This window comes from Phaenicophaeus curvirostris, chromosome 26 (assembly GCF_032191515.1).
Source record: "Phaenicophaeus curvirostris isolate KB17595 chromosome 26, BPBGC_Pcur_1.0, whole genome shotgun sequence".
NCBI classification, from domain to species: domain Eukaryota; kingdom Metazoa; phylum Chordata; class Aves; order Cuculiformes; family Cuculidae; genus Phaenicophaeus; species Phaenicophaeus curvirostris.
The window spans coordinates 968,681-1,020,442 of record NC_091417.1 but is presented as its reverse complement, the minus strand read 5'-3'; the positions used below and the strand labels follow the sequence as shown (position 1 = coordinate 1,020,442).

At 51.3% G+C, this 51,762-nt stretch overlaps 1 protein-coding gene across 1 annotated transcript; it reads left to right on the top strand.

Annotated features, from left to right (window-relative positions):
* Window positions 1-15,115: 15,115 nt before the first annotated feature.
* CRHR1 (corticotropin releasing hormone receptor 1) lies at window positions 15,116-30,603 on the top strand. Its single transcript, XM_069877023.1, has 12 exons — window positions 15,116-15,223; window positions 20,904-21,023; window positions 22,773-22,858; window positions 23,918-24,024; window positions 24,387-24,507; window positions 24,869-25,022; window positions 25,632-25,692; window positions 26,607-26,679; window positions 27,834-27,919; window positions 28,644-28,779; window positions 28,984-29,025; window positions 29,389-30,603. The coding sequence occupies exons 1-12, from the start codon at window positions 15,133-15,135 to the stop codon at window positions 29,527-29,529; spliced, it is 1,218 nt and encodes a 405-aa protein (XP_069733124.1). The 5' UTR covers window positions 15,116-15,132; the 3' UTR covers window positions 29,530-30,603.
* The last annotated feature ends 21,159 nt before the right edge of the window (window positions 30,604-51,762 follow it).

Below are 51,762 nucleotides of genomic sequence, written 5' to 3'. Positions count from 1 at the left end.
CAGAAAAAAGGCGCTCACATTGCATGATGTGTTATTGGAACTGGAATAAAAACCAGGCTTTCCCTCCACTATGATTTGCAGAGGTTTGTTGTTTGGGTGTGTCTGGAGGGGCACTGAGTGCTCACAAGGAAAGTGCCTCACAACCAGCAGGTCTTTGGAGCCAACAGACCAAGGAGGGGTCTTCAACCACCTGGCCTGGCTGGTTCAGATGAAGTGAAGACTTGGGGAATGACTCAGAGTCCTGGCCTTTGTCCTCTCCCCTGCTGGAGCTGGGTCAAGGGGATGGAAGGGCCTCAGAGAAGCAGCTCTGACCTACTTCACTTTGCTGGAGAGCAGGATGTTGCCTTGAACACGTGTGAATTTACTTGGGAGGCAGCTAACCCCCCTGGGAAGGGATGGGGTGCAGCAGGTTCCAGTGCTGGCTCAGCACGTTGGCTGTGTGACATAAATCACCGCTGCTCTCCGTGCCCATGCTGTGTCTGCTGAGAGTGCAGGACACACGTTCCCTATAGGTGTGCCGGGTGGGATAACAAATGCCTGATCTCTCTCTGGAGGCAGTGACAGATCGGTGATTCCTTTAGTTCTGACCTCCTTGCACGTGGCACTGCTCAGAAGCTGGGATTCAGCCACAGTCGAAGCCATTCAGACAGAACTCGGCCAAGGACAAGGACACATCCCCCCTCTTTCAACAAGTATTACCTCGCTAAGGTATTTCTTGGATCCTTGTTACTAGGCTTCTAAGGACACCAAGACCTTAGAGCAGCCCTCTGAGGCTGGACCAGGCTCACATCCTTTTGCAGAGCCACATCTGTAAATGCCCAGCTGCTCAGTGGGCTCATTTAAAGCCTCATCAATCCAGAGAGGCTTTTACACTGGTCCGTGTAAGTATGGCTTGGTCCATAGGAGCAAAATTAATCTGTTGAGGACACCCTGACACAACTTGCTTATACATGGGGAGGAAAAAGAGACCTCTTGGCAAACCCACCACTTACTAAATTTCTGAACCTGCACAAGCCACGTTTAAGGAGACAGGGCAGGTGATGCTAAGAGAGCTGGTGCAGCTGGGCTGCAATTATGTGTCAGAAAGATTAACCAGCATTAGAAATCCCAAGAACAGAGGAGAACCACAAATTATGTTACTGGAGACCTGGGCAAGCAGCCTGAGCAGCCTCTGCACTCACGGTCTGACCTGATTCCCCTTGCCCGCTCCCCTGACTGCTGCCTCACAGTGAATTTTAGGTCAGAGGCTTTTTATCAGCTGCCAAGCCTCCAGCACACTCCAGGCACTCTGTAAGAACCAAGTCTCCTCCCCACAGCTTTCCGAAGGGAAATATTCGTTAGGTTTTGTGGGCAGCAAAAGTGACAACTTCCAACAAAGCAGCCATAGCTCCTGAGATCTGCCCTTGAAAGTGCCCAGGAAAAATTTCTCCTGGACTAGAACCTCTCCAAGGCCATTATTGTGCCTCACTCAACATGGTTTGGCACCTTCAGCTTCAGGGAAGCCTCTCACCTGATGCTGAATGAGTGACCCCCACTGACTGGAAGGCCCCAGCTATTAAAAAGCTTAAATTTCCAGGTGGTTTATTAAATGTGCCACTTTGGAGATTCCTACCCTCATAGACTGGGTGCTTTTGAGTCACATTTTCTAGGCTTCCTTTCCCAATGTTCCCATTTGAATGAAAAGTGACCATTCATAGAGTCATAGAATCATAGAATCGTTTGGTTTGAAAAGAGCTTTGAGATCACCGAGTCAAACTGTACCTGTCTACTACTAAACCATCCCTGAGCACCTCATCTGCCCAACTTTCAAACACCTCCAGAGACGGGGACTCCACCACCGTCCTGGGCAGCTTCTGCCAGGGCCTGAGGACCCTTGTTGCTGATGTCTAACCTGAACCTGCCCTGGTGCAACCTGAGGCCGTGCAAACTTGAGGCCAACCTGGAGGACATGCAAAACACCTCAAACAACAGCTGAGTCCTTTTTCAGGTAGCTTTACTCTGAAAGCAGGTAGAGACCAGGCCTTGTATCATCCTTGATAGGGAAACAACCCCATACCAGAGCTCTTTCCCTGAGAGACTGCCAGTCGCTGTCATGCCAAGCGGCGCAGTTGCTATGAGTAGCAGCCAGCACCACCTCCGATCCATCCACCGTCTGGCTTCCTCCCATCTCCCAGCACAATGACCCAGGCTGGCTGATATCTTGGCATGAACCCACCCTCTAATTAAGGCATAAGAGAAGGAAAGGGAAACCTTTAAAGAAATTCTACCAGCAGCCCTTACAGGAAAACATTAAGACGTGCCCATGCAATTGCCTGATCTGAGTCTTCTTCACACCCTTCTTGATATGGTCTTGCTCAGCCTCCCAAGCCCACGCACCCTGAGGTCACTTTTCTGCTGCCCTTCATGCCACTATAGAGATGCCCTTTATTGAATTCTACATTATATTTGGATTTTAATTTTGTTTTTATTTTGCAGTTTTTTGTTCTCTGCATCAAGGCCCTGTGCGTCATTCCTTGTGGGTTTGATTTGATTGCCTTTTGGAGATGAGGAGATTAATATTTCATCAAATGTACGGGGAATAAATAACCCGATTTGAAAGACATCCAGAATCATTCCTACCTTGCCTGGCATTTACAAACCTGATGAGTGAGGAGGGGTTTTTGCCACAAGCCATTTCTGAGGAAGTCACAATCCTTGCTATGATCTCTGCAGGACATTTCCATCACCAGTGAGACGTCTGTGCCAATGATGTTGTGGTCAGGACCAAAGGAAGGGGGTATCGGTTGTAATATGTGCAACACCATGGAGGTGGCCACACCAGTGGGAGATCCGCAGGGGCTCACTCTAATCCTTGCATCAGCAGAGCTGCACCAACCACCAGTGCATGCAACAGCATCGTGAACATCCGCGCGGCTCACGTGCACCCATGCAGCAGCATCATGTGCGACAGGATGGCACCTCGCAAGGGAGGACGGGTCCCTGCGCTGCTAACAGAGACACAGACACCAACAGGATGGCTCGGTGCTGTCAGGGCTGGGCATCTCTCACGCAGTGCATGCAAGCAGAGCACCCTTAGCTGGTGGATTGGTAGGATCTGTCTCCAGAGTTAAACCATGACATTTCCCCCACCCACGAACTGTGACGTTTTGTTTGATCAGAAATGGCAATTTGCTGATTGGCAAATTTTGGTTGACTTAGCTAAAAGCATTTTGATTGAGGAAAATAATAATTATGACTATTATGATTCATTTAGTATTCTGCCTTGAGGTTTAATTAGCTGTAAAACAAAAGCTTTTGTGTTTCTGTTCTATTCAAAATTGACATTTCCTCCCTACAGATATTTGAAAAATATGACAAGCTATTTTCAGAAACTAAGAAATTAAATGAGACATTGAGTTAGATTACAGATCTTTGTGGGTTTCCTTGAGTTTGCTTGTTTTAATTTGCAGTTTCAGTGGTTCTGTAAACATGGATGCTCCTATTGATGGGGGAGGGAAGAGGAAAGGGCAGGAAGGAATCACAGAATCATAGAATCACCAGGTTGGAAAAGACCTTTGGGATCATTAAGCCCAACCATATCTGTCTGCTCCTAAATCTTATCCCTAAGCAATGAGGGATAAGGAATTAGCCAGGTACTGAAGGAATCAGCCGTTTGCTGCATGGAGCAGTGAGTGAGAGCAAAACCCAGCCCAATGCATGTTTTAGATGGGTTTTCCTTCTCCCAGGAGGGCACCAATTTCTCTCCTTGCACGATGGCATGGATAACTTCTGCATCTCCAGCGGGGTTTGATAGGCTGAACAGGGGTCTGAAGCGTCCAGAGGCCACCTAAGCCTGTCATAAGTTCTTCAGGACCAAGAAACTTTTCTGCCAGCCCAGCTCTAAGGTAATAACTGTTCAAGGATGTTGCTGGTTGAGTAACAAGGCTTTAGCTTCCTTCCCAGCAACGTATTCAGTGGGTTTGTGGTTTAAGCTTTCCTGATCTTCCTTTTAGAGCAGCTGTAAGGTTTGCAGGGATGAGGCAGCCTAAACAGAGCCACCAAATGCAACAGGGCTACTGAATTTGGAGCACAGGTGTATGATGCGTTGACCTAGAATGGAAGAAACCTGGTCCCAGCAACCACTTTCTTTTGTCAGGCAGAATCTGAGAGCGTGTTCGTCCCCTCAGTGCAAGTATGGGGAGAAGGGAGAAGGGTCAGACGCAGGACAGAAAGCCTGAAACTGGATTTTAAAACCAAGGCAAAAAACACGTCCCCTGGGAGAAACTCAGCCTGCAGTTGTGAACACAGCTCCACGCGCTGACAGTCCTTCCTCCGCCAAGCACCGCACTGAAAAGCACAGAATCATAGAATCATAGAATAGTTCAGGCTGGAAGGGACCTTAAAGATCATACAGTTCCAACTCCCCTGCCATGGGCAGGGACACCTCCCACTGCATCAGGGGCTCCAAGCCCCATCCAACCTGGCCTTGAACCCCTCCAGGGATGGGGCAGCCACCCCTGCTCTGGGCAACCTGGGCCACTGCCTCACCACTCCCATCATGAAGAAATTCTTCCTTATGTCTAGCCTACATCTGCCTCTCTCCAGTTTCCACCCATTGCTCCTAGTCCTATCGCTACAAGCCTTTGTGAACAGTCCCTCCCCAACTTTCTTGTTGCCTTTTTCAGGTACTGGATGGTGCATCCTCAGCTCCACTCAATTTATGCCAGAAAGAAACAGTCCCAACACATTGGTAGGGAAACTGAGGCACGTTGCTCATCTCAGTTGTGTTTTCGACTGAGAAACCAAACTGCACCCTTCCATCAACCTGATCTGTGTGTCTGTGACGCTGAGGATTGCTTTTTTCCTAGAGATGTCCCATTTGGAATCAAAGCCGCATGGCCGGCAATGCTACTGACCCGTGCCCCATGCAGAAAGAGGGGACACATGTGCCACATTTCCCTAGTGCAGGGACCAGCCCCAGTCTCATCCCTGTTGTGCAGAACAGATGTGGATTTGCATATTTTTCCCAAGTAAGGGGATGCATGCAGGGGACAGTGTAGGAGGTGGCGTAAGGCACACAAAGAGACCCACAGAGCAGCCTTCGTGGAGCTGCTCACAAACAGGAGTGTCAAACCGCATGCAGTTACATAAAGTAATAATAATAACATACCAAATGCAGATAAAGCCAGGCTAAATCTCTCCTCTCCCTCCTTCACAGAGATCCGGTATTTCTCTTCGTTCTCCCCATCCCTAATACCCATCTCCCACGTTTGTCTCTGCGCCGTACCGAGGAGTTTGAGATTAACCATGACGAATGGACTGATTTCCTTGTCTCGGGGACTGTTTTCTTTTTCCTTCGTCACATCTGACAAGTTGCATTTTACTATAAATCCCCTCAATTAGGCTTGTCAAACAGCATTGCCGCCGTTTCCTTGATATATGGGGAAGGAATTATCTTCATGTCCCTGGCAACCAATTCCTTGACTAAAAATAGTTGATGTTTGGTCCTGTTTTCCTCCCATTGTCCCACAGTCCAGGTACGTGGGAAGAGCGTGGCCATTGCATGTGTCCCAGTTGGTGGCCACGGGCAGGCTGAGATGGCCAAGGATGAGCCATGGGGCTCAGCATGGAAATGGGATCCTCAGGGCTGCCAATTGCAAGGTGCCTCCTGTGCCCTCAGGTGCACAAAGCCCTGAGCAGCCCCCCAAAACCAGAGCATGGAGCTGTGTCCTAGACCCACAATGAATTGCAGAATCACAAGGTTGGAAAAGACCCACAGGATCATCAAGTCCAACCATTCCTATCAATCAGTGAGCATGCATTCAGAGAACAGGCTGAGTCCAGGCTCCTCGAGGTTGCAGGAGTTTTTTTAAACCTCTTTTAGAAAACCTGGTGTATTGAAGTGAAAGGTGATGAAGGGGTGGCTCTGGAGTGTGTCTCATCCTGTCACTTGCCAGTGCTAAGGATGTAGGGAGACCTGAGAAACAACAAGTTTCCTGAATTTATCAGAGCTTTACATATTTTCAAACTTCTTTGCCAAAGCAATGTCACTGTTGATTAAATCCAGCTAATACCGGAAGATTTATGTCTGTGTTGTTTATTCCCCTTAATAACTGGGCCAGGAGAACTTGCCTTTTGGGACCTGGGATGGGCCAGTGGTCGCACCCATGTGCTGGGGTGCAGCCCTGGCTGGCCACTCTTGTCTTGGTTCAGCCGATGCAGGATTACCTTCATCTCCTCCTGCCCTCTCCATTGCTTTATAGGCAGAAAGCAACTGAGCAAAGATGGATGGAGAGTTCTGTTGTGAATCCATCAAAGGACACTGCCCATCTATTGATCCATCTGTGACACGCCGCGGTCTGCAGCCGTTCCCAGAGGCAGAGGCTGTGGCTGGAACAAAAAGGGGAGTGTGGTCCAGCACCCTGCAAGAGGCTGTTAGTGGATGCATCAGCGTCAGTTAGGGGAAACATCTTTGGCCCTCCCAGGATGGTGATTTCAGTGACAACGCCTTCCATTGCCCCCTTCCCAGCAACACACGTTGGCTCTTCTTATTTCCTCAAGGAAAAAAGAAACCATATCTTGCTGCCTGGCTTCTTCAGTCAGGTCACCACGGGCAGGTGGAGCCTGGCTCACTCCCCAGGATGGGTGCAGCAGCTACAGCTGGGATGACCCCCCTCAAGCCTCAGGCAGGTGCAGAAAGGATACTCTGAAATTGCCCTTGCACAGAAAAGCAAGTTCCACTCAGACAAACATTCATCCAGCTCAAAGATGGGCCCAAGTCTGGCCATGGTGTCCCGAAGAGACAGGGGATGTGGGAGACCCCGCTCTAGCAGCCCAGGGTAGAGGCTGCCAGGGACAGCAGGAGGGGAGGCAGAGAGGCACAGCAGAGAGACATTAATGTCTGAGCAGGGGGCTGTCATCAGCCAAGACCCTAGGAGCATCATACGGGCTCCCCTACATCACCCACTCCCACTCCTCTCCCTCCCCAGGACACAAGCCCCCCAAACCAGTGCCCATCTCTGTCAGTCCAAGCACCATTCCTCCTGCCCCATCACCTTTGCCTCTTCCACCATCCATCCTACAAGAAAAGCCACCTTCTCAGACGCATCCCCAGCTCCGTGACTCATTTTCCTCCTGTGTTACAACCAAGTGCCCCCAGCACAGCCCCATGGAAGGACCTACACCAACCAGTTCCATGTCCCCTCCTTGTCTCGGGAGCATCACCCTCACAAGGAAGATCTGCAGCCTGTTCCACTCCATCCCTATGGGACGGGGTAAGGGACTCTTGCTTCTTTCCAGTTTCACCAACCAGTTTGCAAAGGGGCTGCAAAGGGTGGTACTGGAGCTTCTTCTTCCCCCAGTCCCTCTACCAGAGCCCTGGAGCAGAATCCCTGAAGACATAAACCCTCCCGCAAATCGCAGCCCCAAGTGCAAGCAGAGAGGAGCCCACAGGAGAACCCGCAGCAGGGGCTGCAAACTGGGAATGTGGGGGCACAGGGGGGCCAGCCTGGTCCAGGGAGAGCACCTGGGGGTCCCTGGGCAGCGGGAGGCTTCTGCTGCTAAAGATGCTGAGGAAGGGAAGGAGAAAGGAGAAAAAAACCCAAACCCAAATAAAACAGAGTTGGAAGGCACCAGGGAGGTGGAGGAAGGAAAAGGGGAGGAGGAAGAGGAGGAGGGAGAGAAGCGGGGAGTGGGAGGCTGGTGAGGAGGGCTGCAGCCCATCGCCGAGCGAGCTGGCAGGTGGGATCCTGAAGGCTCTCAGGGAGGTTATAAAAGGCTGGAGCGGGGGGCTGAGCAGAGGGGAGGGCGAGAGGCTCCTGCCAGCCTCCACGCAGCCCACTGGGACCCAGCCACGCTGCCGTGCACGAAGCCCAGAGGATTTTATCCCCGACGGCAGAAGGAGCCCGGCAGGAGCGGAGGACTCTGCCAGCCATGCCCCGGGGAGCTGGGCACGGTGCGAGTTAAGGATGGTGCCCAGCCTGCGTCCTGCCCTCCTCCTCCTCCTGCTGCAGGTAAGGTGCTGCTGGGTCTTCTTCTCCACGAAAAGCCCTCCTGCCTTGCTCCCCACCTTGCTCCCCACCTTGCCCCCCACCTTCCCCCTGCGCCACTCGCTTTCTCCGCAGGGACTTCTCCATCTCGTTGAAGGAAGGGAAAAGTAAAAGGAGAAAGCGCTACACAAAGGGTCCCCTGGAGAATCGCTCCAGTCGAGGCGCGGGGGCTTGGCAAGAGCTCATGGTGCCCAGAAACTATCGGGGAGGGGGCTGGAGGCAATGAAAGGATCAGTAAGAGTGGGGGGACTTGCAGCCAGGTCCCCCAGAGCTCAGCCCAGGTCTTCCAGCTCTCCCAGCCTCACACCTCCCAGTGAAACCAGCTGCCACCAGTTTCCCTTGGGCTGCTGGAAGGGGGTGGCCTCTCTGGGGTTGTGATAGGTGAGGATAACACAAATGCAATGTCTAATTATACCCCCCCTTAAATGATTTTCTACAGAAACCTCTCCTTTTCCCCCGACCCGCAGAGCACAAGACTTTCCTCTATTGCTCGCTGTGGAACCGTAGCCGCTGCTAATTTTGCAGCTCTGCACAAAATGCAAATGCTTTGTCAGAAGCAATATTCCTCCCTGGGGGCTCATAGAGAAAGGAAATCTTCACAGCCCAAAGCATGTTTAAATCCCAAACCCCGAGGAAAAAACGGAGAGGAAAAGATTTCCAGTGAGGTCTTGAAGATTATTTGAACAAACCTACGTAGGCAGTTAAACAAAATGATCAGTTTTTTTGATTAAACTTCTGTGTCAAGAGGCTTTAAAGACAAAAAAAAAATTGCCTGGCTCTCTGCAAAATGCTGTCTCAGTGGCCCAGTTGTGGCTGCAGAGTTAGAATGGCAGAAGAAGCAGAGGGGCAGCCTTTCCTGTTAGCATCATTGCTGGTTTCTCACTGTGCATCGCTGGTGGTGAGAGCAGGGAGGAGTATTTAGCTGCACCTTTGGGACAGGAAAGTTCTCACCTAAGCGATGAGTGGAGCTGATATGCACCAGGCGACCTCCTTTCCGAGTTGGTGTTGCTTTTAAAAGCTCCTCTTCTGAGCAGCTGCTTTCTCCTGCGACTGCACACCCCTAACCCTGATTCATAGGAGCTCTCTTGTGGTTGCATTCCCCAGTTCAGGGGGATGATACCTTGCTGGGTAGACATGCTTTCAGAGAGTTGGACAGCCAGACCAGGAGGCAGGCAGCTAAACTTGCTGCAAAATGCTCTCTGGCACCCTGCAAGTCATTTAAACAAACTAAACAAGTGGTTAAAAACAATCATTTCACCTGCAGCTTTGTCAGGAACTGATGACATTTCTAGGGCTTATAAAACTGTTTGCAAGCGCATTTTATGGAAAGACAGAGTCTGATGTTGGGGGTGGGGTGGATTCCTCTCCCTTGATCAGCTGCAGCAGCATTAACCTCCAAACCAGCCCCTTACCCTTTCCTTGTGTAAGAGGTGGAGCTGCAGTAGCAGGACACGCTGACCCTGGGGCTCATTTCTGGTCCTTGCTTTCCTTAAAAGCCGGAGTTGATTCAGTGTGTATGAAATCACCGCTGTGATTTCGCAGCTCTAGTGAAGAAGTGAATGGAAATGGCACAGCCTGTTCCCAGAATAGCTGCTCTATCGCCATAGGATGAATATATAGCAATACGATGAGAACAGCCTGCAGAGCCAGCTCAACCCTGCCCTGAAATACAGCTCTGCTTGCCAGAATCCTGGACAGGACTGGCCCAGAAGTTTGTTGGGAGCGACAAGCTCGAGCTGAGATCTGAGTCTGCAGCATTTAGAGAGGTTACATCTGTGGTTTTATCTTGGAGAACAGCATTTGGACCCAAAGGGAAGCACAAATCATTAGCATGGAGTTCCCTCAAAAAACTGAGCCCAGGAGCTGTTGTCCAACACTTGAGAGCTGTCACTCATGAGCGGGCGGCTTTCTGAAGAAACATACCCAGAGGCCCATCTGCTGTTTTTCATTTTTTCCCTAGCTGTATTTTGAGCTAATAGAAGACACCCTCCTTCTCTGCAGAGTGTCCTGTTTTTTTAAGGAGTCACCCATCCAGAATCAACTGCCTCCATTCAAAAGGCAGAGAGCAAAGGGTGTTGGCCTTTTGCAGATCATAGTCCTGCTTCTACCCTGAAATCCTGTACTGGAAAGGCAACAGCACGTGCAACTTTGGTGTGGTTAAGCCTTCCCTAGCTGTGAATGCAAATAAGCTGGAGGAAGAAAATGAGTGAATTAAAAGGTGGATGTTCAACCCAGGGTATGACCCTAAAAAGGTAAAGGAGGGGTCTTGGGGCGGCTGAGGTGTGAGTCTCGGGAGGCAACTGGGGAAACAAAATCATCAAGCCCCAAATGAAAATATCCACGAATGCACATGGGTCCCACATGTACAATCTCCAGGAAAGTTTAGTCCAACCAGCTTTGAAAAGCAGCTCTCGCCTGTGCTTGTGTCCATTGCTCCAACTCTTCTCTAGCAGCCTTTGCTCAGGTAAATCCAGATGCCATAAAAGCCACTTTGATTCACACAGTGTCCGCTTCCCCAGCTTGTTGTGCTCTTACCTTCCACTACCTGAATGCCATTATTCTTTTTTTCACTTGTCCCCCAAAGTCCACGGCTGTTTTGATAGATAAGTGAAGTCAGAATTATTTATGGCAAGCGAGAGAGATCAGAACTTAATCCAGGAAAACCTTTAATTGCTCATAAATCAAGTTTTGCAGGGTGTTCATTTAGCCCTGATTGATATTCTTTTGTTAGGGTTTGCATCCAGAGCGCTCAGAGAGGGATTCCAAACAGAATAAATACTCACACCGAAGCCACTGTCTGCAAAACGATGGGAGCTGGCCCTCTGTTGTGGTTAAATGCATAAATTCACAGATTTTAATGCCAGATGGAGGCATTCTTGCTGCTTTCTCTTCCCTCACGAGTAACATCAGCCACAGAAAATCCCCCTGTGGTTCTTGTTTTGAGGCTCGATCTGCTGCCTGCACTTTGCCTTGAAGCCTTGCCGCTAGCAGGGCTTCTGACGTGGTTTGTACAAAAGCAAGTGAAGGAGCAGCAGAGTGTGTGTTAGTAAAGTGAGGGTCTTGGAGAAACCTCCAGCTCAGAAGGTGGGAAAGCAGGTCACTGTCAGAGCAAAGGGAAGGGGTCTCTTGTGGACCAGATCCTCTCTGGAGGTTTCATTCATGGCTTGGACTGGGGCTGGGACTTTTCCATGTGAAAGCCTTCAAGGTGGAGGTGGTAAGAAGCTCACTAGCTGCAGAAGATGATGCCTGGAGGTCGGAGGAGACACAGATAAAGAGATCCCCTGCAGCAGAGTGAAGGCAAGGGACAGGGAGAGCTGGGAAGCAGGGGCTGGAGGCACTGTGCCCACCCCCAAGCATGTTTGAGGGTGCAGCTCTTTCAGTCAGGCTTTGCAGGGCCACCTCCTGCCTATGGCTGCGGTGCTGGCAAGATGTGCCGCTCCATGCCCTCCCTTCCCACTCCAGTGATGTTGCTCTGCCGTCCGAGGCTGGCAAACGGCTCCTTTAACTCTCACTGTATTTAACACCCAAAGTCTGGCACTGTTTCCTGCAGGCTCAGGGCCAAGAGTCGGCTCAGTCCTAGCCTGACACCCCAGGGAACCTCAGCGAAGATCCAAGACAGACAGTGTGCTCAGCCCGTCCTCAGCCATGGGTTGCAGGAGGTCTTTCTGCTTCCACACCAAGAGTCACAGGGGGAAGAAAGCCCAGCCAAGCCAGGGAGCAGAAGTGATGGGTGAGAAAGATCCCTGTATCAAGAATGATGCCAGAGAGGCTGGTGTTGACCTCCCCTCCAGGGAAGTCTCAGTGGCTATCACCATCCTTCATTCCCACTGACCTCTCCAGCTCTGTGCAAAGCCACTGGCTTCCACTGCTTCGTCCTGCTAATCGCTCCTCTCTCCAATTATAGCCCTGTCAGCAGTGGAAAACCCAAGCCCCATCTTAGATTGCTAATTAGGCTACGAGCCATCTATCTTGCTTCTCAGATCTGTCAGCCCTTCCTGTCACACAGATCCGATCTTGTTTGAGGCAATAAGATATCGGGGGGAACAAGCCTGTCTCTGGGTAGTACGGTGCGAGGGGTTGATGTTTGACTTGGATGTGAATACATTAATTAATATCTGTGGATTGCTTTAAAGAGGGAAAGTGCTGCAGGGGAACATTAATTCCTAATTGTTATTAATTGAATTTTGCTGCTAGGTCAGTGGAAGGTCACAGAGATTGACGCCGTGTGTGAGTGTGTATGTGTGATTTTGCTGCTCACATCCCTACTTTCAACAAACCCCTCCAGCCTCCTCATGCTGAAGAGCTGACACTGTCTCAGCCCACTGTGCTGCATCTCCTGGTCCAGTAGGAAGGCTTTTGTGGCTCCTGTTGGAGGAGAAGCTGCTGCCAGTGTGGGGGCCTCATGGGACCTGTGCAGCTCCCAGCAGAACCACCATCCCCACAGGACCAACTCCCATAGGCAGATCAGGACCTCTGTGTGAAGTGGCTGCTTCTAGAGAAGCAGATTGCTTTTCTTTCCCCCACGCAGCTGAAGGCTCAGCTGAAGCTCTCCAGGCTTTTGGCAGTCTGAGAGAGGTCACAGAGGAGTTCTTCACCGCAGAGCGTGATTTGCGGTAGCCCTGGTCAAAGCAGGGCCAGGAGGGCAGAGGGACGTGCTCTTTCTTTGGCCCAGTCATGACCCACTGCTGTTTGGAGGCTGTTGAGGTGTGTTTGGCTCCAGGCTGGGACCCGCTGGGCGCCATGTGGCCGCTTACGGCAGCGATGCTCTGGCGGGGAAGCTCCTCAAGGACGGAGCTTTGACCTGCTCTCTCCGCAAAGCCTGGGGAGGTGTTCAAGTAACTGTCAAAGGACAAAACATAGAGAGCCTGATCATCAGGGTACCAGACCAGGATGCTTTTGGCTTGTGTAAATCCACCTGGAGCTGCCGCCTTTCCCAGCTTATCCCCCTCGAGCTGGGGCTGACAGGAGAGGGGAAAAAACCTTTGCCTCTGTAGACAGCATTGGCCACGTTGCAGTGAGACAAGACTCAGAGCCTGGTAAAATGCTTTTAGGGGTTGTTTCGTTTTGGGGAACGTTTTTTCTTTCTTTCTTCCTTCCTTCTGTAGCAGTTTCAGCTCCTTTACAAAGCCTGCAAAGAGCCAGAGACTGTGCTCCATCCATACCTCTCTAGCTGTAGCTTGATCCGTGCTGCTGCTCAGTGCCAAGACCTCTCCCTGTGCCTGGAAGGAGAACGGGCACTGCAAGGCTGGAGCAGGAGAGACAAAGCCAATTAACACTTGAGAGCCTGTTCAGGTAGACAGACTGTCCTGGCCCCTTTGAGGAGGAAGCTTTATGTCCCAGCTACCCATGCAAAGAGCTACCAGGTCTGGTGGGCACCAGCCACGGGCATCAACACAGAGAGGAGCTGACACTACTACACCCCCCTTAACATGCATTTGGAGTTTGGGAGGTCTCGTCTTTTGGCAAAAAGACCAAGGTGGTGTCCAGCTCCTGCAGGACCAGCGCAAAAGGAGCCTCATGCAGCACCCGTGCTCAGGGCAGGGGTTGCTGCCAGATCCCCTACGCCATCTGGAGCAGTCATAACAAAGAAGCTATTCTCAGCTCCATTTATATGTCTGCCTGACATCTCTTTTGCTGTCAAAACCAGCTTCCCAAGGCAGTAAATAGTTGTTTGGAAAAGAGCAAGTGGGTGCTGAGCTTGTCGCCGTGTCTGAATAAATCCTACTGATGCTTTGGTAAGGCACAGGGGATTGCTGGGTGTGCCAGCAAGAGGAACGAGCGTTTATGCGGCTAAGCAGCAAGCAGAGGACAATCTTCTCCCTAACCAGAGCAGTTTTGAAGGTAAATGGCACTCGGGATGGGAGATGAGGCATTAGGGACCAGCCTGGCTGGTGGGGAAGGCGGGGGTTGTTGTTCAGTGTATTGACTCCGCACAGTTCTGTGTTCAAGCCCTCTGCCCCAGGAACTGGGAGCTCGCTTGCAAGCAGAGAAGGCTGCTGCCTTTTTGCCTCTTGGTTCAGGATCAAATTTTCCAAGGGATCTGTATGTGCTTGTGTTTCAGAGCACGGCTCTGCCATTCAATCACTCAGCACTGGGTTTTCCTCTGAGGGGTTTGGTCAGTCCTTGCAGGGCAGGCTTGGGGTGCAAGACATGGAGTTACACCTCTACCGTCAGCATCCGTTCCCTAAGCAGAGGGGATCAGCCCGTGTCACCCATCTCTGAGCCAGAGGAGAAAGCAGCTGCTCTGATAGAAATCTGTGTTTCACAAAACAGCAGCTCCTCTCCTTCCCCGATCTGCCTCCCTGGTGAGCCTTGGGTCTAACAGCGTTGTCCCTCTGCCGCCTTCCACTTGCGATTGCCTTCCTCTGTTTTAGTTTCCCAAAACTCCTGCAAAGGCACAATAATTCAGAAGCAGCTTCTCCAGAATAGCTCCCCATGCAGACAGAGTCGATGGTTTTCACTTGCAGCAGAGCTGTAAAGCCACACAGGAGTCACTTTGGAGAAGGGATGGGATCGATCCTGGTCAATGCTTCCCAATGCAATGGGAATGTCAGTGTCTGCAGACAAGCCTTTCTCCTGTAAAAAAGCTTTAGTCAGACCAGGTTGACTGTGGATCAGATCTCCTTAAGGATGTGTATTAACATCTTCCCACTGACAGCTTACAAGGCTGTGATTTTAATAAGGTATTGAAAATCTGAGCGTGGTGTTAGGCTCATCATGTCTCCCTTGTGTGCTCTCAGGATGCAAAGATGCTAAAACTAAAAGTGTTGATTAAATTGCTAAATACCAGAAGCTCCGTGACCCAGCAGGGGCTGTGCAGGGCTGCAGTATGGTTTGCTGAGGGGAATATTTGGGACAGGAGAGGATTGGTGGATGGGATACAGAGCAGAGAGGATCAGTCCCACAGCCCCAGGCTGGCTAAGCCCAGCTCCTCTGGGTTGGGAAACCCAGTACGAATCCATTGTGCAGCTTTGGGGGTGGCATCCACCAAGAGATGGACAAGCTCCATGGATTAACCCACCCACTGCCACGTGCACAGAGGGACTTGGGGCTGGGGAAGTGCTGTGTTCCCCATATAACTCTGCCTGTGCTCTGCTCTCTCCCCATGCAGGCGTTTCTCCTTTGGGACAGCCCAGTTGCAGCCTCCATCCAAGAGCAGTACTGCGAGAGCCTGCTGCCGGTCACAAACTACACAGGTGAGTGTCCTGTGTCCCCAGCCCATGCTCACCACTCCTAGTGTATTGTCTGCTGCAGACAAGAAATCTGGTCATCACTTGTGTGTTTTGCTCTCTAAAGTTTTCAGCCCTGTGCTCAGCATGATGCTTGTCCTTGGCCATGGTAGGCTGTGAAAAATAGCTTTTGTTTTCTTCTTGCTCATCTTCCCTGGTGCATCGTGCGCCCAGCTCCATGGGGTCTGACCCACAGAAGCACTGGCCAAGCAGTGCAGGGACTTTCTGTGATGAACAGCACGACCCAGGGCGGCAGGTAGGTCCCTGAGCCTCCTTGTGCCCAACTCATGGCCTTGGTCACCCACTGCTGAAGCCTCCTGAGCCCACGGGAGAGGGGGAAACACTTCTGTGGCTGTGCAGATGGATGTGCCCTGCAGTTGCCACCAGCCTCAAGCAGTGGGTGCTGCTTTCTGCAAGGATTGGGTTTTGATCTATAGGGATTTATCAGCATGAATCCAAGCAGGAGTTAGTACACTCAGTGCCCAGTCACCTAGGAACGTGATAGGCTTCAGATTCACAGAACTTCCAGCACCTCCACACATGCAAACTGTCATCCCCCAGTGACTCAGTAATCTGGGAAGGGGCTGGCACACTTGAGAGCCGCTTCCAGCTCTGAGAGGGGGCTTAGAACAAGAAGTAGAGATGAAACTAATTGTCTTAGTCTGCTGCTTGGTGCGTGGAGCTCAGCGCCAGCCCTTATCCTTGGGGTCCATTTAAGCCCTGGCTGAGTCAGGCAGCAATTCCCAAGGAGGGATATTTACAAAACTGGAAACTTTGTTTTGAGGCTATTTAACATGGAGAGCTGTTAGGATGACGCTAATGAGAATTGCAGCAAGGCCGTGAGACTTAATTTGTTAATGTCTGCGTAACCCTTGGGAAATGGCACATGTCGATAACACGAAACCAGAGATCCTCCAGCACGCAGCTCAGCAGGGCATCAGCTGGATACACAGACAGCCCTTGCCTCTTGCCTGTGTGCAGCATCCATCCTCCGAAAAACAGCCCAGCATGGGCTCTCCTCCTCTCTGGGGTGACCAGTTCCTTCATCATTTCATTTCACACTTTTTACTGAGGATGCATGGCTGGACAGTGATATCACCAGGCTGCCAGAACTTTGAGGCACATGCACTGAACTGGAAAAGTCGCTGCTCACAACAGTGTGGTGGTGAGAGACACGAGATGATGGGCTCTGGGCAGGGATTGCAAGCAAACTCTCATCCTAGGAAGTGGAGCCCCCCCAGAGCTCCCTTGTCCTTCCCTCTTATCAGCATTGATTTAGCCACCTTCCTTTAAACACACTGTCCCCAGTGCAGGGCAGTGTCCTCTGCATTCAGGCTCCTTGCACAGGCACAGTTCAACCTGGTACTTTTGGAGTGCATCAAAAATACTTCTTAGTGAGCCCCCGATTCTGGCCAGTGCTGGGATTCATGGGCAACCATGCGCAACTGGCCGCTCCATCAGAAACGCGGCTTTCCTCAGTAGCAGTGAATATTTTCTCCTCCAGGCAGAAATTGGATCAGGCTGGATTTGGGGTCATCGTGGTGCTTTAGGAAAGTTGGGTCAGCTGCACCGCCAAACATCTGAAAGCTAAGAAATTCCCAGATTATGTTTGGAAAGGAACACAGCGAAGATCTGCATCCCTTATTCGGGTTGGATAGGGGTGTGTCCCAAGGGCTCCCAGCCTACAGATTGCCTACAGCCCTCTAATTTGTCTTCCTGATGATTTCAGCTCCCCAGGGTCTGCGTGCAGCTGCTTCTCACCTTGCTCTGCCACAAAGCCCATCAGAGAGGGACAAGGTCACTTCACCCATCAGGGCAAAGCATCCTGCTGCAGCTGCAGGGGCGCTCCTGTCGTGGCACTTCCCTGGGGAAGGAAAGAGGGAAACTGAGCAGATGGAAAAGCCTCTTAATTAATAGATGAGGCTTTTCCACAGCAGCCCAGCAGAAAGCACTCGAGCAGAGCGGCCTTGGAGTGCTCCTGAGGTTGTTTTGCTGTTCACAGTGTTCAAACTTGGATCAGCCCAAGGAGTTGGTACCCAGTTGCTGACAGTCCCAGCTGGTCCTGGCTGCGTGATTCACTGCTTTAAGCTGTATAACAGTTTATCACAAGAAATTGTTACTCTGAGCCCTGTGTGTGTGCCCAGGAGAGAGGGGGAAGCAGAGCTGATTCCCTCACAGGAGATAAATATTTCCTGCCATGGCAAGTTCACCTAAAGCAAAGGAAAATTACACCAAAGCCAGGCAGAGCTGAATAGAAATGCCTTTTTTGACTTAAGTGGAGGGGTTTTTTTCAAGGAGGAGAAGGGAACATAGCTTTGTGCTTTGATAAAGCAAAACAAGTTGGTCCAGCAGAGGAGAGCAGTGAGCGATGAGAGCATTTCTTTCACAGGTGCTTTATCAGGTTTGGAAACACGTTTCACAGTGAGTGACAGTTTGACCAAGAGACTTTCCACCTGCTCCGGCTCCGCACCCCAGACCGCTGACGCTGCTCCAGCAGTCCCTCCTCATGCTGCTGCTGCTTCATTCATTCACCAACTCCTCTGGGGAAAGACTCGCACTGAAATTCATAAAGGTCAAATTAGCAACATCAGCACCTCTTTTTCCCTTCAGCCTCATTGGCATCTCTGCCACCACGGCAGAAATTCTGATAAAAGAGGGGCTAAAGAGTGAGTCCTGGCAGGGATTAGCACTGAGGGGGAGCAGTGGTGGTGGGGCAGGTCTGAGAACTGAGAAATCTGAGCTCATCTATATGGAAATATAATGTTTTAAGCATCTACTTTTATCGACAAAGCCATTCTAAGAAACAGAGATGTCTATAGGAACTTGCTTATATTCATAGATTTTACTGTAGTGGAGGAGGGAAGAAGGTGATGAGATTTTCTGGTAGGAAACTGTATCCTGGCACATCTCAGCATGAGCGGCAGCTACAGCAGTTAAGTAGCACTTTGGACTGGATGCAATAGAATCATTGCCAGCTACTCTGTTCAGTTGTAGCCAAACTAGAAGCCTCTGCTAGGAAAATTCTGCCAGAGAGGGATTATGCTTCTTTGCTCACCCACCAGCAAAGCCCAGATGATACCAGGGAATAAACCACTTTCTGCTACTGTTGATAGTAGCACACCACCAACCACTCTATGGATCATATCAGGAGAACAAGATATGTCCCAAAACCAATGCACTGCATTTTATATTATGTTGTTATATATTCTGGAGCCCTCAGCACAGGAAAGACATGGACCTGTTGGAGCAGGTCCAGAGGAGGTCACAAAAATGATCAGAGGTCTGGAACACTTCCCATAAGAAGAGAGGCTGAGAGAGTTGGGGTTGTTCAGGTTGGAGAAGACTCCACGGAGACTTCACTGCAGCCTTTCAGTACTTAAAGGGGGCTGAAAGAAAGAAAGATGGGGAAAAACTTTTTAGCAGGGCCTGTAGCAACAGGACAAAGGGTAATGGGTTTAAACTGAAAAAAGAGAAGTTTAGTCTAGATATTGGGAAGAAATTTTTCACGCTGAGGGTGGTGCAACACGGGCACAGGTTGCCCAGAGAGGTGGTCTGTGCTCCATCTCTGGAAACATTCCAGGTCCGGTTGGATGGGGCTGTGAGCAACCTGATTGAGTTGAAGTTGTCCCTGCTGAGACGTCCCTCACTGCAGAGGGGTTGGGCTACATGACCTGTAAAGTTCCCTTCCAACCTAAACCATTGTATGCTTCTATGTTTAATTAATACATATGCTCTACATAAGCTCTACATGGATCAGTCTTAAGTGATGACCTTGAGCAGATGCATCAAATACCAGTGGCGGAAGCCAGGTTTGATGTCTCCTGTTCGTTCTTCTCCAGAATAACAGCCAAGTCCCACGGGGACAATCAGTGATGGTGAATAGCTACAAGATGAAAATTCATTACGAAGACATTTTGCTATCATAATGCTTAATTAGCCAGTGTAATTATTTTACATTGAGAATCATGGAACTTGAATGCTTGGGAGGACTGCTTGGTATTTTTTAAAATGCTGCCTAAGCCCCATTTTTCTGTGCTGGGTTGTTCAAAGTGAAGTTTTTCCTATTCCAGCAGCTTCTCACCTGAGTGGATTCCCAGGTGGCCAACAGGTAGAGCACTTGCAATTTAACTTTCTCCTTAGCTGAAGCAATTACCGTTGTCTTTTCTCTCCCTGGATGAATTCTGTCATAAAATTTTAAACAGGGGCTTCATTTTTGGTGACCCTCTATTTCTCTGTCAAATTTGAACTCAAACAACTGAGGAGCACAACAAATGCTCATGGATATAGACAAGCACAGGCACACACACTACGTGTAATTAAACGTACTTTATTTCCTAAGAAGCACAGGCTTAAAACAGTTAAGTTAAAGCGAAGGTTGCCGCAGCAACCACACACATTAGCGAAGCTAAAAGCAAAGGTCAGCGTTAAAATTAATTTCTCACTATGAGTTATGGAAGGCAGAAGGTATCGCTCACCACACTCGGCTGCTTCCCCAGCTCACAGCCTCGGAAATTGTTTTCCCTCACAAAGATGTTTGAAGAAAACCTTCCTTTTCCTCAACTGGAAAACTTGCTCTGCGAGCATCCCAGGAAATCAAGGAGCTGATTTTTCAGCTCATCAACGAAAGCAAAGCTTCCTCCATGAAACTCTTCATCATACTAATAACACGGCATTTTGCCTTTTTGTTTGGCCACACTTTAGCCAGTTGTATCCATAGGGAGTTTTGGGAAAAGCGTTCACGTAACCATCGAGTCCAGGGGGAGAGGAAACGCTGTGTTCTCACACCCGGAGAGCTGTGAATTGGGATGTTCTGTCTTAGAAAATGGCAATGGCTGTTTCTGCGCCGACAGCACAAACATCTCTGGTACCCAGCACTGGTTTGCGCTCAACTCTGCCCCTTCCAGGCTTTGCTGCCCACTCATCTACTGCCTGTAAACGACTGTATTGTATGGATACATCACAGCCGTTGTGCTTCCAACTTCGCTGTGAGATGTAGCTGGGACGTATTTAGCTACAGTACATGTTGTTCTAAATATACAAAAATTATACATAAAAAAGCCTGCAATCTGGCCTACCTAATGCTTACGTTAGCATAGTTGTGTAGCTGGGAAAAGCACACAAATCCTGCCTGAAATCTAAAATAGCAGCAGCAGACTTGGAGTTTTCTTCCTGGGAAAGGCTGGAAGAGACCAACCAGAACAGCTAAGAGGTGTGAGAAGACTGGAGGGGCTCTTAGAAGCGTCCCAGCAGCACCAGGCTGTGATCACCACTGGGAAAGAGAAAATCTTGTTTATTGCTGGCTGTTGTGGGGCTGAAGGAAGCACGGCTGGAAGACCAGGGCCAGGGAACCCCAAGCTGACTTAGGAAGCTGGGTCAGAAAAGCAGGCTTGTGCCAGAGCTTAGCCCAGGTGCTCAGAGAGGACTGAGGCCACAGTCATGGCCAGTATGGATCAACCACCTCTTGGGGAGTCCTGACACAGACCCTGCTTGGTGTCTACCATGATGCTGTTCTTGGGCCTGAGCTTGCAGCAACCTACCCGTTCAACTGGGACTCCAGCCCCAGTTTTCTGGGAACCCTTCAACGGGCTGGAGATGTTCCACAGTGACCCACAGACCTTCTCAAACTCTCTGATCTTCTTCCCTACAGGTCCTCAGTGCAACGCCTCAGTAGACCTGATTGGCACGTGTTGGCCCCGCAGCGCTGTGGGACAGCTGGTAGCTCGCCCCTGCCCTGAATATTTCTACGGTGTGCGGTACAACACCACGAGTAAGAGGAACAGCTCTGGTGGGGACGTGGTGGACAAGGGGTGGGCGAGTTCAGAGAGCCGTGTGCATCAGGGGCTGCGGGGGCACAAGGGACAGTGTGACTCTGCTTCCAGAGCTCGTTGACAGGCTCTTGGGGATCCATCAACCAAACAAAAAAAGAAAAGCCCTCATATCCCAAATTTATGGGAGGGTAGTTTCACGGCAGCAGCTTTATAAGCAGATCCTCCTGGATGCGCCCCCGTGAAGGGGGAGAGGGCTGATGTCCCCATCTTTGGGACAGGGGAAGAGGAGTGAGCCTGCCCGTCTGTTGGGGGTGGCACAGAGGTCTGCAACCCCCAGCTGAACAAGGACTGAGAGACCTTGTGGCTCATCCTCTCCTGGCATGGGTGACTGTGTTGTCACTTCTGATGATGGGAGCAGAGGAGGAAGTGAAGGCATTTGAAAGGTGCCCAAAGCCATTTCTCACACGCAGCTGAGCTGACCACCCAAGCGCTGCTTCTGGTGAAACATCGTGTTCCTGCAGAAAACATCATTTTTACCATCCCACACCTTTCTGCCATAGTGGAAGATTACATGCAATTCAGCTCCTGCTTTGCAATGCCACTTGTGCCGTTGTGGGAGTCATAGAATCATAGAATCATGAGGTTGCAAGAGACCTCAGAGATCATCAACTCCAACTGTATGTGTCTACTACTAAATCATATCCCCAAGCACCTCATCTACCCAACTTCTAAACACCTCCAGGGATGATGACTCAACCACCTCCCTGGGCAGCCTCTGCCAGTGCCTGAGAACCCTTTCTTTGAAGAAATTTTTCCTAATGTCTAATCTAAACTTCCCCTGATGCAGCTTGACACCATTCCCTCTCATCCTATTGCCTGTGAGTTGGGAGAAGAGACCAACACCCAACTCTCTGCAACCTCTTTTTAGGTAGTTGTAGAGAGCAATAAGATCTCCCCTCAGTCTCCTCTTCTCCCAGTTCCCTCAGTCGCTCCATGTAAGACTTGTTTTGCAGCCCCTTCACCAGTTTGCTTGCTCTTCTCTGGACGTGCTCCAGGACCAAAATGTCTTTCTTCTAGTGAGGAGCCCAAAACTGAACACAGTACTCAAGGGGAGAATAACTTCCCTGGTCCTGCTGGCAACACCTTTTTTGATACAAGCCAAGATGCTGCTGTCGATGAGTCTCTTTGCATCCATCCCCATCCCTGTTCCATCTCATCACCCTGATGAGGCTCACGGTCTTTCCTGTTCGGAGCAGAAGCCCAGCATCGCCCGGTCACCCTGGTGCTGATGCTAATCGCAGCCTGCTCCAGGGCTGTCGTGGTCATTCCTTCCCAATTAACCTCGCCACTCACCACCCTTGTTGGGAAGTGAAGAATGCTCCTAATTCAGGGAGAGAAGAGAAAGCTTCACCCTGCTGTTGCAGCAGGGGTGGCATGAGATCACTTGTGCAAACAGCACAGAGGAGGGGAAAAGGAGAGTGGAACTCATGCTGCTCCCACTGCATCCCAGTCGCAGGAGGCATCGAGGTCCCTCAGCACCGAGAGGCAGAGCTGGTGTGGTCCTAAAGCCCTTGAGCGGGTTTGAAATGTTCTAAGGATTTTGGCTCTGCAATCACAACCAAGGCAGCTCCTGAGCTGGCTTTAAAGAAAAAGATGCCACTGGTTTGATGCCAGTGACCCCCTCAGGTCAGATCTTCGTGCCCATCCTCACGCACCACTAACCCTTGGACGTGCACCCTCTCTTTCAGATAATGGCTACAGGGAGTGTCTCGCTAACGGGAGCTGGGCAGCTCGGGTCAACTATTCCCAGTGCCAGGAGATCCTCAGCGAGGAGGTAGGGCCTTGGCAGCCCCTCAGCTGAGCACTTGGCAGGATGGTGAGGGACAAAGAATGGAGTTTTGAAAAGCAACAGCATCCAGGAGAGGCCCAAGGGAGCTCATGGCGTGCAGAAGCATCACAGATACAAGGTTGCATGCAGCAGATATATGACCCCCTTCGTCATCTGCGTTTTCACTCCCCTCCAAAAATAAAGCTATGCCTCTTTACTTCCCTGTTAAAAACCCAAGAGGATTTGCAGCACGAGGTGTCCTGTCCCCACGGAGTGCAGATCATCATGCCCTCCAGCCTCGTCACCCTCCTCCAGCTCCCTCCTAACACAAGCACTCTGCAAACCCTGTCCCTCTCTGCTAGCAACGAAGACTTTTAGGAAGCTAAAAGGGATAAAAAAAAAAATGAGGACCAAGAATTGCAAGCCCTTGAGTAGGTCAAGGCACCCCTCAGAGCAGAGAAGAAGGGATAGGGCTGTTCATTTACAGTTGATACCACCTCTGGTATTTAAGATGTTGATATCTCTTGCCAGTAATGGTTTTCTCACTCAGTTAATTGCTAATTCACAGGCTGGGTGAGTGCTTAACAGCAGGAGCGATCAATTAATTTAATTATCACTCACACCTTCCCAAGATCCCCTACTCCTTCTGCCCAAATTCATCCCAGCCTCTCAGCTGCCCCCAGGGCAGCAGGGAATGAACTGAGACATCAGATGTTGTGTTGCCAGTGAGCTCAGCTGGATTTCAGCAGGGTTTCCCCATCGATGGGTTCCGGATGCCCCAGTGCTGAGCTGGAGCGATGGAGGGGTGGCATTTATGAGATGACCTGCGTGGGTAGAATGTGAAATACTGGAGCCCTTCACAGCATCAGGCTCTCCTATCCCTGTTAGCCCCATCCTCCCAGCCCCATCTCCACTGCCCTGCACCAGGTGGATTCCAGTTGCTTTCTGAAAACAAAGAAGACCCCAGATTTGCAGCGCAGCTCTTGGAAGTGATGTGGTGGGGAAGGTGGGTTTGTGGTGGTGCCTGGGGCTGCTGCTGACTCCCTCCCCCTCTTCCTCCAACAGAAGAAGAGCAAGCTGCACTACCACGTCGCAGTCATCATCAACTACCTGGGGCACTGCATCTCGCTGGGGGCCCTCCTCGTGGCCTTCATCCTCTTCATGCGCCTGCGGTGAGTGGTTGAGCCACGGCTCTGCTTCTTCTGGGGGATGAGCCCAGAGATGCCCCCCAAAGCCCCAGGGCTGGGCATGTACCCTGTATTTTTAACTCCCCCGTGGCTGTTGCTGTCTAGTCTGGAGGGATCGTGACTATCTCAGGATTATTTTCCTTCTGCTGCTTTTTAAAAGCACAATGTTATGGAGGCAGAGGGTCATCTTTGGTGCCTTTTGCCTCCTGGCCTTGGTCCTGCCCAGCTCACCCTTGGGGTCCCAACACAGACATTCAGCTCCGCAAACAGCCCTGCGCTCCAGGTCACACATGGCCAGCCTGGGATGCTCAGTGCACTCTGATGGTTCTTTGTCCCCTCTTCTCCAGGAGCATCCGATGCCTGAGAAATATCATCCACTGGAACCTGATCACAGCCTTCATCCTACGCAACGCCACGTGGTTTGTGGTGCAGCTAACAATGAACCCAGAGGTGCATGAGAGCAACGTGGTAGGTGCAGCTCTGCTGGGCAGCTGGCCTGAGCCCAGCCTTGAGTGGCTCAGGTGTGTGGGTAGCCCGAGGACCCTAGACAGGAGGCCACAGAAGCAGCTTGAGAGGCCAGATAGGGTTGCTTGGTGGTTGGAGGACCACCCAGGCTTATGAGAAACCCAGATTTGATTGCTCTGCTGGGTCTGTGCCTCAGATTCATCACTGTGGCATCAGAGGTGATGTTGTCTCTTAGCAAGGCAGCAGAGACTCTCTGAAGAAGCAGCAGTCGTGGCCTTTTTTTGGACACGGCCAAGGGGGAAGGTGCTCTCTCTAAGTAGCTCTGCTCTCCACTCTCTCTGTCTCCTCCCAACTGCCCTGGCAGGTCTGGTGCCGCTTGGTCACTGCTGCCTACAATTATTTTCACGTCACCAACTTCTTCTGGATGTTTGGTGAGGGCTGCTACCTGCACACAGCCATCGTGCTCACCTACTCCACAGACAAGCTCCGCAAGTGGATGTTCATCTGCATCGGCTGGTGTAAGTACCAGGATTTCCCCTTCACCCACCAGCTTTTAGCCCACCTCCATCCTCTGCTCCAGCTCTTCTTGCACCCAGATAGCTGCAAAAATGCTGATTTGAGCAAATGGATGGGATTTGCATGGCCAGCAGGGCTAGGGAGGGGATTCTACCCCTCTACTCCGCTCTTGTGAACCCGCACCTGGAGTCCTGTGCCCAGTTCTGGAATCCCCATCAGAAGAAGGAGATGGAAGTGTTGAAACAGCTCCAGAGGAGGCCACAAAGGGGATCCGAGGGCTGGAGCATCTGCTATGAGGACAGGCTGAGAGAGCTGGGGTTGTTCAGCCTGGAGAAGAGAAGGCTGCAGGGAGACCTTAGAGCAGCTTCCAGTAACAAGAAGGGGCTCCAGGAAAGCTGGGGAGAAGCTCTTGATCAAGGAATGCAAGGATGGGATGAGGGAGAATGGCTTTAAATTGGAAGAGGGAAGATTTAAATTAGACATTAGGAAGAAATTCTTCATGCGGAGGGTAGGGAGGCCCTGTCCCAGGTTGCCCAGAGCAGTGGTTATGTTACAGCATAATTTTGTGGCAACATTGCACCCCTGAGACTCATCTGTGTGTTCCTCTGCAGGTATCCCCTTTCCCATCATCGTCGCCTGGGCCATCGGGAAGCTGTACTACGACAACGAGAAGTGAGTGTGATTGACTGATCGATTGCTCTCCTTCCCCCTTCTCCTTTCTGTCCCAGTTCCCCAGAGATCAGTGATACCAGGGGCTGTGGCAGGCACAGATCTCGCCTGGAAGGGCTGAAACAAGGCAGGGAACGTGGCAAGGATGGGAGGAAAAAGGATAATAGTCTTCCGTTCTTTCTTTTATCCCACCTTTCTGCTCTCTGCTGCATGAGCCCCGCCTGCAACCGTCTGCCACTGTGTTTTTCTCTTCAAAGGGCAAATGAGATTTTTTTTTAAATTTTTTTTTATAAGGGGAAAAAGGCAAGATTAAGCCAGAGCTCCTACAAGGTGTTTGCTAAATGAAGCTGGGATTTAATCTACCAGCAGAGATGGCGGCTGCTGCCACCTAAGCCATTTTCATGGAGACTTGCTAACAGAGGACTTAACAGGCACCTGAGAATTCATCACGTGGGCTGGGGAGTTAAAAGGAGCCTGGTTAGATGAATGGCAGCTTGTCTTGTTTGTTGATGTTATTTTGCTCCCTGATTTCAGCAGCCCTGCGCTACACACGCAGACACTGCACTGATTTAACCAAACCCAGCAAGGTGCTCCCAGGACACGGATACGCAGGGTTTGCTGGGGACAAAGCCGTCCCAGAGCTGTGTGCGTGTAAGATTGTCCTTGTTTATGCTACAACAAGTTCCCACTTTCATGCAGGACCCATAAACATCCCCACCAGCCCCCACGCACCTTCTTCTCTTGGGTTCCTGGGGAAGCTCTTCCATAGCGGCTACAACAACTTAAGCTGTAGTGCTCTCACCCTGTGGGCAGTGACTTAGAGGCTGTGCTAGGGCAGGAGGAAATCCAGGTCACTCTCACTGCAGGCTTGTCCCTGATCCTGCACGTCCCCCACACTGCTTGTCCTTACCTTGCAGGTGCTGGTTTGGGAAGCGAGCGGGAGTTTATACCGACTACATTTACCAGGGCCCCATGATCCTGGTGCTTCTGGTAAGAGCAAAGCGACTGTACTTGCGAAATGTAGGGTCCTTCCTTTCTGCACATGGGATGGGGCCATGCCTGAGCGGGTTCTCGTCCCCTCCTTGAGCATCGCCTCGCTGCAGGTGGCTACGATGCCCCACGGCACCAATGCCGCTCGCCCGCAAGCCCAGGTCCCCTCATCCAAACTGCGCCTTCAGCAAATTTGGGCACCTAACCCTCAGTGAGAAATAGCATCCATGGATCCTGCTGGCTTGGGATGGGCATGAAAAGGAGCCTTGAGGCCTCGCTCTGATGGGGATGCTCCCGCTGGCAGACTCCCCCGTGCACCAGTACGTCCCTCCATCCCCGCCACGGTCTACTTAGGTGCAGGTGGGCACTTTGCTAAGCATTTCCAGCAGCTGGTGGACCTCAATTCCATTCTCTGATCCGCATCGCTTTGCTTGGGGCCTTTGGTTGAGCTGTGATGCTTGAACCAGGGGTCACATGGAGCATGATTTGTTGAAGCTTAGCCCTTTTGGGAAGGGACAAACAGGGGCGGTGCTGGCAGGTCATAAGCAGCAGTGCTGGAGGTCCAACCTGTTTTCCCTCTCCAGGGGCAGGGCCGTGCATAATGTCCCACACCTTTTCCTCCCTCCTTGCCCAACACGGTGAAAACTTGACTAATCACCAGCACCAACTGGCCTCGCTGAATAATTGAATCAGCTTCTCATTTCCCAGCCTGTCAGGTGGCCAGGCCACTTCTAATTTGTGTCAATTGTGCTCAGCTCCCAGTGACACCTCCCCGTGCCCTCATTAGTAGTTTGGCAGCTGGGAGAGCAGCCAGGAGGCTTCTTGCTGTGATGGCAGCCACTGTCCCAAAATCCCTTTGGTCACCTTATATTCCTCCTCTCCCTCCAACTTTCTCACCTTTATCCCTTTCTGTAGTGCTTGCCCTTCTTCACCCATCTCCTCGTGTGCCCTGCTGCTCCCACTCCCCCAAACAGACTCCTAAAGTGCTTTAAAAACGATAAATGCAGGTGTCCCATCCCAGTGCGTGGAAGGCAGTAGCTCAGGTTCAAGAGGAAACATTCCCATTTTCCCTAGCATGGCCCATTACCTCCCCTGTGGAAATAGGAGGGAACATTGTGGAAGCAGACTCTGAGCAGGTGGCCTCTTCCTTCCAGATCAACTTCATCTTTCTGTTCAACATTGTCCGAATCCTCATGACGAAGCTCCGAGCTTCGACCACATCAGAGACGATACAGTACAGGTAAGAGCATGAGTGACTGCAGAAAGCAGACCCAGAAACTGCATGAGGATGATTAGGAGAGGACAGGAACAGCCCCATCAGCCAAGTATCAAGGGGCTACCTCGGCGATGCAGCACAGGTCATGGATCCCATGCCCCATTCCTGCCCAATCCAGACCTGCCAGGGACAACTTTTCCTGCGTTCAGCTGTTGTTGGAATTGGTGCATTAACAGGATCTTTAAAAACTGCTGACTTGGCATTGTTCCTGTCCCCTAATCCAAATGAATGAGAAGCCAAGCCCCAATCCTGCCCACATTCTGTGGCATCAGCACTGTTACTTTTCACAAACCGCATTTGTAATCTCATCAGGAAAAGATATCAAATTAATTAGCTCGGATAAGTTTTTCATAAACCTACGTTGAAGGGTGTGAATTATTTTATCCTCCTTAATTCCTTTTTAATCGAGCCCTAGATCAGCCAAGCAATCATTTCCCACTGGCTCAAGGTCAGGCTTCCACTATCCACTGCCCTTTTCTGGATGGAGAAACCACAGAAGGTGTCCAGTTCTCAACCCAGCCCTGTCATTCAAGGATCGCATTGGAAAAGAGCCCAGCTCTGCTCCATCTTCCCCTGGGCATGGCTTTTTCCAGACCCAGCCAGAGCAGTCCTGGCTGTGCTGGTGCTGCGGAGAGTCCCTGTGCCCAAGGCTGCACTGCAGCAGCTCTGGTCCATGTTTTCTTCCTAGGAAAGCAGTCAAGGCCACGCTGGTGCTGCTGCCCTTGCTGGGAATCACCTACATGCTGTTCTTTGTCAACCCAGGGGAGGATGAGATCTCCAGGATCGTCTTCATCTACTTCAACTCATTTCTAGAGTCCTTCCAGGTATGGTCTCCCACATTTTCTTAGGTTCTACGCTCCCCGGCAAGAGATGTGGAGGAGCCCATCCTGTGGCTGATGCCTCGCCCCACTCCTGGCCCCTCTTGAAAACAGAGCTCCCCGAATCCCAGGGCTCCTCCAAAGCTCCTGACCGTGGGGGTGGCTGCTGGCCATAGCTCCACAGTGACTCTGCTGCTTGTCTCCCTCCAGGGCTTCTTCGTCTCTGTCTTCTACTGCTTCTTGAACAGTGAGGTGAGCACCACCTGCACCTCTCCCAGCCCATCGCAGCATCTGATGCTGTGTGTGAGACGCCGGCTCCCTGCTCAGATTTGTTTCTCCCTCTTGTTTCTGTTTGTGTTCAGAGGCACCGTTGGTTGGGTTCACCTCTCTTCACAACTGCAGTGGCTGCATTCCACTGGTGTTGAATCAAACAAGGGTTCGGTGCCCTGGAAGGTCACAGGGGCTCCTGGGACCCTCCCTGCCTGCTGGGAGCTAAGCATTCAGTTGCATTTTTGGTTGAAACACTGAGGATGAGGATGGCTGGTGCCTCTGAACATCTTGTGACAGCTGCATGGTGACCAAATGTCTTCTCCTGTCTCACACTCTGTCACCCAGGTCCGATCAGCTGTACGGAAGCGGTGGCACCGGTGGCAGGACAAGCACTCCATCCGCGCCCGTGTGGCTCGGGCCATGTCCATCCCCACCTCCCCGACCCGTGTCAGCTTCCACAGCATCAAACAGTCCTCAGCTGTCTGAGCCGGGAGCGAGCTGCCAGATGGGATGGGGAAGCCGACGTTCCTGCTGTGTGGGACAGCACAGGAGCTGCCTCCTGCCTGCACCCACCAGTCCTGCAGAGGACACACAAACTCACTGCAGCAATGGGAAACCCACAGAAGATCCTGTCCTGCTTGGTGAGGCAGAGCTGTAGGATAGGAGAGCAGAGACACTGCTTTGTTGTCTCTTCGGAGTGTGACCTGCTGGGGTGGCAGAAAGAGCTGGAGGAGCCTGGAGAAGTTGCAGCAGCTTCCATGTCTGCTCCCATTCTGGGCACAGTGCCCTCTGTCCCATCGTTTCCTCTCGAGTTTGTCACTGCTTTGAGGTGACAGGACACCAGGACATTGTTGGGACACATGACGGGGTTGATCCCTGGGGCAGTTGGCTCGGCCTCCCAGTGAGCGCGTGCTGGGGCGGTCATGGCGGGGTCTAAAGCCCTCTGGGTTGGTGAGGAAGGGATGGAAAGCCTGGACTGATTGCAGATGTTGCTTTATATGGATTTTCTTTTGTACCACTGGGGTTTTTTGAGCCTTTCTCCTGTTCCTCACCAGGTCCCCAGCAGGTCCTATAACTTCTGCTTGGTCCAACCAGGTCATTTCGCTCCTCAGCACCGAGGATGTGGGGCAGAGCAATGGGATGGGAGAAGGGAGGGAACCATGCAGGGGATGGGGATGGATCCCAGGGGCTCTGTACAGCCACAGGGAGAGGGCTCGGTCTGAAGGAAGGCATGAAGTTTAGTTGATCCTGTGGTCCATCCCAGCCTAGATGGGTCTGTAGGTCTTTGCAAAGCCCCTGGTTGGCTACGTGCCCGTGTGAAGGGGTGGAAAGGCGAGGGAGAGCTGCAGCAAAGTGGTGGCTCAGAAAGGTGGCTCCCTGGGGGACGCGCTGTGGCTTCGCTCCCCTCCCTGCTCTGATTTACCTATGCAGGCAGACTCAGTGCCAAAGCTGCTCCTTGCTCTTATGCAGGGGATGGGGCCAAATCATTCCCACACTGGGTTAAGTGCCTTGGCGGAGCGGCAGCCTCCCCTCTGGGGACCACAGACTGTCTCCCGTGCAGCTCCCAGGTCCCCCACGTCCCTGATCCACCTCTGCTGCCCAGTTTCTGATGGTCACCAGAAGCAGCTGAACAGAGAAGGCGAAGCAAGGAGAAGAGGTTTGCCCTTGTCTCCTCAGAGCCACGCTTTTCCCACCGTGTTTGAGGCCTGGGGCTACTCGGGCTGACGGGGGGTTGCTGGAGGGGTTACAAGCTAAGTTTGCTCTCTGCATCCCAGGGATTTTGCCACTGGAGCCGTGCAGGGTCTGGTATGAGTCCCTTCACTCTTCTGTGCCTCAGTTTCCCCACTATGAAGAACAAGTGTAAGTATTCCCTGCCCTGGGGAAGCTGAATCATCTTTGAATTATTTCTCTGGGATACACCACCAGAAAGGAGTAAAAGCTTTCCTTTTTTTTCTTTTCAGTGAGGCATAGGCTAAAACCTTTAAGCATTCAAGAAATTCTGTAGCTTGAAGCAAATAGCACCCTCTCATTTTCCTCCCATTGAGCTTTCATACCTGCATGTCTGCTGTGCAGCCAAACCCAGAAACACCCCACTGCCTCCAGTAACATACTGGAAGCAGCGGCAGCTCCCAGTATGATGGATAACCACAACGAGGAGCACATCTTGCACACAGGGCTGGGTTTGGTCCTTGTACAAGTTTGTCCATCACCAACAGTAGCAGAACTTGCCTCTTATCATAGAACCATAGAATGGTTTGGAAGGGACCTTAAAGATAACCTAGTTCCAACCCCCAATATGTGAGAAAAAGACCCCCAGAGTTCTGCAATGGGAATACTGGCAGCTCCCAGCTTTATGGATGCTTTCAGAAGGGGTTGATGCTCTCCCTGCAATGAGTAGGCTTGCACATCCCCAGCATGGGTCAGTCTGGTTTCTCTGCAGGGAGCTTTGGCAGGAGCTAATGATCTGGCTACAGAGAAGGGCAAATGCCCAGAGAGCTTTTTTCATTGTACATACAGGTGGTGTTACCAAAGCGTGATGCGTTGCATGTTCAATGTGGATTTTTGATAAAATTTTTGGTAGGAAAGAAGATGGATATTGAAAAACCAAAGAAAGAAACGCAAACAGAAGCATCTGTGTTCATATCACCATTTTTTCCTTCTCCTCTCAATGGTCTCCTCCAACTGATGTGACTTTGTTTTCCATGGTTGGAGAGGTCTGTGAATTCTCGGCCTTGTTTGATTAAAAATACTTTGATTCCTCTCCCAAGGACTTTTAGGCCATGTTTATCTTTTGGACAACCCTAGCGTGGCCCCCTCCCCATGTGCTCTCAGGTTCAGCATCCTCGAGGCACCTGGGGCACCTGGTGCCTTTTTGTCTTCTCTCTGCTCCCAGTCTGTTTGCCCACAGCACGGAGGTGGGGTACAGGTTCTCTGGGAAGGTATCACCACCTTCTCATTTAAGGAGCGTGAGGAGCACCCCACGTGGGTCTCCCACACAAGTACCATCAGGGCTAGAGAAACACCTCCAAGTTTTCCTTGATGCCAGCTGAGCCAAGAGGGAAAGAAGGCGTGATGTGCTTTGCAGTAGGAGGGAAGGCCAATTAAACTCAAATTTCATTTCATATATCAATGTTTGAGTGAAATTCAAACACAAACATCTCTTTCTGGTCAAGCTCTTCCGTTGCAGAATTAATGTGCTCGTCACACAGAGCCTTGGAGAGCGCTGTAATTTGGTAAGCACCATGCACATAAATAATAATTACAGGTTCCTGCTGATTACATGATTGTATTTGAAGCTATCAGGTAATTCCAAGATTAATGACCTGCCAATCCTGTGCCCTTGACGAGGTTATAGCCTCTTGAGATAAACCAGCATTAACCCTTGATGTTCTCCTGGGGGCTCTCTCGAGGATGGGATCTTGTGGTGCTGTGGGACATCTCAGGCTGCGAGTGAGGCAGACTTGGAATTTAATTTAGCTTCTTTATTTGTTTAACACATGAAACCCCCTACAGATGATCCAGCATCTAGGACAGTCTCCTGTCCTGTGTTTGCAGCTGCAAGGGTGCAGGGTGAGGTCTTGGAGGCTGGATGAGCTCCTTCTTGCAGGCGAATGACTTCAGCAGGATGGATGGAGAGTCCCACGGAGCTGGTGAGTTTGGAGGATCCTGTGGGTGTGTGAAATACAGGACACAAAGGGGAGCCCTGGGTTAAGTGCTTGCAACATTCCTGATTGCAGAGGGGTTGTCAGCGCAGAAGGAGCCAGAGACCTGGAAGAACACAAGCAAGGAAAGCTGTAGCCTGAGAGGCACATGTAAATGAAATATGCTGCAAACACAGCAGCAGGATCTCAGCACAAGCCAGGAAAAAGCAGTGGGACTGTGCCTGCTGGTGAGAAAGGACGCTAAGATGAGATATTCAGGAAAATATTTGGATTCTAGGCTAGAATGATCACATCCTGATTGGAGTTTGACCAGTGCTGCATCACTAACCCAAAGCCACGGTAACAGAAATTATTCTGATGGAAATTGAGTGGCTAATGGGAGTTATATTTTAATACATTAATAAGGTTAAGGAGTGCTTAGAGACTGCAGATCCACCAAGCAGATAAAACAGCCTTTTTTTTTTTTTCTTTTTTGCACAATGGGGAGCAGCTCATTCTATAGAGTTTTCCACGCAGGGATCTTTCTAGCTGCTGCCTTTGTGCCAGGCAGCGCTAGAGAAACCCATCTGACTACTAGTGATCATCACCTGCGTGTCCTGGAGAGTGTCCAGCTGGTAGAAAGAAGCCTGGACCACATTTTTCAGAGCAGCTTCCAACTCTTGTCGATGTATTCTGTGCAGGTACAGCTTTGAATTAGCTGCTCCCTCCTCTCCCTGCTGCGTGGGTTCTACGGGGACCACTGTTCCCTCGCTGTGATAGCAGCCACCATGCGCTTTTTCCCATTCACCCTCAGCATCACCAGGGGGTGGCTGGGATCACCGGGAAGATTCCAGCGTTTCTGTGTTTCTGTTCGATCTCTCCAGGCCACCTGAGACCAAACGCATCCGGACAGATTCATACAATGGGTCTGGTTGGAAGGGACCTTAGAGATCATCTAATTCCAACCCCCTGCACGCTGTTCTTTCTCTTTAGCTAGGCAGTGCCCCAATACACAGTGTGATAGCGAGGAACAAAGCCTGGCCCAGTTGCCAGGGATTTCCTCCTATAAAAGCTGCATCTCAGCCACGTTGCCCCTAAATTGCATGGAGAGCACTAAAGGTCCCAAGACAACCTGAAGCATCGCAAATCCCAGCCTGGCAAAACAAGATGTGAGTCAAGCACTGATGGAGAGGAGAAAGTGTGGAGCCAATGCCATGGCAATCGAGGAAAATCTATGCAAAATTGGTAGCAATTAAAAGAGAATTAACCGGGCTGCAAGAGGAGAAAATTGCTTCTTTCAAACCCTCTTGATTATAGAGCTGAAACGGCCCAGATCTCCCATGGCTTATCATCGGTGTGAACAGATGAAGAGGCTGTTAATCAAGATTGTCAGAAGCTTTCCCAAAGCCAAACATCCTTGCTGGAGTGAGGGCTCAGTGGGGACCTTTGCCTTGCCGCAGCTTCATCTGCTCAGCTATTAATCACAGAAGTGCTGGCCAGAGAAAGCAGACGGCTTGCTGGTTTATTCAGGAAAGGGCTGAGGATTCCAAACTGGTGGTCGGGTAGGTGACTCGTCTGGAAGGTGACCCTCTGTAGACCATCCACATCCTGCACAGCCCTTCTCCTTCCCTGACATCCCATAAGGTCAATGGTATCTGCCTTTGGCACTGTGGTGCATCAGGCAAACAGGGTGTTTTGTCAGCCTGTCGCTTCAAAAGCGAAGCCCTGACATGGGCTGATAACCTGCCAAGATGCTCTGGGGAGCAGGGAATGGCTGGGGGCAGGTAAACATGGGATCCCTGCCCCTATCCATCCTCACTCCCCAGCACAGCAGCCAGATGGACCATCACCTCTGACAGCCACATGGTCCCAGGGAATAAAAGGCTTTGGGAGAGGACTAGCATCCAGCCAAGGTCAGATCTGCTCCTCTGATCTCCTAAAAGGATGAACCCCAGGTCCCCCAGTCCCACAGCTCTGGGAAGGGGCTGGGACACCTCTCATCAGCTCTCCTAAACAGCCCTAGGGGTTTGAAGCAAGGATAGAGGATAGAAAATTGCTTTGCGTTGTGGCTGAAGCAAGCAGGGAGCACACACGGGTGCACAGCCAGGGGTTCACACAAAAACCAGCCCGTCCTGCGCTTGGAGAGTGACCACCAGCCATCTGACCGTGCTCAGATAAACCCCAAAATAGGCACCGCTTGGCACTCAGCAGCTGAGCTGCAGCTGCCTTCTATGCCAATTATATACTTATGCTAACGCCACAGTGCTAATTGCATTAATAGGAGACTAATTGCACACCTAATGGATGTAAACGGGAACTAATTACCTGACAGCGACACCGTGCTGGGCGCAGAGCTGTCCATCTCATCGAAGCGCGTTCACTGCCACGAGGATCCCACTGGCAGCACCAGGGCTGTTGGGGCGCCTGGGACCCAACCTCTCGGGACACATCTGCTCCTACGCCCCAGCAGGAATAGCCCCTTCATGCCCCGTCTGATACTTCCTGGGGCAAATGAAGCCTGTTGCACTGGCTGAGAGGGGTATGTAGGTGGGGAGCACCTGTGGGCAGAGGGTTCAAGGCCAGGCTGGATGGGGCTTGGAGCCCCTGATCCAGTGGGAGGTGTCCCTGCCCATGGCAGGGGTGGGACTGGATGGGCTTTAGTGTCCTTTCCAATCCAAACCATTCCATGATTCTGTGATTCTATGGAACAGGAGCTGGAGGAGGTGCTGACCTTGCTCGGTGGTTGCTTGGGTACCATGAGGCCAGGTTTTGTGCTATGTTCCCCTTGCTTATGGCCAGCTCTGTGCTCCCCGTGCTTCGCAGCCGCTCGCTAAAACCCATCCCGTGGGTTCTTCCAGGTCCCTGCCTCCAGTACATGAAAACTAAGCTGGAAACTTCACACGCCCCCAGCCACAGCTCCTTTCCCTGGGGAGCATCACAGCCCTGTGCTAAGCAGGCAGCAAGCACGATGGTCATGCAGGTTCCTTCCCTGTAGGCTCTATGCCCTCTTCCCACTTGCTGGAGCATAATTAGTGCCTCTCAGCTTGATGATGTGATAAACGAGCAGCAGTAGTGGCGCTTTGCACGGTGGAGGGGGAGTAGGAAGCAGACGGGTGTCAGGATGCCTGGCTTGGAAATCCAGCCTCAAGCAACTGAGTCACCCTCTCAGGGTTTTGGATGAATTTGAGCATGTTTAGCCGCCCATAGCACGATGCTAACGAAGGGCAGGTCGCTCAGGGGACGTGTCGCTTGTTTAGACACCTTTATTAGCCCACCAAAGCAGTGAGGTCCTCCAAATACCCTCAACTCTGCCCCTGTGATGCTTTCTAGGAGCCAAAGTATTCAATAATGTAAAAAAAAAAAAAGTAATTTAACAAAGTAAAATGCATTTGGGAAGGAGGGAAAAACTGCTTTTAGAAATAACATTTTCCAGTAACTTGAGAGCCTGAGCTAAAATCCACTGGAACTTCTGGGCCAAGGCAAAGATGCATTGAAGGAGAGCCTGGGCAAAGCTCTTCCAGGGAATGCAGCATAATTAAAGATGGGATGTTCCCTTGCAAGACATGAGCAGGAGGAGCATAATCATCCACAGTTACAAACAGGAGAGGCGGTTTCTCCATCAAACATCCGTTGTTCCTTGCAGTCTTCCCAGAGTCAAGCCTGAGCGAGCAGCTCTGCGCCACCGCGAGCAGAAGGAGCCCGTGTCGCTCACGGCCGCGCTGAACAGCAACTGCAGAGAAAACCCCGGCTCGGCTCTTACCGCATTCGGAGAGGGCGATTGCACAGTGTGAGAGGAATTCTAATGGGATGGCAGGCGGCTGCGGCAGCGTTTGTCATCTCAGCAGCAGAGGACTGTGCTGGCACCGAAGGCATCCGGATCACTGCAGGAAGGGGTACAGATGCGCTCACGGAGTATGAATGATGTAGAGGGTCAGCACCTTTTTTCACCACACTGCTCTGTGCACAAACAGCATCGTGGGCTCCGTAAAATGAGCAGGGAAGATGCTGGGTCCCCAGTTTTTGCTGCAAGAGGCTAGTCCAGTTCTGCCCAGTTTTGATCTGACACATTTGGCCACTCAAACCATCCTCTGCAGATGCACATTTGCACAAATCGAGAATCACAGAATGGTTTGGGTTGGAAGGGACCCTAAAGCCCATCCAGTCCCACCCCTGCCGTGGGCAGGGACACCTCCCACTGGATCAGGGGCTCCAAGCCCCATCCAGCCTGGCCTTGAACCCCTCCAGGGATGGGGCAGCCACCCCTGCTCTGGGCAACCTGGGCCAGTGTTTCCCCACCCTCATGGGGAAGAATTTCTTCCTAATGTCTAATCTAAATTTTCCCCCTTCCAATTTAAAGCCATTTCCCATTGTCCTGTCACTCCATGACCTTGTAAAAAGCCTCTCCCCAGCTTTCTTGTACACCCCATGCCTGGAGACCCGTTCCCTCTGAGAACCATGAAACTAGTGGCTGGCTTGAAAATGAAAAACGAGAGGCCGGGCAGGCAGCTGACCCACAGCAGCTAAACACAAGCAGCTGAGCTCCTGCCAAAGGACACAGAGACCTGCTCATTTTTCAAAGCATTGGATAGATCGACGCATCTTCGTGAGCTTAGGCACCTCCTCTCTCCGTGTGTTGGGGAGAGACAAACAGGGGTAAGTGGACTTCTGGCCCTGGAGGCTTCCCCCACACTGCGATTTCATCACGCAGAAGGGATGAACATTAATCAGTTGGAGGTGAACCAGCGTATTTATTGTTGTTTAAGGCAGATGCACTCCATGCAGAGCATCTTTCCTCCCCATGTGAGGCTCTGAAATGCCTGGCTGATTAACAGAATAAACAGCCAAGTGAGGAGAGGGAAGCCTCGAGACTGGATCTAAACTTAGAAGGGGCAGCAGCAAAGGCGTGAGGTGGTTGTGGAGGACAGGAGCTGCATAGCTAAAGGAGCCTTGTGGAAAGCTGGAGGTGGCATCAGATGGAAATTCCCCCTAGAATTGCAACCAGCCGTGATTTTATCCAGCTCCTGCTGCTTCCCTGGGTAACCCATTAACTCTGGGTGGAATAATCAAGTTTTCTGGTTTCATTAACATGCAAAGACAATCTCCATGAACTCACTCCTGCTCTGCTGCAAGCTCCTGGGGGAGCTGTGCTTGCACACCTGCGAAATTAAAAGCATCACATTAATTCAGCATCCTGAGTGCTGAGTGCGGATGCTTGCACCCACGTCCAGCCCAACACACTGCAGGAGCCTCCAAACGCAGAGCAGCACCAGTTCAGGCAACTCAGTTTTTCTTTTGCTGGTGGCCTCCAAAAAACCCAGCATGGTCCCAAGTGGGATGGACTGGGGAGCTGAACCTTGCCACCCCAGCCAGGTGGCACAGTAGTCACCAGCAAAGGTAGCCAGGTTATTTCAGAGCATCTCTGCTCACAAGAGAAGCAGGGCTTTGGCAGGTGGGTTTTTTGGTGCTTCCAGAGTGAAGCTGCCACAACAAATCTCCAGAGCCCTGCAAATGGTCCCTCCCAGCTTGGACCAGTCACGGATGCTGCGTTCTAACATCTGAATCTCCTGCATTAAATGAAGAAGGGGCAGCATCCAAAGGGCAGCAGGAGACCTGGACATGCCAGAGGTGAAGTCTCAACAGGACCAGCCCTGCTGGCCTGCAGAGGCAAGATGGTGAGTGGGATTTAGGGACAGGGGTTGGCTTTATGTCCTCCAATAGGAGTGCAAAGTACTGCTCTGCTTTTGATTTTTATTTCCCCTCTGAACCAGTGAGACTAGATGTGACCTTCGAAGGACACCCAGAGGTGGGAATGAGGGCATCCTTGCAGCCCACGGGCATGACACCACCGAGCTGGTTAGAGCTCAGGCTTTAAAAGTTAGGAAGAATCTGCCCAAATGGCAACCAAAATACAATATTGCTGCCGTTCTGGGGAAGTGAAATCCCCACACAGAGCAGTTTCTTTTCATTTGGTCAAAACCTTCCACTCTGACGATAATCAAAGCATCAGATTCCACTTCGCCTTCTCCATGGTGGTGATGGGGTCACTGGGGATATCTCAGCAGGAAATTTCTAAAGGAAATGTCTTTTAAAACAAGCCTTTTCAATAAGAACGTATTCATCATATCAAAGCCCTTTGCCCTCTGACTGATTTTTAAATAAAATCTGCCCAGATGTGTGCTTGGAATCCATCCCAGGCTGCATCCCCCACAGTGCCTGTGGCTCTCACCAGCCCTGCAGACCAGGAGAGGAATTCAGGCATCTGCTACCCTCTGCTGCCCTCCTCCTGCTATTTCACCTCCCTCTAGCAGAGGCCACAACTTTCCTCTCTCGGTATGTCCTTCTGCCACCTGCCAGAGAGGCATCATCACCCTTTACATCAGACTGCACTGAGCCTTCCCAGGTGCCTTTAGGCTGAATCTCCTGCTCCCTTCGACCATTTGCTCCTCCAAACCACTTAGCCCCATCTCCCAAGCGGTATCATCTCCATACACAGAATATATGAGCTTCCCTCCAGCTCCCAGCCTGATTTTCACACTGTCCTTTCTGCTTGTCAGATGGCCCCCTAATCCCTACCCTTCTCCTTCTACATTGCTCATATTTATGAGGTGGGTCAAGGGAGAGCTCGACTCTGACCTGCCTAGCACCAGAAGCCCTTCTGCAGGTCTCAGAGGACAGCCTGGCATCACCAGGGTTAATCGTCCTGGCATCAGGATAATTATGCACCTGGCATCACTGAGGTGCAATCAGTCCAGCTCCTACCTTTATTATCAACCTTTGACCTCCCCCTGCCCTTTCCTTCAGCTCTGGCTGGGATGGAGAGGTGAGGCTGCCCTCACTGGATCTCCCTCCATCCCTCCCAGACACAGGGCTGGGAAGTGTAAGGTTTTCACTCACTTTCTCATGATTTTCTCATTCTGGGAGGACAGGGAGGCAGGGACGCCTTCACTTGTCATGATTTTCCCTAGGAATAATTACTGGTGCTTTCTACTATCTCTAAGTTGTTGTGGGGTCTCTATTTCTGTTGTACTTTAAATGAAGTGGTGGCTGTTTTCTGATTTCTCTCTTTTTTTTTTAACTCATGCTGTTTTCTCACGTATAAGTTTTTTTTTCACAAGCCAGTAGGACGATTTGAACATGTTTATCCTAAAAGCACTTCTCCCTCCCCCCACACCTCGCCTCCAGAAACCCTGGTACAAGCGAGGAGGAGTTTTTAGCTTTACTCTTCCCAAGTTGCTGGCTGTCCGTATATTTTAACTGCTTACTTTTAGTTCTCAATGGACAATCATAGGAACCCAAATCTCACTTCCAGGCCAAACAGGAACATTGAGACTACACACCCTTTTTAAAAGATTCCGATCGGAATCAAGATCGCCTGAAGTGTTCCAGGCTTGAATCCAAACTTGCTGCTGGAAGCTGTGGGCTGAGCTCTTGCTTAGGATGTACCCAAGCTGGCAGAAAGTCCCCCTTGATACGTGGCCTCTCCTTTGCTCAGCAACTTCTGTCATCTCTCCCTTTGAGACTTTTGATGTGTGTGATTTGCCCTCAAAACCACAATTTCCTATTCTCTTCAAATGTTCTTACTTTTTTCAGATGCCAGTTGTAGGCACCCTCCGTAGCTGGAGACCCTGGCACCTCCCTCTTGAGTTATGGAGCAAACTCACACTCAATCTAGGCTTTCTGGGTTTTCCCTGCCTCTCTGTCTGCTAGGGTCTCAACAAAAAAAAAGGCTTGCATAGCACTCTTATCATCTATTGCCTCTTCTTTCCCTCTGATCGCATCCCTCCTACCATGCCTCTTCTACTACAAAGCCCCCAACTATAATTCCTCCAGGATATCCTGCCCAGATTGTCTCCAGAAGAACGACTGTTTCCCACAAAGCCCAACGTGGTGAGTGTTACCAAGGTGGGCAGGAGACACGATGCTGCCCAGCCGTGAGCCATCGCTAAGCAGCAGAATCCTCATCACCATGGTAACGACACATTCCGCGCCGCACAGCAGGGCAGGATGCTCCATGCATCTGGCCAAACCTTGGGGGACCCAGGGTGTGGGGAACCTTGGGGATCCTCGTGTTGGTGCTTTATAGCTGCTCAGGTAGAAGATCAGTGTGGATCTGACTCCTCGGAGGGCTGACGGGAGCCTGGGAAAGGAGATCAGAGTGAGGTGAGCACCCGCCAAGTTGAGCCTCAGCATCTCCTTTCTGCTTTCCTCCCAAGACAGCCAGCATCCACGCCTTGGTACCTGCCAGGCAGCTCCAGCTGGGAAGACCAAGGAGGGGAAATCTCCTGCTGGGCTTCCCTGACCCATGTGCTCCTCTGTCCTGGGTGAAATAGTCTCCCCATCCAGCCTGCATCCAGATGTTGGTGAGAGGACCCTCTCCTTGCTGACCACTCCGCCAACAAACAGGGCAGGGTGTGTGGCTACCCAGTCACGAGCCAACACGAGCGCAGAGGGCTGGATTTGATGGGTCTCCACCAGCTCTGCTCACCACAGCCTCACTTCTTGCCACTTATTCCTATAGTTCCTGGCATTTGTCTCTCCTCGAAGCACATGAACAACCTCAGGCCCCCCTGTAGGTGGGTCCCCGGTGGTGCTGGGTCCATCCACAAGCCACAGAGGTTCCCAGCCTGCTCCAGTGTCTCCCCAACCCTCCTCTCTCCTCAGCTCCAGGCCTGTTTTTCACAGTGCCATGAAATTCCTCAGATACGTCCCCAGCTTTCATCCATCTTTGTCTTCCTGGGTTTTGTCTCTCTTGCCTAGGTCTCCATCCAGGTGCACAGCAGCCAGTGTTTACTGCCCTGCCGCTCCCTCGAGATGGAGGTGGGGGATCCCACCGACCAGTGGGTGCAGGATGGGGCACGGAAGGTCCCAGCCTCTCAAGAGATGAACAGGGGAGGGAACAGCCCCCCTGGGAAGGAGCAGGACTGTGGATCGGATGAGGGGCACACGAAGACTGAGATGTCCTGAGGCTGCAGGTGCTGGGGGTTGGTGAACTGCAAAAAGGACGCGAGGTTATGGAGTAACACTGTATGGGGTAAGAGTTACCCCTTTTTCTGTCCCTTCCCACCCAAACCATTTTATGATTGTGTGGTTGTCCTCTGCAGCTGAAACTCTCCCGAGCCCAGCAGCCGTTGGAGAGCCCAGGAGAGGGCAGCAACGCCGTGCAGGAGGCTTCGCTCCAGAGCAGCCCAGGCAGGCAGTGGGAGATTTTCAGGAGAAATAAGCTCTGGATCCAAAACGCAAGCAAGAGCAGGGGGTGGCTCTGCTTCTTGCAGTAGAAGAAGCGTGCTCAGAGCAGGGGTGTTGGTCCAGCTCCAGGTCTCGTGCTCAGAATGGCAGTTTCAGAGGCATTAAGCCCTCCCAAGAAGCTCAGCAGAGAGCGTGGGCTGGGAACTGTTTGCTGAGACTGAATGAAGGAAGAAAGGATGCGGTTCACCCACCGCCTGCAGCCCAGCAGGGGCTGCTCCATGGGCAGGGGTGCCAGAAACTGCCCTGGAGAAAAGAGGAGGGAGAAGTGGTGAAGAAGCAGGGTAGGGGGTAGGCGTTTGTGATGTCTAAAGAGATTCAGCTGTGAGTCTTCAGGTGGGAGGTGTAGGCAGGGCATGAGAGGAGGGTCACTGGTTAACCATAAAGGTCAGTGGTTCTTCTGCTGGTCACACCTCTTCTCGGGCTCACAAGGCTCCTTTGTGGGACAGCAGAAGACGATGAAATACAGCTTTAGCATCAGCAAGCTGACAGTAGGGGGGAAAAAAAACAGCGATGGGAGAGTTCCCGGGTCTCTGAAGCAAGGAGAGTGGAGACCTGGAGTAAAACCAGTGCAAGGAGATAGTGGGAGCAGGCAGATCAGTTCTGGGTCCATCATTTTAACGTGTCTGTGCCAGGCTGGAGGTGAACTCCTGGGGGAAGGTTACACCCCTGAGGACTGTGGAGCTCTGGGGCTTTTCCCCTCTGCTGTGGAGTCTGGATGTGCTCAACCTCCTCTGTCACTCTCAGCTTCTCCCCTCTGCAAAATCCTAAAGGAAGGGACACAAGCCCTTTTGAATGAACCTGCACGCCAGCAGGGCTGCAGCCCAAGCCACAACCCTGGTAATGAGGCAAAGCTAATGCCCACCCACTCCTTGAGGAGGTTGTGTACGTGCCAGAGGGTCCCAGCAGCCTGCGACGAGGCTGCTCACTTGGCATGGGCTGCGATGAGGAGGCAGTGCCAGCTGCTGCCCGACTTCGCTCCGCAGCCGAGCTGGGAAGGAACAGATTCCTTCTGACTAATCTTGAGACAAGTGTAATTAGAAGGTCTGTGCTGGGGCTGGGGGTGGGAGTCGCGGTTGTCCCCCACTCCTGGCTGTGTGGGCGATACCGCCTGTTGGTGGAGAAGGCGTGCAGGGAGCTGGCTCTCAACGCAGCCTCGTTCGCCCCTGTGACCAAGGGCCAAGCAAAAAGGCTGGCAGTGACATTCCCCACACAGAAGGCAGAATCCTCCAGGAGGGTTCGAATAACTGGCTGCAGAGTGGGGCTGGTAGCATCCAGATAGGCAGATGGTGTCCAGCTGATGGCGTGGCTGCAAACAAGCAGAGGTCCAGCACACGTCTCTGAATGCTCTCTCACAGAGTTGGTCAAAAGACTCAGTTCATCATGTTTTGCAGGTTCCTGGTTTTTTTCTGCAATCATAGAGTCACAGAAAAGACCTTTAAGATCATCGAGTCCAGCCATCAATCCAGCCCTGCTGTCTGCCACCGTGTCCCCAGGTACGACACCTACTCATGTTTTTAATCCCCTCCAGGGATGGGGACTCAACCACCCCCCTGGGCAGCCTCTGCCAATGCTTGAGACCCATTTCTGTAGAGAAATTCCTCCTAGTATCCAACCTAAATCTCCCCTGGTGCATCTTGAGGCCATTTCCCTTGTCCTGTCAGTCTCCTTCTCTCCAGTAGGTCAGAGCTGAATACCCAACTGAATACCCTGGCATTTAAGAGAAAAACCAAGATCACTGGGTTTCTGGAAAACCAAAGGGATTTTTGGTGTGGAGTGATAAGGCAATATGTGGCAGCACCACAATAATTTGTATTCATCTGCCCACGCTGGTATTTAACCAGACTGAGATAACTAATTGATGCTTATGTTTGCAAGCAAGCATCCTGAAAATATTCTTATTTATATCAAATCTCAGCCTTGCTGGATCCAAAAAGGTCTTCTGTTAAATCAGGGCAATTCTGTGCATGTGTGTGCATGTAATAGAACTTTCTCAGAAGTAACTTGGGAACCAAAGTTTCATCTTCCCAAGGTCCCTTGGTAACTGCCACTTTTTTTTTCTAAACATACTCTATTCTGGAATTTAATTTCTGCTCCTGAATTGGTGCTGGCAGCAGGACCTTGCTGTCAGGGCTGCCTTCAGCAGCCCGTACTCTCTTGCTTGGTTTCCCTTATTGTCCTCAGTCCTGCTGCAGCTGAGGGCTCCTCCTGCCAGAGCACAAACCAGTTGTGATTTCCAGCAGAAGAAGCTGCTTAGGATAAACTCTCATGGTAGCACCTGCCACGGAGAGCAAGCTGCCTTTGGGCTGAAGGTGACACAGGCAAAGAAAAGGCTCCTGCCAAAAGATACCAAGCAAGTCGAGGTAGCTCAGTCGTGAACCCTCCCCAGAGGACAAAGTTTCCCTGACAGCGCTTTGATCCCTGAGCTGGAGACTGTGCTCTCTGAAGAAATGAGATCTAGAGGTTTTTCTCTGCAGACAGTAAATCATAGAAGGGATTCACTTTGATCTTATGCAAAATAGGAATAAATAGAGAGCTGCTCCACCATGTCAGGTGGAGTACAGAGTTAACGAATTGTCTGAATGCTGAAGAGCAAAGGGCTATCTTGCCAGCTGCTCACAGTATGCAGCAATTAAATTTTCCTGGTTAATTTTGCATATCTTGTCTCTCAAGCCCAAAAAGACCACTATTGCCTTGGTCTGCTCTTTCCTTCCAAAGACACGTATTTACTATCCTATGCAAGACATAGGAGATAATTAGTGCATCTTCCTCACTTCTGTTGGGTTCTTAGCTGGAAACTGTCCACTTTTGAGCGTCGTGCCTTAAGAGATGACAGATTTGAGAGGGCAGATGATGTAGCTGGGAGCATGTTCTGAGGCAGCTTTGCTGAGGGCTTGTGCAGGAAGGTGCTTGGTTTCTTTGCGCGGCCGTTTAGGGGCTGTAAGGATTTCAGCAGCGCATGGTGTGTCTCGCGCTGCACAAAGCCTCCGGGGCTCTGGTGGGGCATGGGAGCTGGCTGGAGGAAGGAAAGGCTCAAGTCATCAACAGCCTTCCCGCTCTGCTGTTCTTTTGTGATTTCACCAATTAGTGCTGAGCAGGAAAGGCAGACACAATTAAAATAATACCTATTCAAGATGAAATTATAATTACCGTGGGTCGTTTATGCAAAGTTGGCAAAGCACAAAGGAGCTGAACAGCCGCCTCAAATCTTCTAGTCTAAAGGCTCTTCTCAACTGCTAGACTTCTATACGTATGGCACAATGCAATACAATTCTTACCTTTCTGTTTTCCCTCTTTTTCATTTATTGTTTCTTTTCTGCTTTTTCTTTTTTTTTATGAAGAGCTAGACATGCTGTGAACTCTCTTTCAGTGATTGCTGTGTAGGTGGTGAGAAAAACACTTCCAAACAGTCGAGAGTGGCAGAGGGCACGTAGCTGGACCTCCCTTGGCTTTAGGCACTGGGCCGTGATGCCTTCCATGGTGCTCAGCTAGCAGGACCTGGACTGATGTGGCCACAACTGGAAGGTGGTGCCAGCAGCAGGCACTTTCTGAAGAACTCTTCAACCAGCTTTTGAGTTGCTTCTGGCATGTTTGAGCCAGTAGATCTGATTCTTCTGGAAACAAATCTCAACAAAGCAACGTCTCCCTTAACACAGTCGAGAGAAACTGATGCTCTTGTGTCAGGAGCTGGAATCCTTGAGCCTCTCCCCGTGCTACTGTCTAACCCTGCCTTTTTTTCTTGCTTTTGCCCTGAGCAAGTCAATGGTTTGATTACTGCATTTGTTTCTGCATTTGAAGCAGATGTTCCCATGGTCACAGGAAGCAAAGGGGCAGCCTGGCTGGAGGATGCTGCTACAGGCTAGAAAACATCAACCTCACACTAGTTTCTCATCTGTTTATTCTCACTTGACCTCTCCACTTGCTTAGCAACTGCTTAGCAACACCTTCCTCCTTGCGAGGGCTGTGTGGGTCCCCCACACTTGGTGGTCATGGTTGTGTGATTGAGGAACTTGATTGGCTTCTACAGAAGGGCAGCAGAGACTTTTTTAGTGTATGGAAAACAGGGAGCAAAACTGGTGGGACGAGTCAGCCTGGCCTTGCTCTGCCAGTCAGGTGGAAGCAGAGCAGTGGAAGGAACCACGGTGAGGGTTACTCTCTTCTTCGAACCCCAAGGCATCCCCAGCTAGACAGGGCTGTGCACCCTCCCTGCCCCTTCCTTTTGCACTGAGAGACCTGGAGCTGACGGGGAGGCAGGCAAGGAGATATTTACATTGAGAAAGCTCAAGGCCACTTTGATATTCCTTCCCAGAAAGCTGTAGCTCCAATGCGGTGAGCACAAATGTTCATTCTGTAGGGTAAGAAAGTGCAGATCTGGGTCTTACAGTGGATGATTGTTTTCCAGTCTCCCAGGAGCAGTTGTAGAATCATAGAATCCTGGAATGGTTTGGGTTGGAAGGGACCTCAAAGCCCATCCAGTTCCACCCCTGCCATGGGCAGGGACACCTCCCACTGCATCAGGGGCTCCAAGCTCCATCCAACCTGGCCTTGAACCCCTCCGGGGATGGGGCAGCCACCCCTGCTCTGGGCAGTAAGGGATGTCTCCTCCTGGCTGATGGAGACACACGCTCACTTTTCTAGAAGAGGCTCCCAAAGTATTCCGTTGGGATCCGCTTTTAGCCTGTTAGTGTGGCTGAGCCCCCTGAGAAGCATCAAGTTGAAATGCAGCACTATAATTAACAACCTACAGCTTAAATAATGTAAGGGAGCTGAGAGGCTGGAAACACATCCTCTCTCCCAGCGGAGGCTGCGGGGGTGGGCAGGAAAGGCAAACATTGCCAGAGGGAATTAATTCTTTGCATGGGGGGATGTCAAATAGCTTTCAGCATGGCTTCTGCTCTGGGGCAGATGACTGTAGGGAGAAACATAGTCAGGTTGGCACAGAGGTCTTGTTGCTGGTGTTTTCCCATTCCACAGAACAGTGTGTGCTAGAATGAGGTGATGCTTTTCTCCCTCTATTTTGGGGAGGTAGGAAAGGCTCTTCATGGAGGCAGCTGAGCTGTGATGTTTTCTCTTTGCTGACCAGTGACATAATGTTTGACTCCACTTCCCCAGTGACCCTGTGGCAGGAAACCAGCCAGCTGGGGTTGAGCTGCAGGCGGTTCCAGCAGGGGCAGGTGAGGTTTGTGTTGGCCAGAGTCCTCCTGAGCTTCTCTTCCCCTTCACACCTTGGAGATAATTGGTAATGGGCAAGCCAGCTATCATGGGCAGGGGCTTGGGCTGCAAGAAAGAACTTGTTTAACCTTCTCGCTGTTGTCATCGCAGCTGACAACCTTTTGCATGTGTGTGATGGTCAGGTCCGTGTCCACAGCAACACCTTTCATGCTTCCTCCCCTTCACCACCTCCATCTCTCTTTCCTCCAGCCAACCCCATGAGGAAGGAGAGCGAGCTCTGGCTGAGCCAACTGGTTTGGTTTCACTTGGAAATCAGCAGATGGAACAGACAGATGGGAGAACAAAGCTATATATAAATTTTAATGCACAAATATCTAATAACCAATAAAATGGATCTGGGACCACAAAAATCTCTGGCGTGGTTGCCATGGCAATGTGCACACAACTCCAGTGAGGTGCTGGAAAGAAATCTTTTGTGTTGTTAGGGAGCTTTCAAAAATAAAAATAAATGAGATTTAAATGAGTGATTACGGCTGCCTCAAGGAGCACCTGCCAAAAACTCTGTGCTAGGCCATCTACCAGAAAATGATGTGGGTTTTTAATACATTTGCAACAGTGGCAGAATGCCCTTTGGAGCCAAAGCTGAGGAGCAACAGGAGGACTTGGATCCAGAGAAATTTGACATGTGAGGCAAGTTAACCTGTGAGAGCCCTGTTTGGGTGGTAGAAGTTCACATGAATTCAAAAAGAAACTAGCCAAATTAACGGAAGGGAAACCTACAGAGGATTATTCAGTGAAACCACAGCCAGGTCAGGAAAATAACTGGGAGAAGGGAGACTGTGAGGACTCCTTCTTTGTTATACAGGTATCTCTTCAGGGCCACTGAAAGACTATTCAAGCCAGAGAGGGCTAAAATTACAGGGATTCAATGACATTAAAATAACAGACCCATAGGGGCACAAGCTATCGTCTGCCCTGCTGTCAGTCTGATGATTTGATGATCATTGCAAGTGGCTGAAATGGTGAATTTGGTTCTCTTGGAATATTTCATAAATGAAGTCCTGGGAGGAGACAGCACCAAGGACGATTCCATTGCTGAGGTTTGAACGTGGAGCTCGCTGGAGTTTCTGTGAGAGGCTGAAACAGGGTAGAAGTGTTCACAATCTCACGGTCTAACCCTGTTCTAGTGGTGGGAATATCGCTCTCCATCATCTTCTGTATCTGGGCTCGCTAGGCTCTCCAGTCTTCTTTGTGTCAAGGAGCCAGAGAGGGGCTGGGTCTCTTCTCAAGGGAGCCACAAACTTTCTCCTGTCCTCAACAGGCATTTGTCTATGGCTTAACACCAGCGTGATTCCAAGAAGTGAATTGGGATCTGCCTGGGACCAGATCACCGTGTTGGCCCTGAGCACTGAACCCTTTGGTGCAGTCACCCAGGAGCATCTGCATCCGCTGGCCCTGGCTGGAAAGAGAAGCCAAGAGCTTTTATCCCAACCCCTTCTCCCTGCTTTTGGTGGGACGCAGGTCCTGCACCTGGGTCAGGGCAGTTCACGGTTTCAACACATGCTGGGGAACAATGCCTTTCATCAATGAAAATATTAAACAACACTGGTCCCAGTACAGACCCTTGAGGGATACCACTTCTCACAAATCTCCATCTGGACAGTCTGAGCCAGCAACAGTTTGAATCGCAGCATTCCTTCGTGCTCTTTTGTTTCCCAGACCGCGTGGGCCAGTGTTTAATGCACAATCTGGATTTATCACTGTTTTATCTTAATGCAGGAAATTGTCCAAAAAAACAAGAAAAGAAAAGAGGGAGGAATGGGGGGGAGGGCTCATGACTGTTGGCAGCGAATTTTAATTTGGGTTTGGCAGATGAGGGAAGTTATTCATGGAAATCTTGTCCCGAAATAACACTGAGCCTGCCCTGCGTCAGCCGAGCAGGCAGGCACGCGTGGAATTCGTCTCTTCTTCCCAGCTACGGGGTCGAGCCGCACGCAGGGGCTGACAACAGGCGTGCTGGGTCAGCCCAAAGACCATGTGGCTTGTTAGCTGCCTGCAGGCAGTGTTGGTTCTTGAAGCGCATAACACAGCAGAGATTGACGGTCTGGCTCTGCTTGTACGTGTTCCCTCACCAAGAGCAGATTAAGGATTGTTTTACAGCTTAAAGTCCTGGTGAGAAGGTCTCAGTGAGTACATCTCACCCCAGGCTGAGTCTGTCGGTGGCTTTGGCTCCTGCAAACAGATGTGAATCCTGCAGTGTGAGAAAGCCCTGTCATATATTTCTTTTGCAGCTGCTTAGCATGAGAGGAAATGGCCTCAAGTTGTGCCAGGGAAGGTTTAGAGTGGATGTCAGCGAAGATTTCTTTACTGAAAGAGTGGTGAAGCCCTGGCAGAGGCTGCCCAGGGAGGTGGTGGAGTCTCCATCCCTTGAGAGCTTCAAATAGATGTGGCGCTTCGGGACGTGGTTTAGTCGGCGCAGTGGGGTTGGACTGAATGAGCTTAGAGGGCTTTTCCAGCTCCAATGATTCTATGATTTTTCATTTCTCTTGACTTCTGCCTTTCTAGTTCTTGGGGAGTGAAAGACAAGCAGTATTCTGTCCCTGGTCACAGTCGGAAGATCTTACAGACTTCAGCTATTTCTTTCCTGTCACTGAACTCTCCTGCAGGCTGAAGGTCTCTGGGTTAGCCCATCCCTGCAGAGGAGCTGCTCCACACTTCTGATCCTTTATTCCTTTTAATTCTGCTAGAAGCTGCAACACAGACATCACACCAGTCCCTGTCCCTTCATGCACTGTCGTGGGAGAGAAAGGCTGAGACCACAACACTCCTCTGCCAGAATCACAGGCCAGCCCTCACAGGCTTTCTCTGTGCCTTTACAGACCCTTTTCAGGGTCTGTGACTGTCATAGACCTTTCCAGCCCCTTGGTGTGTGGCAGCGCGGAGAGGAACGAAGCCCTGGGTGCTGTCCTGAAGCTCCGTGTCCTCCCAGCCCTGCTCTCCAAGGACCCCTCACCTGTTCGCTGCCAAGCACAGGGGGCACATCCCTGTGAGAAACCTTCCCCTGACGCTGCTCCAGGCAAGTGTGGACCCTGCAGGCTGAGCTCCAGGGACCCGCTGAGAGCTGGGATGTCCCACAGCCACGAGCTGCTGCTCAGCTGGCTCCGGGCGCATCTCAGCCTCGGCTCTTGCACACTGGCACCTGCCAGCAGATGCTGGCCCGGAGGAGCTGGACTGGTGCCTGGCTCTTACAACACCGAGTAGCTCCCTTGGGGCCAGGCAGGAGCAGCCGCAGCAGCGAGATGCATGGGATCACGTTTCTTCTCTGCTGCCAGCGCTACTTCTATGGGTAAATAAAGCCTGGTCGTGGACTGGCATTGCTTTCACACGCTCCCACGCATAGCAGAATGATGCAGCAAATAATGACCAGGGCTTTCTAGGGAGGTCTAAAATACTTCCTGGCCTGTTTTGCCACTTGTAGGAAACCGTGGCTCTGCCCAGCCCCGTGTGCGCTTTGCCTTGGTCCTCAGCCCCTGGATCCTGGGGGTGGCACAGGGAGATGGCGAGTGCGGACTGTGTTTAATCACGAGCACGCTGCTTCTCCTCTCTGTTGCATCTCTCTGTCCAGAGAGGGTGAGGGAGCTGAGCCTGCTCCCCACGGCATTCTTAAGCCTCACAACATCCCTTTCCCCCCAACACACACACCGTAGCACAGAGTGCCAGCATCCTTCCTGCTCCCCCAGACTGGGAGCCCTTGGCACTGTAAATAGCAAGTAATTTCCATGTCAATGCTCCTGCTGCTGGGCCTGGGTGTGTGGGTGCAGACAGCTCTGTCTCTGTCTCTCCCTCCCTTGTGCTTCTCTGCAGAATTTTCCTCTCATCATACCCTCCCTGCTCCCCCACCTTCCAATCTGCCCACCACCTTCTCTTTCACTTTATCATCCTGAAACACCTTTAGCTGGGGCTTGAGTTCTTCTTCTCAGGTTTTTAAGGGGGCAGCAAGCCAGAGGGCCCAGCACAAAGCTGGCCCAAAGCAGAGTTGCAGCCAGCTGCTCATCCTTCACTTGTGTTCTCCTGGTCCTCAAGGCTGGAAGACGCTGTGCAGAGCCCTCTGGGGCTCCCAAGGACCATGAGAGTTCAGCTCACAACTGAAATGAGTTCAGTTCATCGCTCTGGCACTTAGTGTGACACTGATTTTTCACCAGCTTCTCTGAATTCAGTTGCGTACCTTAGGAAAAGAGGCTGTGGCTGCTTAAAACGCCAGCAATCCCCACTGCGCAATGCCAGACCCTGGAATTCAGGGAGATTCTTCTTCCATCACAGGCAGAGACAGAAGAGCCATGGCTGAGCTGTTCTGAGTCCATGTGTCCGTCCACCTCTTCTTGTCTGGCTACCTGCTGCCGAGGTAGCGGAGTGTGAGATCTCCTAGTGGAAAAACAGAGGGAGAAGGGAGGGAATTGCCAAGTGCAACAAGGCAGAAGCGGGAGGCAGGTGGATGCTGTGCCAAACGGAGATGTCAGTCATTCCTTCCGCACCAGGCAGGCTGTGAAAGGAGCTGGTGTCCTGGCAGCTGAGCGGAGTGGCAGAAGCAGCTCTCTCCTGCCATGGAAACAGAGCCCACAGCGCGGAGCGGCAGCCACCTGCACGGGCTGGTGGGGTTCATGCG

What these genes read in the sequence shown, in the direction of transcription:
- CRHR1 (XM_069877023.1), top strand. Translation starts at nt 15,133, where the DNA reads ATGCAGGCGTTTCTCCTTTGGGACAGCCCAGTTGCAGCCTCCATCCAA. An exon ending in GCCGGTCACAAACTACACAG is followed by an intron (nt 15,224 to 20,903) that starts GTGAGTGTCCTG and finishes TCTTCCCTACAG; the next exon opens with GTCCTCAGTGCAACGCCTCA. An exon ending in ACTGCTTCTTGAACAGTGAG is followed by an intron (nt 29,026 to 29,388) that starts GTGAGCACCACC and finishes TCTGTCACCCAG; the next exon opens with GTCCGATCAGCTGTACGGAA.